This window comes from Silene latifolia, chromosome 10 (assembly GCF_048544455.1).
Source record: "Silene latifolia isolate original U9 population chromosome 10, ASM4854445v1, whole genome shotgun sequence".
In the NCBI taxonomy this organism is placed as follows: Eukaryota; Viridiplantae; Streptophyta; class Magnoliopsida; order Caryophyllales; family Caryophyllaceae; genus Silene; species Silene latifolia.
The window spans coordinates 8,984,187-9,055,935 of record NC_133535.1 but is presented as its reverse complement, the minus strand read 5'-3'; the positions used below and the strand labels follow the sequence as shown (position 1 = coordinate 9,055,935).

General features: G+C 34.9%; 6 protein-coding genes and 1 non-coding gene across 8 annotated transcripts; 3 read left to right on the top strand and 4 right to left on the bottom strand.

Annotated features, from left to right (window-relative positions):
* The first annotated feature begins 7,248 nt into the window (after positions 1 to 7,248).
* On the top strand, positions 7,249 to 11,479 carry LOC141604977 (uncharacterized). Its single transcript, XM_074423578.1, has 3 exons — positions 7,249 to 8,011; positions 10,183 to 10,717; positions 10,946 to 11,479. The coding sequence occupies exons 1-3, from the start codon at positions 7,362 to 7,364 to the stop codon at positions 11,090 to 11,092; spliced, it is 1,332 nt and encodes a 443-aa protein (XP_074279679.1). The 5' UTR covers positions 7,249 to 7,361; the 3' UTR covers positions 11,093 to 11,479.
* Positions 11,480 to 12,559: 1,080 nt separating this feature from the next.
* On the bottom strand, positions 12,560 to 15,837 carry LOC141607063 (putative RING-H2 finger protein ATL21A). Its single transcript, XM_074426431.1, has 2 exons — positions 14,589 to 15,837; positions 12,560 to 13,149 (listed from the first exon to the last, which is right to left on the bottom strand). The coding sequence occupies exons 1-2, from the start codon at positions 15,283 to 15,285 to the stop codon at positions 12,704 to 12,706; spliced, it is 1,143 nt and encodes a 380-aa protein (XP_074282532.1). The 5' UTR covers positions 15,286 to 15,837; the 3' UTR covers positions 12,560 to 12,703.
* A 20,085-nt stretch (positions 15,838 to 35,922) lies between these two features.
* LOC141607062 (uncharacterized) lies at positions 35,923 to 38,847 on the top strand. The gene is made up of 4 exons (XM_074426430.1): positions 35,923 to 36,182; positions 36,400 to 36,570; positions 37,084 to 37,188; positions 38,501 to 38,847. Exons 1-4 carry the CDS (start codon positions 36,147 to 36,149, stop codon positions 38,525 to 38,527), a joined length of 339 nt encoding a protein of 112 aa, XP_074282531.1. The 5' UTR covers positions 35,923 to 36,146; the 3' UTR covers positions 38,528 to 38,847.
* A 496-nt stretch (positions 38,848 to 39,343) lies between these two features.
* On the bottom strand, positions 39,344 to 42,484 carry LOC141607061 (uncharacterized). Of its 2 annotated transcripts, none has more exons than XM_074426428.1 (3): positions 42,119 to 42,477; positions 41,384 to 41,653; positions 39,344 to 39,769 (listed from the first exon to the last, which is right to left on the bottom strand). In XM_074426428.1, the coding sequence occupies exons 1-3, from the start codon at positions 42,123 to 42,125 to the stop codon at positions 39,702 to 39,704; spliced, it is 345 nt and encodes a 114-aa protein (XP_074282529.1). In that variant the 5' UTR covers positions 42,126 to 42,477; the 3' UTR covers positions 39,344 to 39,701. The 2 variants fall into 2 exon arrangements, with proteins under 2 accessions (XP_074282529.1, XP_074282530.1); XM_074426429.1 differs by lacking the exon at positions 39,344 to 39,769 and adding an exon at positions 41,103 to 41,182 and having other exon boundaries at positions 42,119 to 42,484.
* A 732-nt stretch (positions 42,485 to 43,216) lies between these two features.
* LOC141604975 (protein REDUCED CHLOROPLAST COVERAGE 1) lies at positions 43,217 to 59,305 on the top strand. The gene is made up of 25 exons (XM_074423575.1): positions 43,217 to 43,727; positions 43,911 to 44,029; positions 44,168 to 44,229; positions 45,443 to 45,535; positions 45,709 to 45,781; positions 46,008 to 46,352; positions 46,470 to 46,537; positions 47,217 to 47,348; positions 47,968 to 48,009; positions 48,118 to 48,642; positions 49,050 to 49,207; positions 49,338 to 49,845; positions 49,939 to 50,001; positions 50,187 to 50,288; positions 52,337 to 52,651; positions 53,058 to 53,150; positions 53,262 to 53,363; positions 53,490 to 53,594; positions 53,753 to 53,886; positions 54,377 to 54,560; positions 54,899 to 55,030; positions 55,276 to 55,388; positions 55,638 to 55,728; positions 56,491 to 58,677; positions 59,032 to 59,305. Exons 2-24 carry the CDS (start codon positions 43,969 to 43,971, stop codon positions 58,516 to 58,518), a joined length of 5,529 nt encoding a protein of 1,842 aa, XP_074279676.1. The 5' UTR covers positions 43,217 to 43,727; positions 43,911 to 43,968; the 3' UTR covers positions 58,519 to 58,677; positions 59,032 to 59,305.
* Positions 59,306 to 59,726: 421 nt separating this feature from the next.
* On the bottom strand, positions 59,727 to 59,806 carry TRNAA-UGC (transfer RNA alanine (anticodon UGC)). The gene has a single exon. It is a non-coding gene; the product is annotated as a tRNA-Ala (tRNA).
* Positions 59,807 to 60,795: 989 nt separating this feature from the next.
* Positions 60,796 to 69,950, bottom strand: LOC141604976 (dynamin-related protein 5A-like). The gene is made up of 16 exons (XM_074423576.1): positions 69,629 to 69,950; positions 68,038 to 68,101; positions 67,816 to 67,920; positions 67,010 to 67,111; positions 66,706 to 66,756; positions 66,345 to 66,406; positions 65,918 to 66,008; positions 65,335 to 65,399; positions 64,962 to 65,156; positions 64,708 to 64,827; positions 64,126 to 64,196; positions 63,768 to 63,993; positions 63,044 to 63,094; positions 62,237 to 62,465; positions 61,675 to 61,814; positions 60,796 to 61,080 (listed from the first exon to the last, which is right to left on the bottom strand). The coding sequence occupies exons 1-16, from the start codon at positions 69,755 to 69,757 to the stop codon at positions 60,952 to 60,954; spliced, it is 1,830 nt and encodes a 609-aa protein (XP_074279677.1). The 5' UTR covers positions 69,758 to 69,950; the 3' UTR covers positions 60,796 to 60,951.
* Between the last annotated feature and the right edge of the window lie 1,799 nt (positions 69,951 to 71,749).

The following is a 71,749-nucleotide window of genomic DNA, read 5'->3' as shown; positions in this document are numbered from 1 at the left end:
CACCCTTGCGGGCTCAATTGCAAATGTTGCGTAACAAAAATTATGAGATTTTTCGCAGTTGACTTAGTCCTTGATTTTCTTTGCCAATTGCTAACAGTCAAACATGAGAATAATCGAATTTCTTCCAATTTTTTTGATTATGAATCTCAATTCTGAGTCTTGATCTTGCTATGATAGATTGATGGTGTTATTAAGGCTCGTATAAAAAAGTTTGATAAGGCCCTTACACAATTTGTAGAATTGGGCCTCCTAAATAGATTCTTTGAATTGGATCAATTGAAACTTGGCCTAAATTTAGTCGACCATATCTCGAGCTCAAGCCCAATCTAAAATTTGTAACAAAAAATGAGCTAAGGCCGAGCTTAAAAATCTCAGGTCAAGCTGACTTGAAACTGTTTTTATCTTGTTACTTAATTTTAGTTATATAATTTTAATTTTACAATAACATTTTTTAATTAATATTATATTATTTTGCAAAGTATGTAAAATTACATTAGATTAGAATTTAAAAAGTTGAAAAAATTAAAATAATTATTATACTGAAACCTTATACCGAGCTGATCTCAAGCTTTGAGCTTTCTAGTGCAACGAGTTGCGGGACTTGAAAATTGAAATCAAGCTCAAATTTCCGAGGGCATTTTAAGTTCATTAAAGCTCGAGCTCAAATCAACGTGGTTGAAGTATACGTCTATAACGACTATACCGATTACCGAGTAGGGATAACGGGGAAGTAGCAAATAACCCCATACGTTTACTCCTACGTGCATTTCACCCCCACAACTTTTAACAAGTGTAAATTAACCCCATAACTTTAACTATTGGTCCAATTTACCCCATTTAATTTGTTTGGCTGTTATTTTATATATTACTCATTTTTTTTAGGGAGTTGCTTTTTGTCGCCCCGACTTTTACTAATGTCGCCCAAATTTGAATTGAATTTTCCAATTCTACCCTTTGTTATTTCTATCTCCACTTTTCAACCATCACAATCATAATTTAAGATAAATTATTAAGTTTACAAAGTTCATTTATAATTTAATTAATAATTAAAAATAAATAAGTAAAAACTTAAAACTAAATTATCTCCTTCATAATATGCTTGGACTTCAACTACACTGTCATCATCATCACACCCAAATTTTCCATTTTCAATTTGTACACAACCAACCATCATCATCATAGTAACAATAGAAACAAAACCAAAGCAATATCATAAGACAACAAGCAATCTGATACACAATCATGGTCATTCAAGCAATCAAGTTGAAGTCAACAAGTAATATGATACAACCATCTAATGGGGACATTTTCGTCCAAGCAAGGCGATACTCGGCCATGTGGGTCATATCCTGCGCAGATAAGTCGACAACAACAGTGACGTCGTGCGAGATAAACCACGGTTCTATTGGTATGTCGTGCGAAATACAAGACATATGCATTGTTATCTCGTCCAAGATACACGACAGTTCCGTTGTTATGTCGTGTGTCGAGCACGAAAATTCCACTGCTATGTCGGGCGACGAACACAACCAACACCACGGCGGCGGAACAATCCTACCCCACCTGCCCTTCGCATAAAATAACATTGACCAAACCGTAACTTTGAATGACTTTGCCATTTCCAGAATTTAATCTCTTTAATTGTCGACTTAATGAAATTTTCACATTCAAATACCAACTAGTTCTTTTACCCGCGAAATTCACGGGGTTATCTATGTTGTCACGTTGGTGGTGTTATACAAGCCCAGATTTGCGGTCCTACTGAGCCTTGATGACAAAGGGGAATCGTAAGAAAAAAAAATTTGTTAATCAATACCTATATTGCCGTAATATATCGTCAATGTATTTGTTCCACAATTTACTAAACGTTTGCCACGAATTATTAGTATTATGCCTCGAATATTGCTATGTTTATTAGTATTTTATCACGATTATTGTTATTATTATTATTATAATCGATTCTTTAGCTATGTAATTAATTCAACTTAGAAGATTTTTTTTATAAAAGAAAGTTCTATATTTTTATTTGTAAACTATAATTCAAGGTAAATTGAATGATTGACATTGTTTTGAAAGATTATGGTGAGAATTATAAAGGCTGAAAAAATAAATGATGATTTTATCTGTAAAATCTATTCCAACAAATAAGATCCTAAAATTTATTTAGTATTTACTTTAATGTTTAATTTACTTTTAGAATGATATTTTTTCCAGATTTGATTAGAAGTGTTTTTTAATGGTACCATTGTAAGTTTTATTAATTTTAGTGTAAAACTAACTATTTTTTTTTTGTTTAGTATTAGTTCAACTATAAACCAACTGATTTTGTCTCCTTCACATATCCAAAAGATGACATAGGCATCATGAAGGGGTTGCTGAGAAGACCTTTGTTAGTCTTGATAAGGACAATTCCACGGCTCGGCAAACTCTCACCCGTAAGTCCTTTTTTTTCATATGTTATCAATAGTGATGTAACCAGACATTACTCCTTGCATATATAATTATCATTCTGTTTCAAGATCAATTTTTGGTGCAACTAATACTCTCGTTTTTTGGGGGAAAGACTCGCATGAAAACTAACTAACTGTACTTAAAGTAGTGACTTGGACAATTCTGATCTGTTTTAGTCAAATACGAATAAAAAGGCAAAATTTCATGATTGTATTTAGTGATACAAATTTTTTCAACATTTTTTTTCTAGATAAAAATATGATATAAGTTTTCTTATTAAAACTTAGACGTTTATCTTAATACTAAAAAGTGAACATTAATATTTAACTGAATCTAAATTTATAAAAATTCTTGCAAAATTTATGATATATATAGTAGCACAAGACAATTACATATTGTGTTTGAAACATAAATAGTTTGAATTATGAAAATAAATATGAAAAAGTGAAAGAAATTATCCTAATATGAATAAAATAGTTAATCATAATATATGAAATACAAACTTTACAAACAGTTGACATTTGACACAAAATACACTTTTTTTGTCTTTATCTACTAATGAAACGATGGATCAATAAGTTATCAGCTTCTGCCCTAATTTTTTACCATTTATTTTACCTCAGTCTTGTACCTTTTCTACATGAACGTGCCTTTGATAATGGTGTAAAGTTGATAAACAAATTTTATAGATCAAAAAGGAAAACATTAACATGATAATGTACAGTTGATACACATTTAACAATAAAATCAAACCAAGTGAAAGTATGAATGTAAATATAAAGCAAACAATTCATAAAAATTAACAACATAACAATTAAAATATACTTTATCAGACTACAAAACAACAAAAGTAACAAATTAATATAGGGATGTTAATTTCATTTTTACATACAATACTCTATACATCCATACCCATCATAATCAAATACAAAACAACCATGAGATACATTATGCAATTTGATAATTCATGAGCAATAGATATTAAATAGATGATTAGCGATTGAAAACTATTATAGGTTTTATAGCCATTACACAACTATTGATTCTCATTTTTTAATTGTTTTTCATTTATTTTGTGTGCTATGAATATTATTAAATAAGATGATTAATTAGTAAGAAGCTCAAGAGGTGACTTAAATAGGAAAAATGTTAATGAAAAACGTAGTTGTTTTGTTTCTTTATTTATTTTTAGACTAGGTTTGTGACCCGTGAAATTCACGAGTTTATTTGTTTTAGTTTTGTTATTTTTATCTTTTTATTTATACTTGTCTGAGCAAATAGTTGATCCATTTAAAAAATATAGTCTTGGAATACATAAAAGTTAGTCAGCTAGTGTCTTATTTTTTTTTGACAACTTTGGTTTATTTTCAAAACTATATATTGTACTTTAGTTGTTTATTTTGATTAATATACTAATAACATGTGGTTTTAAAAAAAAATAATTACCCTTAATAAGTCCAGTAATTCATGATAAATGCTTAAGATTACCTTTTAATTAGACTGTATAGATTATGTACTAAATTTTCTATGTGACAGCTTAAATGTCCCTTTGTCATTTAGGAAGACAAAAGAGTAAATTAATCCATAATATTAAATTATTGATCTTTTTTTTTCTTTTTTTTTTAGAATAATAAATCTCGAAATGTAAGGAGTTAAGAAGATATAGAATTATAGGACTTTTTATCTTCTCAATTTTTTAATACTCATAAATCATATTTTCTAATAGTAGCATAATTATGAAGTTTAATAAATGATAATCTTAATATATCGTTTATATCAATTTATCAAAAATCCTAAATTTTAAAACTTTGCATAAAAGATAAAATGAGTTAAATGGTAGTCTACTACAAATCTCATTGCAATTTTATTTGTGTCATAAGACATACACACAAGATAATATGACATCTAACTATTATCAATACCAAAAGAGATTTTGTTGTCCAACTTGTTAATAAGATTGAGATCATCGCAACTCTAATTTCATTCTATGAGAGCTGTTTTTCAAAGAAAAATGATGAATAAAAAAATAACACATACCCAAATAAAACATATAGTTGAAAGTTTCTGAAATAAACAAAAATTATGAACCTAAAAACAATTACTCATTCACATTCATGTTGTCAATATTGTAGTTAGTTTATAACATAATATTGAGTGTAATAGGGGGAGTATTTGTTTAAGCAGTTATAGTATTTCTCTTCTTCATATAGTCTTCTTTCTCCAATGAACTATCCATACAAAAAAAATCCACTAAGTGATTAATAACAAATAAAATGGTGGAATTTGATTTATGTAATATTAACCTTATCGTTATTAATTTAAGTTTGATCTTACCACTCTTCTTCATATAGTCTTCTTTCTCCAATTAATTATCCATACAAAAAAAAAGTCAATGAGTGATTAATAACAAATAAAATGGTAGAATTTGATTTATGTAATATTAACCTTATCGTTATTAATTTAAGTTTTCTCTTAAATAAGGTAAGAAATAGGCATTGAATTATAAAGATATAAGTATATTTACCTTTGAATAGTTCAACTCCACAAATCTTGATAGTCTCTAAATGAAAACAAAATTACATATATATTAAGGTTAAAAATGTGAAGATTACCTCAAATCAACCGAACTTAAAAATAAATAAATAAATTATTAATTTAAAAACCTTAATACATTTACCTTGATGTTGATACAATGATAAGAAACATTATTGATACATACATACAATTTTTTTTTGCTATAGGGGTAAAAAAAAATTTGGCTTGAATTTTGGTTCACAAATGTTGCCTTCCATAAAAAATTTATATAGCCAAATGAGAATGCATTTTATGACTTTTAGACTTTTTTTTTATTATTATTATCAAAGTTAATATATACATAAATATGTAGAAAAGTTTCATGACTTTTGAGTATTATTCGTTTTCATTATTAGCATATTTATTATCGACATAAATATAGAGTAAATAGAAAGAAATGTAAAAGGTTTTTTTTCTTTTTTTTTTCCTTACAAAATTCACATTACATGAGAATTTTTTAGGGAGTTATCTTACGAAACTAAAAGAGGTGGATATTTTGTCTTGTCTTTTATTTATAAATTATATTTATACATTTATTTATTTATCAAATTTAACAAAATTGAGCAAGTTTATTTCAATAAGAATTAAGAAGGAGTTGCACATATAAACAGTTTAAAATTAGAGTGATCTAATTTTTTAATTTTTTGTTTAACCTATTCAACTTTTAAAAATTAAAATATTAATATTTAATGTTAAGTATGTTATTATTTGCTCTTAATATTTACGAATTATTTATTATTTTATAAATGGTGTAAAATTATAATTATGTGATATTTATTTGCTGGTTAAAATATTCTAACAATAAACGTAAAAAATTTATATTTGGTATGAATTTATTTTTAATGGTTGTTTAATTTATCTAAAAATTAAAAAAGCCAAAGTTAAAGTTGTTATGCTATTTGCATTTAATGCTTCAATTTTTTTTCTTTTTAAATAAGAAATAATGATGTGGCTCTCTATAATTGGTGACATGGAATTTTGGTTATGCAAGGTGGCATTTAGTAATGCGATGTGACATTGTCTACGTGGCTTTTAAGGTTTACCCTTTTAATAATATTTATAGATAATCCAACTAATTGTCCAGAAATTGCAACTTTAATTACTCTATTTCATTGATACACCTAATTACAACAATTCAAGTAAATAAATTAAAAATTAAAAAGAGTAATTCTCGTAATTGTTGTTGGTGGTGGTGTTGACATCGTCGCCGTCGCCAAATGGTTAAGAAATTGTGAATTTGAACAGTCTGGTGGGACCTGGTAATCGTGGAGTTGAATGTTTGCTGAAGTGTGTATTACTGTATTAGATTGTTAATTGTAGTGGAGGGTAATTTTGTAGATTGTTAATTGCGGTGGAGGGTAATTTCGTAAATTACACGGGCGACATTAGTAATTTTGGGGCGACAGAAAGAAAAAGTGTTTTTTTATTTCCAATTTGTTTTTTCCTTTCATTAAAAATTTGTATAGACTAATTTACCCTTTTCACTCTCTACCCTCATCTCCTTTAAGACCCAAATACCTATTTCTCTTGGCTCTGCTGCTACTCCGAAAGTCCCAATTACAAGTGCTACAACCACAACCACTACATGCCTCCACCACTAGTACACACCGCCTAACCACCCAGACCAGCATAACATCAAGGTTATGTGTTTTGGAATCGGAGAATAGAACACTACTTATCGGAGAATAGAACATCAAGGCTTTGTGTTTCGGAATTCGACCTCGCCGCATGGAACACCATCGCCCTTTGCAAGTTTTTCGAAATCCGACCTCGTCGTATGAAACACTATCCCCCTTTGCAAGTTTTTCAATGTCGGCAAAGAGAGATTTCGTGGGTAAATTGTGGGTTTTCGGAGTTGGCGAATGATGGTATATGTTGTCGGGTTGGTTTCAATTGGGACGAGATGGTGGTAAGGGTGGTGATTTTGAACTAATCTTATGTTTGATGTAGGTGTTGTCGATAGTAATGTGGTGGTGTGGTGATAAAGAAAAGGGTAAAATTGACTTTTAATAAATTATTAATAATATATGTGCTTGTCTAATATTCATTAATTATGTTAATTTAATTTTCATATTATATAATACAAAAAATTTAAATTAGAATTGATTTGCACCATATTGTGAACTTGCGGGGCTAATATGAACATACCGAAAGTTATAGGGGTGATTTGCACATAAGACTAAGCGTATGAGGTTTATTTGCTACTTTCCCGGTAGTATAACCGTATAAGTTTGACCACTTCAGAAAAATCTTCTTCCTTTTCCAATTGCATCCCCAATTCATCCCTGTAATAATCGCGATCAACCAAAATTCGCGCACCCCCCGAAACCCTAACAATGGCGGAAACCCCGAAAATCACCCAAATCTTCATCAAACTCTTCGACAACAAAACCCTAACCCTCCAATTCCCACCCCAAAATCCAATCAATTTACAATCCCTAACTCACCAAATCCAATCCCTAACCGAAATCCCCCAAAATCTCCAAACCCTAACCCTAAACGGCAAACTCCTCACCCCAACAACCTCCCCAATCCTCAAAATCCCCAATTTCTCAACCCTAACCCTAACCATACCCTTATTAGGCGGAAAAGGCGGGTTCGGATCCCTCCTTCGTGGAGCGGCAACAAAAGCGGGTCAGAAAAAGACGAACAACTTCGACGCGTGTCGGGATATGAGTGGTCGGAGGTTGAGGCACGTGAACGCGGAGAAGAAGATGGAGGAGTGGGCGGCGGAGGAGGCGGAGAGGAATTTGGAGAAGAAGGCGGAGAAGTATTTGAAGGAAATGGCGAAGAAAGGGAAGGGAGGGAAGCGAGATGATGGCGCTGAGAAGTATGTTGAGATGTATAGGTTGGAAAGTGCGAGGTGTGTTGAGGAGGTTGAGAGGAGTGTTAGGGAAGCGGCGGCCGGGATGGCGGTGGGTGGGAGGAAGAGGAAGGTGGTTGCGAAAGGTGGTGATGGTGTTGATGCTAAAAAATTAAAGATTTGGTTAGTTGATTCCTTGTTTAATTCAAATTATTCTTTTGCTGATGTTACATTATTTACGTTTACGATTTGGAAGAATACGATTCGAGTTGTTATTGTTGTTATAACAAAGTAAGAAAGAACTGATGAAAACAATAAAGAGACAAACGCACAAATTTACGTGGTTCACTAACGGTGTGTTAGCTACGAAGCGGTTTAGGAAGGAGTAGGGTTTGATAGCAGTTTAGGAGGGGAGGGGCCGGGATGGCCCTTGATAGCAATTTAGGAGGGGAGGGGCAGGGCCTCTAGTTTCGGATGATGATTCATGTCTGCCGACCCCAAACCATGTTGGGACTAAGGCTTTATTCTTGTTGGGGCGGGGTGGGGTTGTAGTTTACTCTCCTTATCGTTTCTTTATGTTGTACTCCCTCCCATTCAACTAGTTGCTCATGTTTTATCAAAATACTCCTTGCAAAAGTATAAGAACGTAAAGAACTAGTTGAATGGGAGGGAGTAATGATTTTGCTTGTACAAGTGAAAATTGATTTCTTTGTTTCCCTTAGGGTGTGTTTGGATAGCAAAAGTGGAGGGAAAGGGAGGGGAGGGGAAAGAGGAAAGGGAAAGGGAGGGAGGGGGAAGGGAGTGTGGGTGTTTGGATACATTTTCCCTCAAAAATCTTGCCTATTGTGGAGAGATTTTGATTAGGCTAAAATTGGATCCCTCAAAATCTCTCCCCCTCCATTTCCCTCCACCCCCATTTGCTATCCAAACAAGGGATTTATTGTCCCTCCCTCCCTTTTCCTTACAAATCCCTTAATCCAAACACACCCTTATGGCTAACTTGCTATCCAATTAAGGGGAAATTGCGAACCTCTTTTTCCCTCCAAATGATGGTTAATTGATAATCCTCGGTTAATGACATGACCTGAGTTATTTTCGCAATTAGGACTTGTCAATGGTGTAAATTGAGGATTTGTATTATTATTTTCCTGTTTCTTTCACTGAAAGTGGAGTTTTTTATGATTGTTCGTGGTTAATGTTGGTGGTAGTTGGTCAGTTAAGTTTGCTAATGATAATATTCGCTCAGTATTTGTAGTGCAAAGGACTTGGGTTTATAATAGCTTTTCTTGTTTTCAAGTTTCTCAAGGCTTGAGTATATAGGGCAATGGACATGAGTAACGATTTACTTGTACAATGATCTGGTGCATGTTGGGACGGTGAACTAGTGTATGTTCATGGCGCAGTGGGCTAGGGTGTGCCTTTGACTGTGTATTACTCCCTCCCCATCCAAACCAAACGTAACACTTCAATATAATACTCCTCACATATATTGGAGAAGTGTTACCTTTGGTTTGGATGTGAGGGAGTATAATGTTGAGTACATTGTACATGTGATGTCTTGAGGGTGTACTAGATATGAGCTCAAAGTTTTAGATGCAGGATGTAGTACTTGAAAGAAAAGTGAGAAACGAGAGATACAACTGATTTTACTTCCACTACTTGCTTCTAGGGCTATACCTGTTTCCAGTATGACACTTTGGGATATGAAATCTGTGCAATTGTACCTGATCCTCGCCAATTGACTTTTCTCCTATCAGAGACAAAAAGGGGGATTGCATGACAAAGTAAAGGAAGATACTCTTGTATGAAACATGTAGTTGATTTTTGACGGTTTTAAGCTTTGTGCCTCAAACATCTCTCTCTTCCTTTTAAAACAGTGATAAAGATCTCTGATCCTTGGCACTTGTACCCGAGTCCTAGTAACTTAGGCTACAACTTCTCTTGCCTTCAATAAAGACCTTTGATCCTTAGCACTTGCTACAATTTGTACATTGCAAGTGTTGTAGTATTGAATTGTGTGTATTTTCTAGTTTTCTTCCATGTCTCATGAAAAAAGTTGGTCTAATAACTCTACAATAGCCTTGTACATTTAACTGAATGAGTACTCTTGAAGATAATAACGAGGATTTGTCTCTTCATATTGTATGGTAAAATGGAGTTTTCTTTGCTGCTTTTGTAGTTTGGATGCATCACTTGCTCTTTTAAGGGAAGATATTTTCATTTGAAAGTCTTATCAGCTTGCTACTCGCTCAATTTGTCGGATTTTTTTGTGTGTGTATAATATTATTGATTCTCTGTCCATTATTTGGCATATTTTTTTTGAGTTGGCTAAACTTAAACGTTCTTCCCTTCAGGAAGGGGAAGCGGAAATTGGGTGAAAGTGACAGTGATGACTCGGATGGAGACACAGAGAGTGATGATAGTGATGCTGAAAATGAAAAATCAGCTGTAACTGATAACGGTAATCAGTCAGATTCAAGCAAGGATGTTAGCAATGGTTCAATTTCGGTGCCACAGTCGGATCAAGATCAGAATGGCAGAGGATCCTCTGATAGTGTTTCTGAAGAAGAAAAAGATATTCTAACTGGAGACTCTGTGGAAACAGATGCCACTCCACTTGAAAGCAAAAGCCTGTCAAACGTTGTTGATCCTATCAAGACATTATCTGACGGAGAAGAAAAAACGATTGAGAAGCCTTGTGTATCAGCTGAAGTGGCTTTGGGCGATGTTGATAGTTCTCGGTCGGAACCAGTTGATCGTGAGCTGCAAGTAAATTATGAGCCTAAAACAGTTTCTCCAGAAGAGACTATCGCTAGGAACAACCCTATTGTCTCAGAGGTCCCACAACCGCTGAATTTTGATGATTTTAACTCGGCTTCTGAATTGGAGGTTAGTCTTTGATTCTGGCTTCCCTTGAAATTGTCTGTCGCGTTAGTTCAACTTATTTTGACTTAAAAGTAGAAATGTGATTTTGTAAAACACTACTAAAGTGAATTTGCTCGAAGTCTCAACCCTCTGGGCATTATTGGTGTGAGATTGAAGATAGATGGTACTATCTCTAAATGTAGGGTCGAAGTATCAAACTGTTGTTACTGATACGGACTGAAATTGTTACAGGTTCTCGGCATGGAAAGGCTGAAAACTGAGCTTCAGGAACGGGGTTTGAAATGTGGAGGTACCTTGCAAGAGCGTGCTGCTAGACTGTTTCTGCTGAAAACCACGCCGCTTGAGAAGCTTCCAAAGAAACTGCTTGCCAAGAAATAAGACTCCTTTTGTTCACTGTTGAGTGAATTTAGTTTTCGCCCCCTTTGCTTATACAAATTTTTACTTTCACATGTAATTTATATAGTTGTGCTGAAAGAGAGTCCAGGAACTTGCAACGGAGTACAGGGGACTGAAAGCTCTATCTAGTTCACTAGAGAGGTTCAACCTCAATGTGTAATTTGTTTTTTTAGTCTCCCTCAAATTCCTTGGAATTCCCAACATTTGGCAAAATATGTGACGGGAATTTTGAAAAATGTTGCAATTCTGATGAATAGGAGGGAGTAGTAACTGTTAATGACTGCAATCTTGAAAATGCAGCTGCTTATGTACTATTGCTGATCTATAATGCCAGATTCATGTATTTAGCTTTTGAGCTAGTTGACTTCATATTTTCGTATATGTTCAGTTCAGTCTCGACTGTGAGTATCAAACACGGTAACTTGTAAAGTGTTGTGCGGTTAATTTTTATAACCTTTCTTGTCTAAGGTCAGTAAAGTGGTACTTTCCTCTGTTCTGGTCAATTGTTACGCGTATTTGTTTTGTTTTTGAGTATTTTAATCAATAGTTGACGGTTTTTTTAATTGTAGTTGGCTTTTGTGTGTGGATTCAAACATTTGAAATGATTAGAGGTACTAAGTTTATTTAAATTAGAGAAAATTGTTGATTACAACCTTTTATAAATCACTTTTTGAAAATTACAGCCTTATACTCCCTCCTATTCATTTTAACCTTCCCCCTTTCCTTTTTCATCTATTCATATAACTTTCCCCCTTTCCTTATTTAGTAAAGTTTTATACTTATTTTAATCACCTTACCCCACAACAATACCCCACAATACTCATACTTTATCTTATTTTAATCACCTTACCCCACAACAATACTTATTTTAATCATCTTACCCCACAATAATACCTTCCCTCTCTCCAATTACCTTACACCACCACAATACTTTACAATAAAATAATCCTACCCTTAATTTGCGTGCCATTTTGAAAGGGGAAGGTTAAAATGAATAGGAGGGAGTATTATTTTTTTTGAAAATTACATCCAAAATTTTACTTTTCTTCCAAAATTTTGGATGTAATTTTCAAAAAAAATAAATATATAAGGCTGTAATGTTCAAAAAGTGGTTTATAAAAGCTTGTAATCAACAATTTTCTCTTTAAATTATTTGCAATTTTTCCTGAAGTTGATCTTCAATTTGAAGGGCCTCGGAAGGGAATTGAGTCCGATACCAATCAAACTAATTGAAAATATTATAGCTTTTCTGAAATGTTCGTGTGTAAATCTAGCTCGATTACTTAAATATTTATCAATGTAGCTAGATAAATCGTGTTCATTAAGCAAAATAGCAGAATCAGTTATCTAGCCGTCTAGTTGTATGTTTATGAATCATTTACACTTGGTAAACAATGAGATGACAAACTCCGGCGAAGAGGGCAAGTGTCGTTCACAAGACCTCCAAAATCATCAAGATGGTTCTGTATATTATCTACATTGTGCTGTGTTGGAACATTTGATTATTTACTGACACAACATTACTGGCTATGTCGTCCGCAATATGCAAAATAACCATATATATCAACCATTCAGTCTTTTCCCTGTCTATGTTTATGAATCATTTACAGTTGCTAGACAATGAGAAGGCGAGCTCCGGCAAAGTGGGCAAGTACCGTTCAATCTTAGCCACTCGTCGATACAATCCGCATGGAAACAATGCTGGCAATCAGGTATGCATCTCAGTGTCTCAGTCGGTTTAAAATCCGACAAGCATATTGGGCAACACCCGTCATTCAGACCTGGAACACGTCGACTTTCTCCAAGTACCACCTTTGTGTAGGAGTCTATGGTGGCTTGATCGAGCCCCACTACACCATCGTGGGGATCTGGTGTAGCCGCTATTTGATGTGCTCGTGTTGCGGTTATATCACCCTCTCTCCTGTCCATAATGCATAAGATAACGCCTACTGCAATGGCAGATAAGATGGCTGGTACTGCGATGCAAAATGCGACAATCCTGAATATCTTGAGGTTTTTATTGTTTTGCGCCAATTCATCTGCAATAATGGAAGGTATTGCTTGTTAGTGAGTGCAAGACCTGGTCTCGCTATTCTTTTTCTCTACTCCTCCGTCTCAATTATTTTTCTTTATCGTAAACAATTGACAGGGACGGAGACAGTACAATTTTTGGGGTAAGGTCTGCCTATCACAGTTGACAGAACATGGCAAGTTTCCGGGTTTGATACTCATGGATACTGGGTATAAAATTCTTACCCATCACTTCTCCTAGCAGAGACGCAAAGAGAGCCTTGCATGACAAAAGCGGAGGTTGGCCGGTTGGGTATATGAAGCCTAGTATACGATTTTTTGCAATTTCGAGGCTTATGTCTAAACATATCTTCGTTTCACTTTAGAACCCTCAAAACCCTGCGGACTCTGAGAATGAGTATTTACAAGTGTCCGATGTTAGTGGTGGAGTTAGGGGGGGGGCTTCCCCCGGCCCCGGCGGATGAAATTTTCGAAGTTTTTAGTTAAATTTTTCGAAATTGATTCGAGTGTACCTTACCCTAAGTTCAAATCCTGGCTCCGCCACTATACCCGAGTTTGAGTAACAGTATCTAACATCGATTAAAATTACTTTCTGTTTGTTTCCTCCGTCCATGAAAATACACGAAAAAAAGACCCAAAAATTTGACTTGCCTGATGCAACCATCCAATTACCAAATGTTAACCAAGTGGTGTTAGTCCAGTGGTAGCTGGGTTAAACCTTGAAGCTTGCAGAAATGCAGGAGTTGCGAGGTCCCAGGTTCGACTACCAGCTGGGGCGATGATCACTTGGCCACTGCAGCCCCCGAAGGGGGTGGCTTACATGATCCATGTGGTGGTGCGGGAATGCATGGGCCCGGGGGGGACTCAACCCCCTCGTCATCAAAAAAAAAAAAAAAAAATTACCAAATGTTACTATGTGACAGCTCCCATTATAGCGATCAACCTAGTTTCCATTCCTTATAAAAGTCGTAGTATCACTATGCTACTATGTTGGAACATCCACCTTCTTTCCTTTCTCAGGAGTATTTAACTACCAGTTGCTCGCATGCAAACAATAATCACATATATAGTCAACTACTGCTATTTGCCATCCAAAAGCCAATTTTTCAATACAACTACTAATTATAAATAGCATAATCATGATCCACTTGGTTACCGACGCCAATAAACCCGAAATTTAACTAACATTGACATGACATTCATCACCATATTAAACAATTAATGATAGGGATAACTTATGACCAGGGTTCGAAATCCGTCTGCATTAATCCATTAAAATATAGTGTAAATTTAAAAAAACTCATTTTCCAGGTGTGAACAGTTCTTATGACCAAATCAGTAAAAATACTAGCTGTTGCTTTCAGCTTAGTTAGCTAAGCGAATGCGTCAAACAAGCAAAAGAAAAAAATTAAAGCGGAATTAAGGGCTAAAATAAAGATTTGCTTACATGAATCAGGAGGACCATAAAGACATCCAATTTGTTGGCTTCCGTTCATAGTCAACTGACACAAACCGCCTTTTAGTTCACAATCTTTACAGTCAGGCACGTCCCAGGAGATCGAAACATCATCTGTTAATGCAGAAGTAAACCCGCCTGCATTCTGAGGAGCAAAAGAAGACGGAACTAACAGGGTTTTAATAACTTGACATGACTTGTTCGCAACCTTATGAGCAAGTATAGGACGTGACGTTGCCATAACTGATCTTGTCGAATTACTAAGACAGTCAATAATGGTGTACCGTTGATCAGTGAAGTTTTTCGGGCAACTGAGGAATGTATAGTTTTCATAGGATTCAGCTTGGAAAGGTGAGCCAGACGGGTCAAACCCGTCTAAGAGTCTTTGTGGGAGACAGTTATTGGGATCATACAAATGGATGTTTTGTTCATGGTAATCTATGCTCCTAATTAGGAAACGACCTGACTGAGGTAAAGTCAAGGCCGGGAAACCTTGCTTTGTACAGTCGAGGGAAAAGCCGGGGAAACTACAGTTTTCGGCCTGTTGGGGATGTAAACGGAAAGGGAATCGAATTTCTGTGGCGGGATTTTTCTGACAGGATGTTATGGGACAGTAGGAATGGACTGGTAAGGGAATGATCAGGGGAAGGAGGAATGTAAGGAAGGAACAGAATGTTACGAAACCCATAGGAAGGCGTTCTGAAGACGGTTTTAAGGGTATTGTTTATAGCTAAGATGTGGGTAAAGATATACTGGTAGGAGTGGATTAGTTCAGGAAAAAGTCTGAAACTACTAAAAAATTGGAAAAAAATATTGCAGAAGTCAAGAGCTGGATAATTGATGTGCAAACTTGTTATAGTCAGAATTTCGGAGAATTATTCTGAGGTTACTGTTACGGAACTATAATAATCGAAAAATAGAGCATTTCTGTATTTAATTGTATAAAGACAGACAGACAGACATTCATTTAGGTAATGGAGTGGGTATGATAACAGAAGAAGACATACAAACACAGACAAATATTTGTTCTCAGAGATCTTGTTCATTTGCTATTTAAGCATAGTGAACTCTGAGGGTCATAGTCAGATCGTCATACTATAAACTAGAGCGAACACAGTCATACCGGCATTATGTCATACTATAAACTAAAGCAAACGGTCTCAAAAAACTAGAGCGAGCATAGTCATACCGTCATAGAATAAACTAGAGTGAAAGTAAGAAAATTAGTATGCCAACATTACTGTCAAGAAAAGCTGATAAACTAGAGCGAAAGTAAGAAAATTAGTATGTCAACATTACTGTAAAGAAAAGCAAAAAACCATCTTAACCAAAAGCTTAAAAGCTTAAGTTGATGGTTGAAGTCTCATGATCGGTTTTATATTCTAACAATTACTTCAGTGCCATAATTGTTTCGACTTTTGACCATAGATAGTACTCAAATGATCCTGCTGGTAGGATAAGAGGGTCAAATATACGCCGTCTAATCTTTGTATTAGAAAATATAAAGAGACTATTTCCGAATGACCCCATAATGAAGATTGCGCCTAAAATTTCATTGATCTTCACAATACAAAAGGCAGATTAGTAAATCCCTGAATGAACATAGTTGCAAGCAACACTAACATAAATTTCCACCGTCTCAATTATTTGTTTACCTTTTTTATTCACACTAGGCCGTATTTTAATCAAATCTAAACAAATAACTTGGACATAGACTTGGCAAAATTGACCCAACCCAAATAACCCGACCTGACACCCCAGTTTAGACCCGAACTTCACCCAAACCCGAATTGACGCAACCCGATATAACCCGACCTGAATGTTTATTGTTGCAAACTGATTTTTATCGACAAATAACTTGATAATAACTTATCCGAAAATTACCCGAATCTAAAATAACCCAACCCGACCCAAAGTCTACAACTTGAAATGACCCGGCCCAAAATTGACCCGGCCTGAAACCAACCAGATTAACCCGGGACCCAATTGACCCGTTTGCCAGGTCTACTAGTTTGACGAAAGAACTATCATCCAACAGAAATAACAGAATGCTACAAAAAAAAAAATGAACTTGTGACTGTACACTCCAGGGAAGGATCAGAAAAAAAAAGGTGTGTGATCAAATGCAGGAAATATTGGTGGGTAAAAATGTAGGGTGAAGTCTAGACATGCATTCAATCCTAGAATACAGTCCATTCGCCTTTAAAAATCAACCCGAAACCGAGACCGAAGCCTGGCATTGTTTGATATAGAAGAGGTTGCGAATGTCACAATGTATAACTTGTACAAGGACAAGGGCCCTCTTCAAGTTTAAGGAACTACCCACAACAATATTCCCTACTCAAACCTTTTACTTATCTACATCATTTCCATTCCCTTAATCATAGAATTTGAAGGCATCAATAAAACATGATTAAAAATACGAGACTAAAAATATTCTTGGTTAAGACCGTCCTAAGTTTATATCGCGGTCAATCATTTGTATTGAGTCTTACGGTCTAACCCTTGTGTTAAAACACGGGGGTGTGACCGTAATAAAAATTGGGTCGTAAAATAAATTGAGAGTATGCTAAGGTATAAGAGAAACAAATAATCAAAATGAAAATGCAATAAAAAAATGTTTTGGGGAACAAAATGTGAAGAAAATAGCAAGAATAATGGAAGTGAAAATACAAGAAAGTACAAGAAAAAAGAAAATACAAGAAAGTGTGTATTGATTTTAGACCTAATAACGGACGACGGCGTCGTACTTGTAGTAGTAAAGCCCATATGTTGATCTAGGTTTTCATCCTTATTGGGCCAAATTGGCCTTTCATTGATGACTAATTACTACTCATTAAAGCCCAATAAGAATAATTGGTCTAGAGCGTCTCCAATGATTACCCAAAAGTACTTATTTGTAAATAAAAAAAGTTTTAAGCTACTTAACCATTGGAGCACTTCACATTAACTAGCTTAATTGAGCTAGTTACTCCATGGAGCTAGTAGCTCAAATGAACCCACAAGAAAATGTAACCAATAGAAAAATATTGGTCATATTAATAAAGTTTTAATTTTATGTTAGAAATTTAAAAATTGAATAAATAAATAGAGAAATGTATTAAGTGGGTCTATTTAAGCTATTAGTAAATTAGCTTAACCATTTGAGCAAATTGTAGCTTGAAGTTATTGTAGCTTAAAAAATTGATGTGATAAAGGTAAGCTAGTAGCAACCTAGGTAGCACCAAAACGGATACGGACCTGACACGACACGGACACGTGACACGGCATCCCATGAAATTTAGGACACGGGACACGTCATTTAAAATTTAATAAAATATACTCCCTCCTATTCACAATAAACCTCCCATTTCATTTTGACACAAAAATTAAGAAAACACACTACCCCACCATATAAATAAATTTGAACCACACAAAATACATTACCCACCATACAATTAAATTTGGACCACACAAACACTTACCAAAAAAGAAAATAGGGAAGTTATTGTGAATAGACGAAAATGGAAATAGGGAGGTTTATCTTGAATAGGAGAGAGTATATTTTATAGTTATATATGTGCGATTTTATTTTTTAAAAAGTATTGAATATTAATTAAATAAGTGAAGGTAAAACTTACGTTAATTATAATTCATTCTCATTTCCAAAATCAAAAACCAACTTATAATCAATCTATTTCGACATCTTAATACTAGTCTAAAGAACATCATACTTCGTATATCTCCAGTTCAACTTATTTCCCCACCAAATTCAACCATATAACAATTCTCGCCATTTACCTTAAATTCAACTTGATTCCGTTTGGAGGTGTGTCCAAATACAATGGACACGGCTCAAAATACCATGGACACGTGTCGGACACGTGCCCAAATTAAAGATGAAAGTTAGACACGGCTTTACAAGTGTCCGACACGTTTTGACGTGTGTCCGACGAGTGTCGTGTCCGACACAGGAACGCCGATTAGGAGGAGTGTCCGTGCTACCTAGGTAGCAACTAGCTTACCATTGGAGATAGGGTTGAGCATCGGTCTAAGACCGGACCGGACCGGACCAAACCGAACATGACCGAAGACTGAAAATAATTTTTTTGTGGACCAAAGACCGGACCTAAAACTTTCGGTCTTGGACCGGACCAAACCCGAAATATTCGGTCCGGTCTGGTCCGAAATGGACCTAGAACTAATTCTTTCACTATTTCGTGTATGATAATTACGTTTAAGTTTCACTAAATTAAATGTCGATGAATAATTAGACGATTGTTTTTGAGAAAAAAAATACTCAATATTAATTTATAATGTCTTGTGAAGATAAAATGGTAATTTAGTTTAAAGTATTCTAATGATAGTCTTTAGAAACATAAAATTCGGTCCATTTGGTCCGGACCTAATATATCCGGGTTTAGTCCGGACCGGACCGAAGACCGAAAACTCAAAAAATGAGGACCGAGGACCGGACCTAAAAAATTCGGTCCGGGTTTGGTCCAGACCAAATGGTCCGGTCCGGTCCATTTTTCCGGTCCGGACCTAAACTTGCTCACCCCTAATTGGAGATGCTCTAGGAGTCAGAGGGAGTAGTAAACAATAAAAAAGAAAAAAGAAAGTGGTAAATAATTAAATATCCATGCTCAAAAGCTATACATATAATTTCAGTTTATTTTGAGTTTTGACGTCAAAAAATTAAAAATATAACTTATAATTTCTAAAATCTCACAAAAATAAATACACTCTCTCTGTCCCGGTCATTTGTTGTTTTTTTCATTTTTGGGTGTCTCAGACCTCAGTCAATTATTGTCATTTCTATTTTAAAAATGAATTTGATGAGTAATTTGATCATTCACATCAAAATTTTCCATTTGGTCATTTAATAATTGATCCCCTCTCTTTTTCTTGGTATTTATGTCAAAACTAAAAGACAATAATTGACCGAAACGGAGGGAGTACATGTTTATTAATAGAAGAATGATAATGTAATACATTTGATGTCGTGGGTTCCTTTTTTCCCATTGTACTAGCTTTTGAACCCGTGCCCGCACGGGTGATCTTCAAAATTGCATTATAAATAATATTTATATTATAATTGTAATTGTCAAAATGCTTTTACAAAAAACTCATTTACGTGCCATTAATCGAGAATAATCAAATAACTATTTATATCATATGATAAAAAAAATATTATTTATTTCATAACTGAACTGAATCGGTCTGAACTGAATTGAAATTAACTTAACTTCTAAGAACTGAAATTAAGTTCAACAACAGGATCTAACTGACTGTGACCCGCCAATGACCATCCAATCATAACCCCATCTCCACCACCCACAAGTCACCCGTCACGACTTGCGACCCACCCCACTACCCATCACGTATAACTCCCACAACTCCACAACTCGACACTCTAAATTTAACCAAATCCGAGAGATAACCCAGCATTAACTCGAAATATTCCGACATATACAAAAAGTCAACTCGATAAAGACCAAAATAAAACAACATTATGAATAACACTTATAAAATGAAATTAACTAACCTTGTAACTTCCCTTAATAAAGACGTAAGTCTGTAACTCAACTCAAGCTGGTAAAATATTCGGAAAAAATTAATCGAATAATGAATTAATGAGTCACACCGAGCAAACTCGACCCAAACCCGAGAAATTATCATAATGACGCGGCCAAGAAATGAGCTTGATAATGACCCGACATAATCCACCCCAACTAAATCTGACCCAACAAATATATAAATGACCCAACCTAACCCAAACCCGGTCTAAGAATTAACCCGACTAACCCAACCCCGGACATAGTCAGGATCGATATGATTCGAAATGACCCCATCCGACCGGACCTGACCATCTCTATGTTCATTATCGCCCATTTACACGTAAAAAAATGTGACGTCGTAATATGATAAACTATTACGGCGTAGTTGCTTACTTGCTTAGGTGAGATGCACAGTGTTAATCTGCTATGGTGTCATTAATAATGGCAAAGCCATCAAATTTTATCAATTGTTTCACTCCTCCACTAATTTCCTTCTCAACTCCCATTGTTTCTTTCAGTTATGGCCTGGAAGTTGTCTGTTCTTGATATATAGGTTAGTAAAAAGGAATGCAATTATTTCACACTAATTGAATGAATAATAGATTAACGTTGGAAAAAAAAATGATACTCCCTCCGTTTTGGTTATTTGTTTATCTATTCCATTTTGCCGTGTCAAAGTCAATTGATTACCTTTTATATTTTACGAATGCCTTTGATTTGTAACTTGATATTGCACACTCAATTTGATTTATTTGTCACCCAATAACTGCTTCATTCCTTTCTCCTTGGTCTTTGTGTCAAAATCAAAAGTAAATAAATGACCAGGACAGAGGGAGTATTTTGCTATATTTTACCATGTACATTTTTTCTCACAATATTAAATTATGTAACAACAATTTGAATAATGGGAAGAAGTAAACACATAACACCAACTAATTGTCGAATTGTCAAATTGTTGATTCAATTGTTATGCATGTATATATCAAACCATTATTAAATTGTTTTCTTACAAATATAATATTGAAGTAGATTATAACATTAGTGAATTCGTGTGTTACAAATGACAATCAAATAGGATCAGACGACTCGTATCTTTCTTTCTAATGTACTTGTACATGTAGTCATGTACTGATTGGAGATGGTAGAGCTGCACAAATCGAAGAAAACAACGGTAAATATTCTCTAATAAATACAAAAATACATTGTCACTCAGTAACACAATATAAACACAAATTTCTGTATACGACAGTTTTACACGTGAATTCACTTACAGTATAACACAGTATGAACACAAATTTCTAAATACGACAGTTTTATACGTGAATTTATCATAAATCAGATATTTTATTAATCACTTTTACCCATTAATACGGTTGTATTTAAACCTGTTTTACAACTAAATCATGTTAAATCAGCTTACACAGTTAAGCATGACTAACTCCATATATAAATATCTAAAATGTTATGATGATAGTATATTAGTATATTGAACATATCTACAAACATACAAAAGAATATCATAATTGTGCCATAAATATCAAACACTTCTTCACAAGTATGAAGTAGCAATTAGTAAAGTAAATGAAGACCCTTCAATATTCAGTAGAAAGCAATCTTTTGAGGACGGCTTGCCAAACAATGTTGAAGAATAATAACAACATTTTCTATAGACTAAATAATGGAAACAATATAATAATAATAATAATAATAATAATAATAATAATAATAATAATAATAATAATAATAATAATAATAATAATAATAATAATTACACTAAAACTTTGGAGAGACGGTCTCTCCACTACAACAAATAAGGTAATTGGCGACCATATAAGGCGACTGAGAACAGTCGCCATTTAGAATAAAGCGACTAAGGCCCGTCGCCCGCACTTCGTAGCAAGGTTTGGTCGCTTTTGGCGACAGGCGTTCGTCGCCAATTTTGGCGACTGATTTTTTTTAAAGCGGGCGATCGAAATTGTCGCCAAAATTGGCGATCGTCATTAGTCGCCAATTTAGCGACCGCCATTTGTCGCTTTTTAAATATACACGTCATCTCCATATCCTCCAAAATGGCGACGGGTAATGGTCGCCATTTTGGCGACGTAACTTGGTCGCCATTTTGGCGATCGATTTCCGTCGCCAATGGCACCGATTTCCGCCGCCAACGTCCCTAAAATTAATTCATGATCGAGACTTAGCGACGGAATGCCGTCGCCAAATGCCCAAAGTGTCCGTCGCCAAAATTACATTTTTTGCCTAAAAATCGTTTTTTACCTAGCCAAATACGTAAAACCTGCAAATAAACCAACACTTCCAGCAGAGAACACATGGGAAGCCAACACAACCAAACTTGATAAAGAAAATCAAGTTCCATACACACAACTACGAGTTCTACGAGTTTGGTCATCTAACATTATCCGGGAATAACTACGAGTTCTACTACATAACTACGAAACAGGGAAACTTGCTCCCGCTCCACTACCACCTCCATGATTAGGATCTCTAGGATCCTTTGGTTGCGGGCGCCACCCGGTGTTGCAATTGGCGAAGAAGGAGTTCATCCGTTCCATTTCCTCCTTCATCCTCCGAATTTCAGCATCTCTCTCGGCATCCCGCCTCTCCCTCTCGGCATCCTACCTCTCCTTGGCGGCTAATTGAGCTTGGAGCACACTCACGACACTTGGGGTATAAGGTTGTTGTTGGGAGGAAATTGACCCTCTTCTTCTTGTAGGAGGGTAGAAAATCTCCTTTGCCGACCCGGCTCCATACACATCTCCTCTTTGGAACCCCTCAACAAGATCAAACCATAGCTCATTGTCATCAATTTCCGGGTTGTTCTTCCTACGGACAAGGAATTGTTCCTAAAAAATTGATAAAACATTAATGGTTAGAGGTTACTTATCTAAAAATTGATAAAACATATACTTTAAAAAGCTAAGAAATTTTTATTTTTTGACACTTACATATAATTGTTGATCTTTTTCCTTCGCGAAGATCAACTTGCCCTTGCTTGTCTTCTTTGCGTGAGTGTCAACAAAGAGATCAACAATCGTGGGTACCTTACCCTTATTCTTCTTGGTCTTCCGGAAAAAAACAAGGAAATTGTTACTCAAACATGATAATTAATGAGACTAATTAAATTAGAAGACTATTAAATTAAAAGCTAAGACAAATAACTTACATCTAATACCACACGATCATGAAAAGATTGAGACCCTCCATAATGAGTAGGCTCAACTTCCGCATCCTTATCTCCTCCTTTCCTGTTGATCTTGTTCCGGGCCGATGCTTCCTTGAACTCAGGACTGTTCCGGTACTTGGTATATTCCTCATATGACGAACCCGTAATCAATAAAATAACAATTATTAATTAATATATTTTCAAAATATGTAATGAATTTTAACTAATTACGGGTATTAAAAGAAACTAAATACCTTTCATGAAAGATGGCGCCTTCTTCCTCTTAGACACCTTATACATGTTGTCCCTTAGCCTCTTCTTGCCAATGTCATTATACCTTTGCCAAACTAGGCGCTCAAGGTTGGTTGGCCAATAGAACACACGCTACAAAAAGTAAACACATAGATGAGAAACAAATTAATAATAAGGTAAAAAGAATAAATAAATTATATTTAATAATATATATTTTATAAATAGATACCCGGAAGTTGTTGAACCACATCTCCTTATCTTCATCACTAGCGTTACTCCAACAAGTAACGCCGTGTGTCATGTTCTCTTGGGTGCTATTAGTCACACCACGAACAACTGTTTGACTTCTAAACCTGAAATCAAACATGTTAAAAACATAATTATATAGGAAAAAAAAATAATGTATAATTAACATATGTCTAAAAAAAGTCATTTATTACTAAATAAAAAAATTACAAAATAGAATGAATAAAAAATTACCAAAGACCATTCGGATCAAGGATCATCCCTGTTGTCGTATGTCGGGGTATAGCAACCTCCTCCTCCTCCTCACTCACCTCCGTAGTAGAACGGTCAACGTCCTCCTCCCGCTCTGGGGAGCTACTACCTCCTCACTATAGCCTCCGCGCCGCCTACTTCCTCCAGGAGCCATGTGTACTACAATTGAATAAAAAGTGTTAGCAAATATTACAAGATAATTATTATAAGATACAAAAAAATAAAACCTAATAAACAAGTATAAAAGACAAAATAAAACGCTAATAATTGTTTCCAAATTTTGATATGTATACTTTTAATACCTTCTCTTACTCATCATCATCATCATCATCATCATCTTCTTCTTCTTCTTCTTCTTCTTCTTCTTCTTCTTCTTCTTCTTCCTCCTCCTCTTCTTCTTCTTCTTCCCCCTCTTCTATCCCATCCCTCTCCTTATCATTCTCTTCTTCTTCCTCTTCTAACTCCTCATCCGCTTCTATCTCATTTGCATAAATAATTTCATCATGATCAACTGGGACAAAACTGTTTTCGATACAACCTCTTCTTGGAAAAAAGATGTATCAACTTCCGATCGTGCCTTTGTTTTAAAAACGGCCCACCATTGCTTTTGTTGTCTATCATTGCTTGTGCTCGGAAGAGATGCAAAATAAACTTGATGAGCTTGTTGTGCAAGTATAAATGGGTCATATTGAGAGTAGGTTCGAGTATGATTCACTTCCACGAGTTTGTAACGATCATGGACTCTCGTTCAGCCTACGGAATTATCCCTCCATTGAATCTTGAATAAGACGGTTTTATAACTCCTATCCCGGCCATTGTAGCACAACTCAAAGATATCCTCTAATATGCCATAATAATCATTGCCATCAAGAGAAGAAATAGTAACGCCGTAGTTGCATTTAGCCTTACTTTTGCCATAGTCAAATGTTTGAAACTTAAACCCATTAATTGAATATCGATTCCACGTCACAACCTTTCGAGAAGGACCCAAAGCCAAGCTTCTTATCACATCATCTTGAATATTTAGCTTACATACATGCTTCCGAAACCAGGCTGGAAATTGATCCTCATGCTTATGCCAAACATCCTCTCTGTTCACATTAGGGTGATCTTTAATGAAATCTGTCACAAATTGAGCTTCATATGGCTCCAAAACCTCACAATTAGATAGCACATAAAGGTGGGCACGGTTATACTCCTTGTCATCCAGAAATCTTGTTCCCCAACCGATGAACACCCTATTTCATCCCGCATTTGGAAACACTTGGGTATACTTGTGTCTAGTTCATCCGCTTCATCAATATTCAAGTATTTTGCTTTGGTCTCAATATGTTTTTCAAAATAAAGAGAGCAAAAATTGGCAATCTCTTCCGTTAGGTAGGCATTGCATATAGAACCTTCCACACGAGCTTTATTACCAATTTTTTCTTCAAATGATTAAGAAACCTTTTGAAAGGATACATCCACCTATATTGGACGGGTCCACCAACTTTAGCTTCATATGACAAATGGATAGGTAGATGCTCCATCGAATTGAAAAAGAAGGCGGAAATATCATCTCAAGTTTACACAAAATTTCTGGTATTTGCTCTTCTAAACGACTCATGTCCTCAACTGATATCGTGGAGGAACATAAATCTCTAAAAAATTGACTTATCAGAATCGCATTCCAAATCGTAGTCGGGAGTAAATTTTTAAAAGCCACGGGTAATAAGCGCTCCATGAAAACATGACAATCATGACTTTTCAACCCTTTCAACTTCAGTTCCTTCAAATCAACACAACGGCTCAAATCGGATGCATATCCATCGGGAAACTTCAAGTTTCCTATCCAATCGCACAATACCTTTCTTTGAGCTTTGTCAAGAGTAAATATGGCTTTTGGTTTAGCCCCATCCTTACGAATATGAAGTTTAGGACAATCACAAAATTTCTTCAATTCTATTCTTGAATTAATATCATCACGTGTCTTTCCTTTTACATCCATAATCGTATGAATAAGTAACTCAAAGAAGTTCTTCTCTATGTGCATCACATCCAAATTGTGTCCGATCAACATTGTTTTCCAAAGAGGGAAGCTCCCAAAAATACTTCTTTTAAACCAACCATTTTTTTTCTTTTTCAACTCTTTAAACTCTTCTTCAGTCCCATCGACAGTTGTTGGCAAATCACGTACAGCCTCCCATATCTCATCCCCTTGGAGTCGAACCGGAGCATTGTCACGCACCTCCTTACCTTTTAAGAAAGATTTCTTGTTCTCTCTATGAATATGTCCATCCGGTAAGAAACATCTATGACAATCAAACCAACTAATTTTTTTGGAATTAGGAAGATAAAATGCTTTACTCCTATCCATGCAATAAGGACATGCCTTTCGCCCAGCGGTAGCCCATCCTGATAGCATACCATATGCGGGAAAATCATTTATAGTCCATAACAATGAAGCTCTTAGTTGGAAATTTTGCTTCTTCGACACATCAAATGTTTCTACACCAACTTCCCACAAATACTTCAGTTCCTCCAAAGAACGGTTGTAAATAAACATCCAGATGATTTTTTGGGTTATCAGGACCGGGAATAAGTAAAGAGAGGAAAATAAATTGTCTTTTCAGACAAAGCCAAGGAGGTAAGTTGTACGGCGTGGTCATTACGGGCCAACAGGAGTAGTTTCTACCAAACTGACCAAAAGGGTCAAACCCATCCGTACACAAGCCAAGTCTCACATTGCGAGGTTCCTCGGCAAAATCGGGATATAACCTATCAAAACGCTTCCACTCCTCCCCGTCACTCGGATGACACATCTTTCCTGGTGTACGAGGATTTTCTTTGTGCCATCTCATTTGGTTGGCAAGATTTTTCGTGGCATACATTCTTTGAAGTCTAGGAGCTAATGGAAAATAAATTAATGTGTTTTTTGATATTGGTTTCTTTCTCTTTCCACTCCTTTTATTACCCTTCTTCCCCTTCAAAACAATATTTCCTTCACTTGTCTCATATCTATCCCTTTGACATTTCTTACATTTGTCAAGCAAAGCATCATCTTTCCAAAAAGCATACATCCTTTAGGACATGCATCAATCTTTTCATGTGGAAGTTGAAGACCTTTGACCACTTTCTTGGTATTATAGAAATTTCGGGTCATAACATTATTATCGGGTATAACATCCTCAACCAACGTAGCAATACTATCAACGGCTTTAAATGGCATATTATACTCACATTTTAAAGAAACTATCCTGGATGCAACTTGTAACAATGTCATTCTACTCCCCTCATATAAGGTTTTTTCGGAAGCACTTAGCATGTCAAAAAAGGCTTTTGCTCTTGGCTTTGGTTGTTCTTCATCAATCATTGGTACACGGTCGTCATTAATGAAATCATTAGACCGAAAGGCATCAAGTACCATTTCTCTATATGGGTTCTCATTTTGTTGGATTTGAGGTTCTTCGGGATAATATTTTTCTCCATGGGAGATCCAATTGTAGTAGTTTGGAAAAAACCATTTGTAACAAGATGCTCTTCTACTTCAATGTCAAATAAATATTTTAAGTTTTTACATTTAGTACAAGGACACCTAAGTTTATGTTGTTCCAAATCATATGAATCTTGACATCTAGCAAATTCAATAAATCCACGAACTCCTTTACAAATCTAGCGATAGGACGTTTCTTCTTATCTACTCTTTCTTCGTACATCCAGCTACGTTCAGATCTCTTCATTTTAATCTATAAGCAATATATAGCAAACTAACCATTTTAAATAATAATATTTAATTTCAACAAAAAAAGCAATGGTTATCTCATCCTCCATTTTATGCTAATTTCAAGATTTCAATTGGGTCCTTATCACTCCAACCTAAACCCATCAATGTACGTTTCAAGTCACTAGCAAACACACATTTGTGAATTATTAATGAGAAAAAATTCGGCAAACAATTCCCCTTAGTTCTCCAAATACACAATGTGGAAAAGATACATATTCCACATATGTATTCAGAGAACATTGGAGAAATTTGCAACCAAATTCTTTTCTCATTAATAAAATCACAACTATGTGTTTACTACCTAAGTGACTTGAACGCACAAAGACGATCCCAAAATGGGGACTATTCAAGAATTGCTCCTAATGAGTAATTCTTGAACGGGTACTAGGTCATTATATATTAAACAAGTTGTCAAAATTATAAGGCAAATTTATACAATCCCCTAATCAAATGACATTACTAATTTAACAAATTTATACATCATGCTCATTCCATTCAAGAAAAATGCTAATTAATTTTTTAAAAATGCTAATTAAATCATTCTAACTTAATTAATTTGGTTAATTATACAAGTTGTCAAAAATGCTAATTTCTAACCCTAACTCAAATTAATTAACAAAAATGCTAATTAAATCATTCTAACTTAATTTGGTTAATTATAAGGCAAATTTATACTACCTTCATAAAACTATACTACCTTCAACAATACTACTTCAATATTACTAAAACTAAGCATCACTAATCAAATCACATTACTAATTTAACAAAAACCCCAATTTCTACCTTCTTAAAACTATACTACCTTATACAATCCCCTAATCAAATCACATTACTAATTTAACAAAAACCCCAATTTCTAACCCTAACTCAAATTAATTAACAAAAATGCTAATTAAATTACAACTACATACAATAATAAGCATCACTAATGTATAAATTACAACTAGATACTAAATAAACATCACAACTTAAACAAAATATGAAGGATTGAAGTAATTAAATCGATTTGAGTCGAAAACAAACCTTTATTATAAACAAAGGGTCGGTAGGGATGTAGTGTGCGGATGGCGGCGGCGAGTGGTGGCGTCCGGTGGTTGTAGTTGGTGGTGGCGTCGGATCGTCGGACAAACTGCTGCGTTTTTTTTTTTTTAAGTTGTGATTGAAGTGAATGAAGGGGACGGGGTGAAGAAATTGGCGAAAAAAAAATAAACAGAGGGTTGGCGACCGTTTTTGGTCGCCAAATTGGCGACGGGTTTTGGTCGCCAAAATTGGCGACTGATTTCGGTCGCCAATTTGGATAATATTGCGTCGCCCGTGGATTTCATACGGATTTTTGGATAAAAAGGTATAGTCGCCAAATTGGCGACGGATAGTGGTCGCCCGCTTTTTTTTTCCTGTCGCCAATTTGGCGACTGTAGTATGTCTGTCGCCTTTATCGTGTTTTCTTGTAGTGCTCACTAAGTTATTGAAAGACCAACCTTTCGTACCCTTTTATTTATATTTCGTACCTCTTTTGTTGTTGATCGTATCATAGTACTTTCGTACCTATTTACATAATAAATGTACCCATTTTATCATTAATCATGAGTTGTACCTATTTTATTATCTTTAGTACCACTTTTTCTTAAAATTGTACAATAGTCTCTCAGTAAAGTTTATTAAGAGACCGTCTCTCAGGAGACCTACTCTAATAATAATTATTATTATTATTTAACTTTTATTTGCCTTTTAAGGAAAGCTGCGCGCATCTTTTCATAATAATAATAATAATAATAATAATAATCATATATTATATTAAAGCTGAAACCGGGTACCTATTCTATTGCCACGTGTCATTGCCATGTGTCATGCTCGGGAAAATTGTACATAATAAAAATGGCTACATAATTACAGAATCCTAAAAAGTGATATTATCCTAATTTAATTTGCCAAATTAAATCCTTGGAAAACAAAAGTCTTAACTTTTATAACTTGCCTCAAATGTAAACACATTTCCTATTATATTTAATTTTTCAAATTTCCTTCACTAACTAATATGACGCCTAAAACGTACATGATGATCAATACAATCATCATTCATCATATCATATCATGAAAGTCAGATCTGGCCAAATCCAAAAACTTAATAGAATAAACACATAAAAATGTTAAGATTCCCTATGTTAATTCAATTGCACAATGACATTGAAACCGTCATTAAAATTTTCCTAATCAAAGTAATATTTATGAAATGTATTTCACTTTTATAAAGAAAAATTAATAATTAGTACTCCCTCGACCAAAGGTAATATAAGGGAAAATGCAAAAAGACTACGGTGAGTAACATCGTCACACATGACACTTATGGGGGCATGAAATAGAATATTTTTTAATTTTCATTTGTTATATTTTAAACGGATTTTCTAACATGTGCCCTAAGGGCACATGATAATAAGCTAATTAGGGAAGGTTTGTTGGGAATATATCATGACAAGTTAGAGATAAAACACATATTTACCATAATTAGTGATATAATGTTGAAAATCTTTCCATACTTAACTTATTAACATGTGCCCTAAGTGCACATGTTAGAAAAACCCTATTTTAAAAGCCAACATTTAGAAAATCAAATTTTAATCTTTTTTCTCAAATTATTATTAGTATCTTTTTATACCATTTTTTTTTTCTGATTTGTCATTTCTTCCTCTCTTACGTTTTTTTCCCTAAGAACAAAGTGTACATCCAACTAACACCCATCCATAACACCACCACTACCTCCTCCGCACCAGCCAACCACCTACAGTGCCGGAGACCTATCACGTCGGCGAATGACCCTGGCCACAAGTGGTGGCGTAGACCTCCTCCCTGCTAGGCAACCTCCACCGGCGCACCAATTTCCTCGACCCCATCAAGTAGAAGACCCTAGATTCTCAAGCCTCCGGTTGTACACCACCACTTCACGCCGCCCATCACCTCTTTGTCCTTCCCATATGCCGCGATGGCGTTGCCAACCATGTCGTCATCCCTGTGAACGTCTACCACCCATGTCGTCATCCGCCAACAACCACATCGAAACATTAGACCATTGACGCTATAGAGCAAAGCAAATGGACTTATTAACGTTATTAATATATCGGACGTTATTAGTTCATATGTAGTCAAATGAAATCATTTCATTGAATTTATTTTCCGTTTAAAAGAAGTAAATGTATGAATGTTCAAACTTTTTTATTTTTTTAAACTAAAGTAAACGGTATGATAATAAATTGTTGGTCTAGAAAATTTAGAAGATATGGAAATATGGATAAAGATTTTGTTAAGTTATAATATTTTATTTAATTATGGTAAATATATAATTATTAAACAATCAAATACCTCCCAAATTCCTTCTATGATTAATAGTAGATTCCTTGGTGGAAAATTTCCCAACCAAATATCTCCCAAATTCCTTCCATGATTAATAGTAGAGTTCCTTTATATGCTTAAGTTTGATTGGTGTAACCGTAATATTTTTCGGGAAAATTTGAGTATTTAAGAAAAGGTGGAAAAAGTAAGGGTAAAGAGGGAAAAAATAGATGGGCTATGTAATATTACCTTCGGTTTGAATCGTCCATTTATGGTAAGTGTTACATTTGGTCTGGGTCGGAGGGAGTAGTTAATTTACATATTTAAATTTTAAAATATTATTATGTATCATTTTTTTAGTATTATATCATATACGTTTACGATTGAGTAAACGATTATTATTATGAGTAGGTCTCCTGAGAGACGGTCTCTTAATAAGCTTTATTGAGAGACTATTGTACAATTTAAGAAAAAGTGGTACTAAAGGTAGTAAAATAGGTACAAATCATGATTAATGATAAAATGGGTACATTTATATGTAAATAGGTACGAAATTACTATGTCACGATCACCAATAAAAAGGGGGGTTACGAAATACAAATAAAAGGGTACAAAAGATTGGTCTCTCAATAACTTAGTGAGAGATTGTCTCTCCCAAGTTTTAGTGTAATATTTATCTCAAGCATTAGATTTCAATAAATTCTTTACGAATGTTGATAAATTTGATGTTTCATTCACCATTAAAATTTTATCTACCATGGATGATATGAATGGATTGATATCATAATGAATTTTGATTAAAGAATGAGAATTATAAACGTTAATTTAATAATTTAGAAGCAAACGTTGACTGTGTAGTTGAATAGTAGAGGGAGAAGTCGAGTAAAGTAGTTTTGTTTTTGACAGAAATACAAAGAGTAATTAAATGAGAGTATTAAATTTTTATTTGTTCATACCGATTTAAGGCACATAAATAAGTTTTTTTATATATATAAATTATGATAATCAGAATCATAATATAATACTCCCTCCAATTTCATTTATTGTTCCTCTTTCCATTTCCATCCATTTTCCTTATTGTTCCCTCTTTCCTTTTTTGGACAACTTTCTGTGGTCCAAAATCAATTTGATGTGGGGTCATGTGTATTGTGTGGTCCAAATTGATTTCCTTATTTCTTATGCCAAAAAGAAAGGGGAACAATAAATGAAATTGGAGGGAGTAGTATTTATAATGCAGTTTTGAAAATAACCCGTGCAGACTGTTCAAAAGTTAGTCTATTTATACCTCTTAGAACATTATAGGTGGATAAAAAACTAATATGGTAAAATTTTCAATTCTTTTTCGAAGATGTTGCTCTTAACGAGAAATATGCGCTTTAATTTGGAAAGTTCCAATATCAGAGTTAAGGAGTTACGAGAATTTGATGAATGGATTAAGAAGGTTGGAGAAGGTACAATAGAGGAGTTACGAGAATTTGATGAATAGATAGAAGCTTGGAGAAGGTACAATAGAAGGAATGAGTGGCGAAAAAAGTGATTTACATAACGACATTTAAAGGTTTTGGGTAAATAAGGTGTCGTATGACAAAATGATTCACAATATTGAGAAGTAAGTGTTAACATGACTCAATAAACAAAATAAAAGAAATAATAAATTTAGTATTTGACGACTTGAAACGCGAATGAATGGGCAATGTTAATGGTGGGATGTCGTGATATAAAAGCGGCGGCGATGGGTGGGAAATGATGAGGTGAGGAGTCGCATAAGGTTACGAGAAAGCCTGGGGGTCACGCATGGGGTGGGTCGGGATGGTGGTTATGCTGGAGGTACGAGACTTAGAGGATGGTCGGGGCAAGATGGGGTATGGTAGTTGGAGGACGTGGGATATGGTTTCCAGGGTGGTGGTTAGGTGCGAGGGGTTGCTGAGATAGGGGTTGAGAGGGACGTTGTGGTCCGAACTGTTGGGTGTGGTCACCACTGCGATGGAGGGTCTGCTGGTGGGTCTCGAGGTAGTCGGTCAGTGAGGCGATAGTGGTGGGAGAGGAAATGAGAGTGGAGGTAAAAAATTGAAAGGAGAACAAACAAGACGAGTAATACGATAAAAAGTGTACAATAATGAGTAAAATTAATTGCGCAAACAAATATGTTATGAAATCTACAATAATCCACTTTTTTTTTTTATTTCACCTCTCACAAGTTAAAATGTCGAGGAAAAACAAGCAGAATACGAATACAACCAAGCAATATAAACTCATCAAAAATGTATCGGTAGACAAACTATTTCTAAAATTTAATTATTTACTAAATCCAAAAATTACGCAAGTTTTTACTTTCAATAAAAGTTTATGTTGCCACCCGTGCAGTGCACGGGTTCAAAAACTAGTAATAATAATAATAATAACACCAACAATAAACTCCGTATAATAATATTATTACTTTAAAACGAAATAAAATAATGTACGTAAACAACCTATCCATGTTCATTGTCGAACCATTTTTCTCCCTTGCGGTCTTGCCTCTTGGTACACTCTTTGATCTTATTTGATTAAGAACACTAATGCCACCTCAGTCCTCACCCTTTGATAAGGAGAATGCTTTGAGACATGTTCTTATGAAATACTGTAAATGAACAATTGACATTGAAGGAGCTTGTATCTATGATTGATATATGAAAAATAGGATTGGAAAAACGTTATATTTATACTGGTGTAAACGTATAGTCCAATTGCGTTCCTAAGATGTTTACACATGAATATAATAATTGAAAATATAAGCTATAAAATAGGTAAATTTTAAACACGAATGATTTTGGCTGAGATTTTAGTGGATACTTATCCTCTTAATATAAAGAATATATTCCTTACTATTTTTTTTTTGAGAAATCTTTCCTACTTCCTCATTCATTATTCAGCTATGGACAAAGAAGATTATTTCCATAGTTAGATGCAGATTTTGTGTAGCTTATTATTATTGATTGCATAATGGTTTCCTTTTTTTCAAATCTATGATTTATTGTTTCCTCATTTTTCTAATTGTTGATTGTTAATTTACGTGATTGCTTCAACAGAATCTTTACGTAACTTTTTTTTTTTTTTTTTTAATTTACATGTTAAAATTTCTAGTAAATGACACATGGCATATTATTAGGCTAATGACACGTGGCGAAAAATTAGGCTGATGGTTTCAGCTTTAATATAATATATGATGAGAGTACTTTTATTAGCATTACGAGAGACTGAAACATGAGAATGTGTGTAATTCACATTTATGTGTAAACTCAAAACACCTTATTATGTTAGTGTGAGATCGTTTCATACTTTCGTATGAAAATGAGTATAGATATGTTGATAAATAAAACTCGTACGACAATCTTGCAATAAGATAGTGTAACACTATTTCATAATTGAAAGCGAAAGGGTTATTAGAAGTTTTTAATTGATTATGAATACAATATATCTTGCTTTAGACGGTCTGAAATAATACGGATTAAATGTTACCTTTTTTTCATAGAATGTAATTATTTAATGACAAAATGTTATAATTAAAGTTGTCACTTTTTACCCTGAAAATGATGGTAACATTTTATCAGAAATTTGTAACATTTTATCGTAAAGTGGCTACATGCCTACATTTGATCTGTCTAATTTCAGACGAAAAATAGTCCGCCTGAAATAAGAATTTGCGATACGAATAATATAAAATGATACGAGTAACTAACACTATAAAAAAAGTTACTAACTAAAAGGATCATTCTCGCCATTTAAAAGGGTTACTAAAAATATACATAAAGGTCTTAAACAAAAGTATTAGCGTAAAAGAATTTACGAAAAAATAAATTAACTAAATGTGAATAATATAAAGGTCATAAACGAGACACATACAAGTTAAGACTGTTCTAATTAATAACGAGTCATTAGTAACTCGAAAGATAATTTTCCTAATTATCGATAGAGGGTTAATAGCAAAAAAAACCTCTATTTAATCGATAGTATTTGTTTAATTAGTTCGAGTGATTCAAGATTTAATCCAATCTGTTCATAAGAAATGAAGAGGATCCTAACTCGCTCATAAAGGATTAGTCATTTGTTTTGGTTTTACTATGCAGTTATCCAATACTTAATCTCGCAAATTTATACAAAATTGATATAAAACGGATTCACCCATAATTTATAAAGATAACTATTAGAAGAATAATTATTTTACAATAAACTTGTAAAAGACCACAATACACGAGCTAGTATACAACCTTGTATAACTTTTTTTTTTTTTTTTTTTTGGGTAACGAAGCGTTCACTTAGTCGAATTACAATAGAAGAGAGGGGGGATTCGAACCCGAGCCCTAATATCCACAATATTTTCGTCTTTATTAACCACTAGACTAAAATATATTCGGTTGTATATTTCCTTATATAATGATGAACATATTTAATGTCTAATTTTTAGGTGTCCCAAAGGTTCGACACCCTACACGAGTAAAGTTATAAATTAGGTTTATGTTATATGTAAAAAGTGTAAATTATCATACACAAATTCTCATTTGTGACGGATGCTATCCGTCACAAGGTGAAGACGGGTCGAATAGTATCACTTTACAAGGAAATGGGTCGAATATACAAGCAAGTGGCTGGTTTGTTTATTATTTGTAGCTTTTATAGGTGTGTAGGGAGTATTATTATATTATATAGGTAGTACACTACATCAACACTTTTTTCACATTTGCGTCAGACCTTCTTTCTTTTATTTTATTCTTTTTTTTTCCCGTGAACTTCTCTCTTCTTCTACACAGTTTCATTTTGATTTTTAAAACCAAACAACTCCCTCTTTCTAAAAACCCTAAATTCTCACAATCTTCATCTCCCTCTTCCAACCAATTCACTCCCAAATCGTCATCTAAAATTGCACAAATACAACAACAACAACAACAACAACAACAACAAAATCAGAAATGGAAGAGGAGGCAGCTACTTTGACGGTTTAGAGGAGCAAATTTATGTTTTCGAGAACGATGATGGTGTATTGTTTGACGGTAATTGATTACTTTACTGGGTTTTTGTTTTATTTATGTTAAAAAGTTTGAATTTTTTGTGTTTTTTTTTATTACTTTAATTTGATTATTGTGTTGGTTTTTTTTATTTATTTAAAAAGTTCCAGTCTCTATCATTTTTTAACTCAAAGTTGATAACTTTAGTAGGATTTTGTTTGATTTATTTTTAAAAGTTTGAATCTTTTGTTTTTTGATGTAGAGATCTGGGATTGTTATGGCAAATTATGAGGTTTCTATCCAAATTAGAGAGGCTTGGAGTCATAATTCAGGGGAGAAATTTGCTTTTATTTGTTTCAATTTGATCATTTTGTATTTCCACATGCTTGATCATCAAAAAATATATTTGCAGCTTGAACATGTGAGGAAGACGGTACGGTTTTCATATCTACGTATGTAGGAGTATGCAGTGGTAACACTGATATCTGAAATGGTAACATAGTTAGAGTGTGTTGTCATCTTAGAAACTGTAATAAGATGTTACCATATTCAGAATGTTACTATTATATTTTTGTTGACATAAAAACATATATAAACTAAGATGGTGACATTGGGGTCGTTTTAGAAATGTTATCGTAATGTAACCATTGTATTATGTTTATTTCGATTTGAACGAATCTTATAATGGCAATCTACATGACCAACTCCACTGACAATTGAGTTTGTATACAAATGTTACCACCTTATTTTGGAGATGTAACAATTTATGAGATGTTTTAATTTGCCTTAAAGTCTCTTAAGATGAAAACATATAACAGCACAAATGGTGATATGAGTATTTGTGTAGAATGTTATCATCTTAAAAAACATATAAGAACAAGTTTGAGTGTGTTGTCATGTTAGGAGATGTAATCAAATGTTACCATATTTGGTCTAAAATGTGTAGGTCCGTAGATTGAAATGGATGTCGACGATGAGGAAGATTGAGTTGATCTCCCGCATACATAGCCAAATGGCAATAGAGCTTATGAAACGCATACGGACAATGAAGGTAACATTTTTATACCAAACTCATGTCACTGTGTGTATTTATATATGTTATCACTTATCACTATAAGTTTATTCCTTCAAAGCAAATGATGGTAACATTGGAAGTGACTGTCAATCAAACATCTCGGAAAATTATTACATTTCCAACTTAAGGTGATAACATATTTAACACAAACTCATATGTCATCATGTTTATTCAAATGTGTTATTATTAAAGATCATTTAATTTCAAAATAACATATTGTATAATTGTTACATTTCAGATTAAGATGATATCATTTAAGTGTTACAATATATTTGTTTGTATTTGAATGAATCTCATAATGATAACATATATGAATACAAATGATAACATTAGGGTCCGTGTAGAATGTTATCATCTTTGTAAGTAGATGTAACAAGTTTACAGCATGTTCATTGATTTGAATAAATTTTATAATGATAACATATACTTCCTCCATTCAACTCCACTCTACCTATTTCACTTTTGTACACTATTCACAATTGTGTGTTCAATTTCGATTTTCTCTCGATACGTAAGTGGAAATATATTCATGTGGGATCTTGTTTGATTCGTCTTTACGAGTATATTAAAAATATCTAACTTTTATATTTTTTGCAAATACGTAGCTAACGATATTTAACGCGTAAGACACGCGTTGGCAAACGTGAAAAAAGAAAGTGGTAGAGTGGAGTTGAATGGAGGAAGTACGAAGAAACATGGTGACATATGAACTTGTGTTAAAATGTTACTATCTTAGTGGGTAAATGCAACCATTTTATAGAATATGTGAATTTTTTTAAAAGATTCTTAAAATGGGAACATATATGACTAAAAATGGTATCAAACTATCAACGTGTATTTATGTAGCATTGTTATCATCTTAGACATAAATGTAACCATTATACAATATGTTTGTTTGAATTTGAATGTATTTTATAACTATAACATATATAAATAAACATGGTAACATCTCAGTTTGTGTAGAAATGTTACCATCTTTGTTTGGAAATGTAACCATTTCAAATCTCTTAAAATGAAAACATATTGTACTACCATTGGCGACATGAGGACCTGGAAGTTTGGAACCATGGTAAGGAAGACAACATAAGTTAGTAAATGTAACCATTTTACAATTTGATATATGACAAAAATGGTTACATTTTGGTCTGTGTGGAATGAATCAGCAATGTTGCATATAAGTTCGTCTTCAAATGTTTTAATATTAGTTAGAATGTGTCGTTGTCATATGTTTATTGGTGTTAAAATAAATGCAATATAATAGTAACATATTGATACTCATGCTCTGCAGAAATTCGTATGCAACCGCAGCCGATAAACGTGGTTAGAATAAAGTGCGTTAGACCTCAAGTACCATCTTCGGTACACCCGTGCTATAGTGAAGAAGGGAGCAACTAACTTGGGCGGTCCTCCAAAAGGTGGCAGTGCAGCCAAGTAAAAATAAGGATGATGGCAGACGTCATTTGAGGACTTTGTTATGTATTAATGTCAGTTGTTTGTAATAAGTAAGACATATGTTTAGTACTTGATAGTTGTTTTGAAGATATGTTAATTTTGGAAACAATTTTAGTCCCTCATGATGTTGGGATCTAAGATAATGTTTGTTTTGTGTGCACGTTATTATAAAATAAAATCATTGATGTCTATTTTAGTTAGATTGTAATTGTACAACTAGATGGTACCATTCTAACTATTCACTGGTTACATTAAATGTTAATGTTTAAACATTTTAAGTTTATATGCTGACAATGTGTCCATATTTACCCAACAAAGAGACATCGGCTATGTTAGTGGCACATTCAACAAAACGCCATATCTCACTTTTGGGGTGGAAAACTTTTTGGGTAGTACATGCTATGTAGTGCTGCAAGGTTGTTATAACATCATGAACGTACATTTTGTAATCAGAAGTGCTTAAATTGTTACAATTTTACATTAGTATGTCACCAGTTTAACTAAATATGTTACCATTTCACATCAGTATGCCATTAGTTAACTAAACATACATTTTGTAATTTAAATGTATAAAATTTGTTATAATTTTAGTAATCACCTATTCATTAAGAATTATAACATATTTAGACGTTTATGGTGACATATTTAATATTGTTAAGAAGAAATGTGCACATTTAATTTAAATAAATAGTAATGCCATTTTATAATGAGGTGGTCACAAAACAAACTATCTCTTAGATCCCTGAGACATGAGAGACTATAATTATGTTCCAAAATAACATATCCTATAACCAACCATCAAGTACTAAACATAAGTCTTATTACAAACTAACAGTTAAACATATCATAGTCCATAAATTGCCCCTGTCCCCTTCTTTACTTTTTCTTGGCAACACCCTATTTGTGAGGACCGCCTAAGTTTGTTGCTTCATGTTTCTCTCTAGCACGGGTGTACTCAAGACTGTACTTGGTGTCTAACGGTGCATTCTCAGTGGCGGTAGTTGTACCTCCTCGCAATTTCCCAATGTCGATGTCCTCTAGCATGATGCCCAAGTTAAATGAGGGTGGTTGTTGTTGTTAGCTCGGTTGACTTTCTCTTTGAGGTCTGACAACATTTCAAACAAGGTTACATTTCGATACTAAACTGGTAACATTTATGACACAAATCATATGGCACCATGTTTATTCATAATTGTTATCATTATAACATTCATTCACACATTCTAACTAATATGTCAACATTTCAAACATGGTTACATTTTGACACTAAAGTGGTAACATTTTTAACACAAATCATATGTCATCATGTTTATGCATAGATGTTATAATTGTTACATTCATTCACACATACTAACTTATATGACAACATTTAAAACACGGTTACATTTCGGAGTAAGGTGGTTACATTTTTAATACAAACCATATGTCACCATGTTTATCTTAGATGTTATCATTCATTATAACATTCATTCAAATCCAAACAAACATATTGTATAATGGTTACATTTCGTTCTAAGGTGACAACATTGCTACAAAAACCCCCATGTCACATTTTTTGTCATATATGTTTCTATTTTAAGAGGTTTTGAGGTAAAACCAATTAACTCGTATAATAGTTACATTTCCAGCTAAGGTGATAGCATTTTCTTATGTCACCATGCTTATTCATAGATGTTATCATCATAACATTCACTCACACATTCTAACTAATAGACAATATTTCAAACAGGGTTACATTTCGAACTAGGGTGGTAACAATTTGAACATAAATCATATGTCACCATGTTTATTCATATATGTTTACATGTTAAGATTCATTTAAACTCAAACAAACATAAATATAATGTGCAACACACTTAAACATAAGTACATTTCTCGGTTAAGGTGGTCATATTTTCAACAATAACACATATGTCACCATATTTACTCATTTATGTTAACATCTTAAGATTTATTTTAATCAAAATAAACATTTCTATAATGTTCAACACACTTAAGCGTATGTACATTTCTCAGCTAAGTTGGTCACATTTTAAACACCAACACATATGTGACCATGTTTACTCATTTATGTTAATAGGTTAAGATTCAGTTTAAAACCAAAGAAACATAAATATAATGTGGAACACACTCAAACATAGGTATATTTCTCAGTTAAGGTGGTCACATTTTGAACACTAACATATATGTCACCATATTTACTGATTTATGTTAACAAATTAAGATTCATCTTAAACTCAAACAAACATAAATAAAATGTGCAACACGCTCAAACATAGGTACATTTTAAAGATATGAAAGATATGAAATATGTTATGGCCACATTTATAAATTCAATTGATCACATTTTTGAGATAAGAATTTCATATATATATTAACAGGGTCACATTTTACACATAACAAAAATGTCACCATGTGATAATTATAGCTGTTACCTTGTTAATGTTAGTTCAAATCACCCAAATTGGTCACTTTTTGCAGATAACAATCTCACGTATATATTAACAGGGTCACATTTCTGCATAAATTGGTCACAATTTCCAAATGTCACTATGTCATTGATATATATGTTATGATGTTATCACAAGTGGAAACTTTACTAATTTACCATCTAATACCCACATTGGTCACATTTTACAGCTAACAAACATGACAGGGTCACATTTATCAGTTAAAGTGGTCACTTTTTGCAGATAAAATGGTCACATATATAGCTTACCATATGCCGTTCTCCTCTCTTCCTTGCTTATCTTCTTTGCACCAAGAAATGCGGCCATTTTCACCACTTTATTCAGCACCTCTGCCAAACCACCATCACCACTGCCTTCCTCCTCAGCACTGCCTTCCTTCTCCTCCTCACCACTGTCTCCCTTCTCCTCCTCACCACTGCCTCCCTCCTCATCACTGTCTTCTGTATCCTCTGAGATGTCGTCTGACGCATCACTTTCTTCCCTTTCATCTGTTTCCATCGGCTCTCTAAATGAAACCCCTAACATTTTACCAACAAAAACACGTCTAATTAATTCATTTTACCAACAAAAACAAATTCAATAACCCTAATCTCAACAAATCTGACAAAACTTACTACCATTACAATTTCTAAACAAAACCCGAGTTCACCTGACATTATTGCATACTAAACAACACTAACAAAACCAGATCTGAACTTTTTTTTCCCATTACACTAATGATACCATCCTTAATAACAAAAACGATCCGATTTTAAATACATTAACCATACCATCCTTTAGAAAATTAAAATCACCATTTTCAACAACCGCATTTTTAAATCGAAAATTAAAATCACCATTTTCAACAATCGCATTTTTTAAATCTACTCATGCATGCACGGTTCATCAACAATATTTAACAATAAAAACCATTTTTTTACTTTATCTTTTCTGACAAAACATTCAACAACAAACAACATTCAACAAATTCAATAATATCATACCTTCCATATTTTTCTTTGGGGTGTCCTCCTCGCCATTTGTTTCTTGCCCATCGAATATTCAATTATTGAAGAGATTAAGTTGATGGACGGAGCTTTCGAAGTTGTACGACTGAGAAAATGGCGATTTTTAATGGCAAAATGTCTATTATTGTAGATGATACAGTGAGAGTGATGAGAGAGTGTGAAAAAAAATGGTGTTTACTGAGAGTGATGAGAGATGAGAGAAGTTGAGGTTGAATTATTGTTCTGACAGTAGACGAAATATGGGGAGCTCCCCATTTCTTTATTATTTTTCCTTTTGCTTTCCCAACATGCAATATATTAAATAATAAGTTACACATGGCCCACTAGTATCCACATTACTCAATTTGGTATCGATTTGGCCCGTCTTCACCTTGTGACGGATATACTCCGTCACAAGAGAGACTAATTGATTATCATAATGGTCTCATTGTGACAAGACATGCAATATTAGAACCACCCTTACCAAAATTAGTACTTCCTAGTTGTTCTTTCTATAAGTGATTTGGTGTGTGTCATTCTCTAAAAAACAAACACTTTCCAAACATGAATCAATAATAAACATATTTTCATGAATTTAAAAAATGGTACTTAACCTCAAAAGACACACAAACAAAATCAACCTGAAATGCAAATCTTACAAATTAAATACTAATTAATTACTATGGTCTGTTCTTTTTTGTGTAATCGGGATTTTTACCGTTGATAATAGTGAGACGAGTGAGTGTTCTCTTTATCGGGATCTCCAAAGAAGTAAACAATCAGCCAAGATTTAAATAATAAAAATTAAAGACCTTCGCAAATTTTCAATTAATACAGGTCATTCCATTTTAACGATTAAGACAACCTAAAACGTCTTTATTTTTATAATAAAATATGATTATTTAACGACAAAAGTTATAACTAGTGTTACAGCTAAAAATTGTTGTTGTTGTAACGTTTTATCAAAAAGTAATCACATTTTATTACAAGTGGTCCAGAAAGTCATATTTTCCGGTCTTAAACCTTAAGACGAAAATGACCTGTTTTAAGAGAAACTTATTAATAAACCTTATAATATGATTATTCTATATGCTTGACTCTCTTACACAGTTACACACCTATAATACTTCCAACACTTTCACACTATTTAAACACTTTTAGCTAGAAAAATCTACTGAATAAACTTAAATAATAAAATAATTTCACACACAAAAAGAACAAAATTTAAAAGAGCTGGGTTGTTTATGTGTAATAAGGCAGAAACAATGGAGCAAATAATGACAAATTATCTGACCATTTAATCTCCACCCTTCCTTCCTTATCATACCCACCTCCCTTTGTTTTCAATTTACATTATATATTATTAATTTCTTTTCATTTTTATTTCTTCTTCAAAATTTTATTTTCTTTCTTCTCACTATTGGATAAGTACCCTTGCTTTATTATTGCTCAACATTTTTTTCTCATAATATTACTATAGTCTTCCTACTTCATTATCTTCATATAATATAAAACCGTCAACAACAGTGTGTAATCCCGTCGTAGCTGGTGCACTGAATTATTTGCACAATATTATTCATTTGTGCTTTATAATTTGCACTTTGAGGTAATTTTCATAAGTTTCATATTAATTATTTAGTATGCAAATTAAAGTCAAAAACACAAAATTTAAGGGATTACTAATTCTTGGTTAATTTTGTTGAATGAATGAAAATTATAGTAACAATTCTAAATATTTGTTCATCTTTGAAAATTGCATTATATTGACTGTATTTTTATTATATAATAGGTGTAAATTAGCACTTAATTAGCCTTCGAAACGAAAAACTCTTAAGTCTCAAGCTAATATGGCACCCAAGAATGGAAGAGGAAAGAGCAAGGGAGACAAGAAGAAGAAGGAAGAAAAGAGTACGTACTTTTTTAATTTCCTTATAATTTTTATTTAATTAGCACTTTAATTTATTTGTTTTTCAATAGTAAAACTAGTAATATATATACTATTGATTTTGATGTTCATATACTAACGCTTTAATTGATTTTTCTCAGTTCTTCCGGTTCTTATGGATATCACCGTTATCCTCCCAGATGAGACGAGTGTTATTTTAAAGGTTCGATTTACACATAATTTTCATGTCTCACCATATTGCAGGGAAATATAAAAACAGAGTACTATGTTTTGCACTATTGTTTTTGTTTAGCCACTAAATTTAATTCAATTAGCTACATATTACAATGATACAACCAATTTTTTAAATTAATTACGATAAACTGTTTTTTTTTTCCAAAAAATTGTTAAATTATTCTCTCCGTTTTAATTATTTATTTATCTTTAATTAAAATATCCCTCATAAAAGATAAATAAATAATTGAGACGGGGGAGTATAACTAACGGCGTACCCCCATGCATAATATGCGAGCAATATTATAATTCATGTATGTTCTAGAATGGAATTTTTATTTTTATTTTTATTTTAATTCAATGTAAAAGTCATTTTCCTATTGGGTAGAATGAAATCTAAGTGGTACTTTTGCATTTAAAATTCAACGTATTTGGTCAGGTCAACATTAATAATGTATACTGTGCATATAGTTCTACAATACCATGCACTACAGTGTACAGTTTTTGTATTGAATTTCATCATATAGAAATGGTTCTCAAAATAAAGCTAATTTGTCTTGGAAAATTGTTTGAAATTTCAATGTTTTATTATGTTTTTTACAAATTCTTGTTTGTGACGGCACATATCCGTCACTCTTGAGTGACGGATACCATTTTACCTCACAAAGTACCCACTTTTTCTCTCTCTGCAACACTATTCATGTGGTCCCCTTTCTCCACTAACCCATTTTGTTATCATTTTATCTCACAAAATATCCACCACAAATGGTAACCCGTCTCAAGGGAGACCAATTGTATGTTTTTATGTTATCCTTTTAAATACTTAAATTTATTTTGCAATAAAATTTATTAATCATCTTTTTATAGGATTATATTTTGGAAGATGTGTTTTTTACGCTAAATAAATATACACGCGATTAGCATGCACCAATAATTCATGACATTTCAACCTAAGTTGTTGATATCCAGTTATCCACCATATTTCAAGACTTCTTGTGTGTTAAACTGGTAGGAATAGTTTGAATTAATATAACTCTTAAAACAGTCAGATTACGTGTCCTACATAATTTGTACACCAGAGGTAATAATTCAATCTCGTAGTCACAGTCATTTTCATTCTCTGGACTTTGCCTCCCAATACGATAAACATATACCTCTCAGTTCGTAATATTTATAATTATTTTGTTTATTTTGTTTTTCAGGGAATATCGACGGATAGAATCATCGATGTACGCAAACTCCTATCAGTAAACACAGTGACGTGCAACATCACCAACTTTTCATTGTCACATGAGGTGGAAAACATTTCCTACTCATCCTTCATTAATTATATTCTAAAGTCGATTTACTAATTTTAAACATTTCGAATTTTCGATTATCCCTTTAATTATCTCTTACTAAAAAGGGTAAAATCGACATTTAATAAATAAACCCTAACATAAAACAAATTTCGCATTGAAATGTGCAGGTTAGGGGACCACGTTTAAAAGACATTGTGGACGTTTCAGCTCTTAAACCATGCACCCTTACTTTGGTTGAAGGTATTTATATACTCGCAAAACGACACCGTATAAACCAACAAATTAATTAAATCACAATACGACGTCGTATAGAGCAACAAATTAATTAAATCGTAATACGACGTCGTATGTTGCAGCGAGTTAATTGAAATATGGAATTGCAATACGACGCCGTCTCACCGATGATTGGACTAATCGTTATTTGACCGTTGGAGTTGGTTGGTTGTTGTTACTTGTTTGTTAACAGAGGCGTACGATAAGGAGAGCGCGGAGGCGCAAGTTAGAAGACTGCTGGATATCGTAGCGTGCACCACAAGTTTCGGTCCGTCGGCGCAAGGTAGCAAGGCGGAGGATGGAAAGACGGCGCAGGATAAGGGGAAGAAGTCCGGCGGAAAAGGCGGCGGCGGTGGAAAGCAATCGCCGCCATCGACGGCGGAGAAATCGGACGGAAAATCGAATGTGAATACGACGTCGTTGAAGGATGATATTTCGATGATGATTGATGGAGAAGGAGAGACGAATAATGCTTGCCCTAAGCTTGGAAGTTTCTACGAGTTTTTCTCTCTTTCGCATCTCTCTCCTCCTCTTCAGTGTAAGCTTTTTTCGCGTTTTTGTCGATTAAATTTGCGTATTTTAACGGAATTATTAGTTCAATTGTGAAAATTTTGGGAATTCTGTTGATATTTGGGTTGATTTGTTGATATTGTAGTTATACGAAGAGCAACGAAACAGTTAGATGATCAGAATTTAGAGGATGATCATCTGTTTATTCTGGAGGTAATGGTTTTTTTTATTATACAAAGTATATGATTAATCGGTTATGTATGTTAAATGATAGATCATACGGAGTCGTAGTTCTGCAGTAAAGATCATAGTTTATATGATTTTGTAGGAAGTGAATTGTTTTTTGTGTTTTAATTGTAAAATTGCGAAGGTCGTGGAGAAGGCGATGAATTCAAGGTTTAAATTCAGTAGCAGTAATAACTGAGACTGTATCATGGTGCAGTGTGCTTGATCTTGCATGCTAGACAAATAAGGCTGTTTGAAGCTAGAAATCGTGTTTTCTCGAGTAGCTAAATAGTCTGAATGAAGTAGAAATGCTAGTTTTGAGTGTGGTATTAACTAGAGCTATCTTGTGTGGCGAGCTATATGGATTTAGGTAGTAACTAATAATGACTTCGCGTCCAAGGAGTTTGGGAAGTTCAAGTGTTCTAGTCATATAGAGTGTACTGCAATTTAGTTGGGACTCATCTTTGATGCATGAAGTTCATGTTGAGAATCGAGATGAATTAATGTGAGTATGACTCTTCTTTAAAGTTAAAAATTTAGTAGCGGGTATATAAATGAATATGGTGGTACATTCTCATGGATTATGCCGTATCTAGATAATATTTGTGACTTTCCGCATGTTTTCGAGGGATTGAAATTTTGTTAATATGGTTTTGGGCATGGGCAGACTAAGCTTTGCAATGGGAAGCTGGTGCGTATTGAGGCTTGCAAGCGAGGTTTCATTTGTATTGGGAAGCATCGTATACTCACTCACAACCTTGTTGATCTGCTGAGACAAATTAGTCGAGCTTTCGATAATGTAAGTTTCAAGTTAGTCTTTTAGTTGTGGTATTTAACATGTGACAACCTAGTCGTTATTTTTTTGATAGCTGTGGTATTTAGTACTCCGTATATGATAATCTTTCGATAACGTTATCCTGATTTAATATTGATGGGTTGGTTGTTTGCTCATGATCGACGAGTCCTATTGTAATGACTTGCTTCAAGATTATTTTCCGTGTTGTTGTAATTCATGGGGGCAATATTTCTTTGGAAATTAGGACAAGTTTCAGGAAATGAAAGTAGTCATAATGTAGATCTTAATTGGCTGGGATCTCTTTGTTGAATATATTTTAGTAGAGTATGTTTCATTAATTTTTCGGATAAATGTTAGCCGAACTAGATTTTTTCTGGATCAAGGCTTTGTTGTCGAGTGACAGCCATAAATGATTAAATTGCACTCGGTATTTCCCTTTTGTATTGTCAATCTTTTCCTTCAAAAATTTGCTGCAGTTTTTTAGATACTAATTTCGGGTAAGGGTTTATTAGGTACTGGGAACTTCTGTAGACTGAGGGCAGATAGTTTATTTTAAGACACTCATCAGTGCTTACGCTTTGCTTTTGTTGCCTACCATTGAATTTTTGGTTTTATTTTTCAGGCTTATGATGACCTTATGAAAGCATTCTCAGAGCGCAACAAGGTACTCAAACGTCTCTATTTTATGTTGGTTGTTTCCTCCTGGACCCAAATTATCCAGATAATTATTTTTTTACTTCAACCTGAGTTCCCTTTGTGTTAACCTTTACAGTTTGGCAACCTACCTTATGGCTTCCGAGCAAATACATGGCTTGTTTCTCCTTCCACAGCGCAGTTTCTTCCTACATTTCACCCTCTTCCCGTGGAGGATGAAAGTTGGGGTGGCAATGGTGGTGGTTGGGGAAGAAATGGAGAAAGTGATTTGATACCTTGGGCAAATGAATTTCAATTTGTTGCATCAATGCCGTGCAAGACTCCAGAAGAGCGACAAATTCGTGATAGAAAGGCTTTTCTTGTTCATAGCTTGTTTGTAGATGTAGCAATTTTTAGGGGAATATCCACCTTGCGTCATGTATTGGAGAAAATGGCTTTGGACGACGTGGTTGTAAGCGATGAGGTTGTTTATGCTGAGAATGTTGGTGACTTGAACATTACTATCATGAAGGATGTTTCACTTGCAAGCTGTAAACTTGACACTAAGATTGACGGGCTACATGCCACTGGTTTAGACCAGAGGGCTCTTACGCAAAGAAACCTGCTTAAAGGGATTACGGCTGATGAGAATACAGCTGCTCATGTATGTTACCTTCGCCATTATGAGCAACAGAGTATATCATTTAGAAGGCTGAACTATATTAAGTGGCGACAATACTTTTTTACCAACCACTTTCTTACAGATTTTACTTGGTTAATTCCGGATCCTTAATTTTATTTCGGTTTTAAAAATCGTTTTAATCTTTTCTCTCGATTTAAATTTTAAGTTTTTATAAAAGAAATCCGAAATTTCAATTTTAAAACCCCTAAGTTTACCTTGACTTTCCATTACATTTTCGTTCTTCCTTTTTGTTTTTCATCTTCCCCTTTTTTTATTCGCATTTTGAGGCGTGCGTTCACCCATGGACGGTTCGAAAGGATGATTCATGTCAGCCGACCCCAAATCATTTTGGGATTAAGGCTCTGATGTTGTTGTTGTTGTTGTTGCAGGATATCAGCAGCTTAGGTTCTGTTAATCTGAGATATGCTGGTTACCTTGTTACAGTAAGGGTTAAGGTGAAAGAGGATGTGCCAGATGAATCATTATCTTCAAGCTTGGAATCTTTTGACCACCCTGAAGGTGGTGCCAATGCTCTCAATATTAACAGGTCATTATCTCCGATTTATCTTTGTCGTTAATCTTTTTTTTTTTTTTTAATTCTTTTACTACGTATTATAAGTCTTTGTATTGTTTTCTTATGTTCATGATAAAAAAAAATTGGACCTTTTTTTGGGCAGTTTAAGGCTGCTGCTTCACAAAGGAACTACTTCAGATAATCAGAAGTTGTTGAACCAGACAGAATCGTCAGAAAAACAAAGGCTTGTTGCTGCTCAAGCTGTTGTGGAGAAACTGTTGGAGGATAGTCTTGTCAAACTTCAGGAGGAGAACTCGAAGCAAGACAATATCGTGAGATGGGAGCTAGGTGCTTGTTGGATACAACATCTTCAAGATCAGAAAAATTCAGAGAAAGACAAAAAGCCCACTGTTCAGAAGACTAAAAATGAGATGAAAGTTGAAGGACTTGGAACGCCTCTTAAATCCCTTAAGAACAAGAAGTCAGAAGGGAGTTCTCCTGTACATTCTGACAATGGAAAATCAAATTCAAAAGCTGCTGATCTTGTATCAACTACTACCCAAGTTGATCCTAACAGTTCTTTAAACAATATCGACGTTGCACTGAAAAAGGTTTTGTCTGAAGCAGCTTTTACTCGTCTGAAAGAGTCTGATACAGGATTGCACCAGAAGGTATTATTTACATTTTGTAACTGCAAAAGGGTATAATTTCTTGTTTTCTGTATAAAAGTATCAATTGAATAACACAAAACTTGTTTAATTCAGTCTTTGCAGGAATTGATCGACCTCTCGCAGAAATACTATGATGAAGTTGCCTTACCTAAGCTGGTAAGTGGTAACTGAACTTGAATATAATATGAATATATCGTTTAACGGTTTAGCTTATGTTTAAAAAGAAGTACAAAAAAGATTTTTTGCCAACTAATTTGATGTCCCAGCACACGGTTGGTAGACATTCGATCACCACTGAATGCTTAGAACAACCCATTATATAATTCTTTTATCATGTACAGGTTGCTGATTTTGGTTCACTAGAACTTTCACCTGTTGATGGACGGACATTGACTGATTTTATGCACACAAGGGGTCTTTGTATGCGTTCTCTTGGGCGTGTGGTAAGCTTCTTTACAGAACTGATGAGTTGTCCTATATGTCTTGGCCCATTCATGTCGAGCATGCTGTTTTCAGATTTTATGGCTTCCATGTCCCCTTTTTTGTCTTGTTTCTGTAGCCTGATCGCAGTCGTTTAAACACCAGTGTTGTTTTCCCTTTTTACCTTCTGGTTTACTAGCGAGTATTCTGGCAAAAAGACCTTTATATATCTAATATTGTGGGCTTGAGTTTTTGAGATGCTTTTAATAATGGTGATACAATCTTATATCCTCAGTGTTTGGCATTATGCTAGCTATTCTAGAGCTTCCTTGTGAAGCAATTGGCTAAGAGCGACTTTGTTACATCTTCTGAGCATCTGACTGTATTGCAGAGTTCGTATATTATGCAAAGATGCTACCAACACAACATTCTCCATTTCCTGGAATAAGAATTTTATGTGGCCTTAACTCATAACGTCACTGCTTTATTAATTACAAGATGATAATAGTTCTTTCTGGATATTTAACAAGAATAATCCATCCTATGTCCCTCCTTCTCATTTTAATCCATGCTATGTTTTAACCCATATTAATATGAACTATGCACTCATTTATCTCATAATGCACCAGGTAACCCACTACTTATTTGTCAGGTCACCCTAAAAAAAAAAAAAAAAAAAAATCGTCACCATAATTTGTGTTAAAACAGTATTTAACCTTTCTTCCCTTCACCCTTCCCTTCACCCCTTTCATTTACATCACCAATCACCAAAACATCAATAACCATTAACCACCTTAAAGCCTCACCTCACCGGTCCATCACTGAACCGCACCAGCAACGAACAACCCTACCCCTTCTCTAAAGTCCCATCCCGATGCACCAATTCACCGATCCACACTGCCCTGCCACCGCCAAATCTCCCATCCCGATTTTTTCTTTCAACCATGCACCAATTTGTGTTATCCGTGGTCGTCAACTTCTCACGGAGTATGATAGAGCAGATGATTCAATATATGGGATGTTGGGGGCGGGATGGCGGAGGAGAGATAAAGGATGATGTCGGTTACTGATATACCTCGGAGATGCTTGTCAGCTAGAAAATTGTGGAATATTGGTGCAATTTTTGATGCTGTTATATTGTTTGGTTTTGTTTAATTTAGTTGTATGGATTGTAAATTTTAGTTTGATCAATTCGATGCTAATAAGGTGGAAAAAAATCAGGGTTTTCGAGTGAATATTGATATATAATTGATCCTCTAATTTGGTTTTTTTCTATTAATTGTGTAAGGTGGTGTAAACTGTTTTCAATTGGATTTTTCTATGAATTTACTTGCTCACATATTAATTAGGCTAGTTGAGTATGAGCAGATTGGCTCGAGGAGGTCTCCGGTACATTGGTATACGCCGGAGATGACGGGTGAGTAGTTGGTGGGCCAGTTGAGGGTGAGTTTGGATAAGAGCGAAAAGAGCGATTTGGTCGCTGCGTTGACCAGGGAGGTGAGGAGCGAGTTGAGGGAAGAGCAGTATGCAGAAGGTTTGAGCTAAAAAAATGGTGGAGCTCAGTGAAGAAGTTTTAATTTGGGTGATTAGGGAAAAGTTGAAGATCCAGAATGAAGAAGATGAATTAGCAGCTTAGTTTAGTGAAGAACAACCAAAAAATAAAAGGCCCACAAACTTATGACCTGAAGCCTTACCGGCTGTAACAAGTAAAAATCAGGCTAAGTTTAATGAAAGATAAATGATTGCATAGTTCGGATTAATATGGGTTAAAATATAGGATGAATTAAAATGAGAAGGAGTGACATAGGATAGATTATTCCTGTTAAATAACCCTAAAATTTAATATAAAAGATCTGGACGTCATAAATTCATGAGTGTCTGAGTGAAAGTCAACACTTGTACCGCTATGCTTGTGTCCTTGCTGCTGTAACATTTAGTCTCTGAGTGGAACTCCCGTAGAGTCGTCAAATTAATGGATCTGATTGTTCTTCCTCGTGTATAGCAAGGAAAACACATTCATAATTTCTGTAATGCGGGCTAACAAAACTTTGTAACCTTTTTCTTTGTGCAGGTGAAGTTGTCAGAAAAATTGTCTCATGTTCAGTCTCTCTGTATCCATGAGATGATTGTTCGAGCTTATAAGCACATACTACAAGCAGTAATTGCTTCTGTTGGAACCGATGATGTGGCTGTCACCATTGCTGCTGCATTAAATTTAATGCTGGGGGTCCCTGAGACTTGTAATTCAGATAAGTCGTACAAGATCCATTCCCTTGTGTGGAGATGGTTACAGTTATTCTTGTCGAAAAGATATGACTGGGATATTGGTGGATTTAGCTTCAAAGATTTGAGAAAATTTGCCATTCTTCGTGGACTGAGTCAGAAGGTAGTGGATTATACACTTTATCCTTGATTATGACTGTTATCCCCAGTTCAATTTGTAGAGATTAAGATTCATGTTTGATATGTGCACAATATATGACTTCCTTACAGTTGTTTAAGGCAGTAATTTGGCAAACTTTACTTTCAGTACTTGAGAAGCTGAATGAATTTTTTACATTGTATGGGTGCATCCCTTGAACCTAGTTGGTCATACTATTTTATAAGTAGTTTCTCGGAATAAGTTGACATAACCTGCGGTAAGGTGGTACATGGGGAAGATTAATACTATCCTTCAAAATCATGTACGCAGGAATATTCGAATGGACTTTTCTTTAAAAGAAAAATATAAATACAGTACTTTTCATCGTGCGATATTGATAAATCCTCTGCTATCTTGTATTTGCTTACAGGTTGGTCTTGAGCTGGTTCCGAGGGATTATGATATGAATTCTACAGCTCCTTTCCAAAGAACAGACGTTATCAGCTTGATACCCGTTCATAAGGTGAGAACTGAGATAATTTTAAATTTCTCATGAGAGAAGTCTATATTATGTCATATGCTGTTTGTCATTGACGGACATCAGAGTAATTATGTGTTATTTTCCATCTGGCAGCAAGCTGCATGCTCATCAGCTGATGGTAGGCAACTTTTGGAGTCATCGAAGACAGCTTTAGATAAAGGAAAGCTTGAAGATGCAGTTAACTACGGGACTAAGGTCTCTGACTACTAGTCTATGAATCTATCTATAATGAAATATCTATGTGAATGTTTTGTGAGTTCTTCAAAAGAAGTTTACATAGGAGCGTTGGTTTATAACGCTAGATTTTGGTGTTATTTTCAGGCTTTGGCGAAGCTGGTTGCAGTTTGTGGTCCTTATCATAGGATGACTGCCGGAGCTTACAGTCTCCTTGCTGTGGTCTTGTATCACACTGGAGATTTTAATCAGGTGACTTTTTTAGGAATGATTCTTGTTAAGGTTGCAGGGATGTGAATATATGTTTGATGAGCGTATCATTTTTTTAGTGTGTAAGATTTGGATGTATAATGTTGATGTATTTCTAAGGGTAAATTCACTAATGAGTTATTTTGGCTAATAATTTGCAGGCGACAATCTACCAGCAAAAAGCCTTGGACATCAATGAGAGGGAACTGGGGCTTGATCATCCGGACACAATGAAGAGTTATGGAGATTTAGCTGTGTTTTATTACCGGCTTCAGCATACAGAGCTTGCTCTCAAGTATGCTTTTCTCTATAAAAGTGTAGATTCCTTTGTTAGACTTTGTAAGGTTCTAGAGCATCTTAAGATGACCACAACCATTTTTGCAAGGTCTTCTCTTTCTAGGGATGCTGTAGTATATTACTCCCTCCGTCCCGGTCATTTGTTTACCTTTGGTTGTAGCACAATTTATCAAGGAGATGGGAGGAGACCACTTGTGGTTAGTGTCATTGAATGACAAGTGGATTATGATGGGTATGGATGATCAAATCATACATAAAAAACACTCCAAATATAGAAAGGTAAACAAATGAATGAGACACCCCAAAATGAAAAAAGGTAAACAAATGACTGGGACGGAGGGAGTAGTTGTTTCGACCTGCTACTTGGCAAAATGTTCTCCCTTTCTGGGGACACTGTAGTGTATAAAGTGCCTGTGTAAGTTAGGTGCCAATTTCATTGTGCATCAGTCTCTTAGGGCATGGCTCCGACTTAATAATTTTTATTTCAGGTATGTGAAACGAGCTCTGTATCTTCTGCATCTTACATGTGGTCCATCTCATCCAAATACTGCTGCCACATATATCAATGTAGCTATGATGGAGGAAGGATTAGGAAATGTGCATGTTGCCCTTCGATACCTCCACAAGGCTTTGAAATGTAACCAAAGGTTACTTGGCCCAGACCACATTCAGGTTTGTTTTTTATTTACGATATTTGTTACCATATCCCTTTTTGAAGTAAACTGATTTATTCATTCCAAAGTCATTACTTGCTTTGTGATATACCTCTCCTATGATAGTACTGGTAACCGTGTCTGTGCGCACAATATGCTATAGAATGCTTGTGATATATTTGGAGCATTGACAACCCTTCGTAAACAAAAAAACCATAAACTGCTGTGCATCATATTAAATGCTTTATCGCATCTGAGTCTAGTTTAGCCTTATTAATAAGCAGAGATTCTCCCTTCACATTTCCTATTTGAACAATACTCCGGAGTAATCATTCTTATATTTTCCCATTTGTGTAGACTGCAGCTAGTTACCATGCCATTGCCATTGCACTCTCGTTGATGGAAGCCTATCCTTTAAGTGTTCAACATGAACAAACAACCTTGCAAATTCTTCGAGCTAAACTAGGTCCTGATGATTTGCGCACACAGGTATTGATTTTTTTCCCCTGTTTGTTTAAAAGTGATGCTAAGCAAGGCTTACGGTGCCATTGCTGCCATAATTCAGCCAGTGGTCTGCAAATTTAATGCACTTCAAGGAATGGTGTTCATTGGACAGTTTAACACCTATTTCCATGAAGATGCTTTGATTATCTCTCTTAAGCTTAAAACTCTTCCAATGATGTTTTTGAAAAAGCCTTGTGAATGTTGCTTCATGTTTCGGATCTTCACTGCAGGATGCTGCTGCTTGGCTTGAGTATTTTGAATCCAAGGCCTTTGAACAGCAAGAAGCTGCCAGAAATGGGACTCGAAAACCTGATGCATCCATTGCCAGCAAAGGCCACCTGAGGTATATCCAAAAACCTCAACTTAAATAGGTCATGTGTCATATGCTGTGACCTTTTGTCCATTACTCCATTTACTAGGTAGAACCTGGCACCTGTACCTTTTACCTTTTGTTTGTCTAACCTTATATTCTAAAAGAACTTTTAAATATATTTTACACGAACTCTTAACCGAGTGGGTTGCAATTTTGTTGAATGTGGATACTGGGTATAAGCCTTGTGATTAATATTCTATCTTCATTCTATATTGCCAGTGTCTCAGACTTGCTTGATTACATAAATCCAAATACTGATACAAAAGGAAGAAATTCAATGACAGCCAAGAGGAAAAGCTATCTGGCGAAGGTATACAGTGTATAAACTAGGCTTACATATAATTTTTTTTTCGTTAAAATATGACTACAAATGCAAGACTTGATTATTAATCATTTAGCATTATCTTTTGTTTTAATGGGTATGCTCTTTAGTAGCAAGTTCCCCTTCACACTAGGGTTGCCTTAACTTGACACGTTAAATTATTATGTCAAAGAAAAAAAAGGGTAATTTGTTCTACTCCGCTCATAGTATTAAATCCCGATTTCAGTTGCGGCCGCGGTATTGGTTTTCGCGGCCTAATCACGGTAAAAGTGGTCAATATCGCCGTAAAACTCAGTAAAATGCGACCACAGTAAACTTCAAAACCTTTATTTAAAATGTGTCGGTGTTGCGGACTATATTTAAAGCTATGATTCCGCTTAGTCTTAGACTTCTTTATCCTACATGCATATGCAGCAAAGTTTTGTCAGTTTTGCTTGATATTGTGTATATGTATTCCTTTTCTTCATCAAATTGTTTGGATGCTAGGAATTTTTTTTATTTTTATTATTTTTTTTGACGATGATGTTAGAAAGTTGTAGGACTGGATGTGGTAGAAATGGCAAATATCTCTGTTCGAAACAAAAAAATGGAAAGAAAAAAACAATCCAGCTTTTGTGATTCCCCTATTTCTTTGTAGTTTGGTGTAATGAACTGAAACGAAAGCTCGACTAGCGTTGGTTACTTGGTGTCTGAGTACATCAACTTGGCTTCCCTTGGGTTACCTCTTATTCTTCTATTTCATATGTACAGATCCAAGAAAAGGAAATCCAAAATTCCAGCAAACCTGGCCCTGAAGGTTCTCAAGAAGACACGCCATCAATTTCGACAGATAAAACCGACCAACCTGATAAACATGGACATATTATCGAAAAAACAGAGTCAATTGCATCCGATGAGGCAAAAAATATTTCTACAAGTCCAGCTGAACATGACGTGCCTGTGCTTGAACCCACATACGAGGAACAGCTAGTGTCTTCCAGTCAAGTTGTGCCTGAAATCAATATTGAAGGGGATGGCGGATGGCAGCCTGTCCAACGCCCAAGATCAGCTGGTGGTTATGGCCGCCGAATTAGACAGAGGCGTGCACCAATTGGAAAAGTCTACGGTTATCAGAAGAAAGAATTTGTCGAGACCAATCATGCCAGGTTGAATAATTCTCCACAAGGCACGAACTATTATGTGTTAAAGAAAAGGCCATTGTCACTTGGAAGTCATACAGACCAGCATGTACCTAAAGGTGCCCCTCAAGGCAGTAAATCTGGGCGAAGAGTAATTAAAGCTGTGACTTACAGGGTCAAATCTGTGCCTTCCTCCGGAAGAGGTGAAACGGTGGAGGTCACTAGTAGAGAGGATGAATCTGGGCAAAATCTAGAAAAAGCCTCCCTAGTCAGGCTGGGAAAATCTCCTTCCTATAAGGATGTGGCAGTTGCACCACCAGGGTCAATTGCGAAAATGCATTCAAATGCCAATGATAATAACGATCCCATTGAATCCAAGGTTTCGTTTGAGAAGCCTGAAGATAGCGTAAGCAGTAATTCCAAGGAAAATGCTCACCCTCAAAAGGGTGAAATAAGAGTGGACAATTTTAAAGAGATTGCTGACTGTCATCTTACGGATCCCAAGGAGCCGTTTTCAGTAAATCAATCAGATGGCTTAGCAGGAGATGTCCAGGCATCAGTGATGGTGCCAACCAATGTTGACGGAACTGAGAGTGATACAATTGACATTCATGAAGTGTTACCAGAGAGTAATGTTATGCATAATGAGACGCCTTCAGGGAGTTCTAGTGAAGTGAATTTTCAGATGGATGAAAATAATGTATTATCTCCCTTGAAAGTAGAGCAGCATTTGGAGGACAAACCCATGGTTACAAATATGACAGATCCACGAGATTCGCCCGGTAAGAAGTTGTCAGCTTCTGCTGCTCCATTCAGACCAGCACCAGGTGTCACCCGTGTCAGTTCACTGCCGTTGAACATGAATCCGGCTTCTGGTCCTGGTCCTATTCCAGCTGTGGGTCCATGGCCAATGCTCCATCCTGGACCTATCGGAGTTATGCCACCTCACCATGCATACCCATCACCTCCTGGTACGCCTAATATTATCCAACCAGTGCCTTTCATGTATCCTCCTTACAGTCAAGCAATTCCCATACCACCAAATGGTTTTCCGCCAAATGGCAGTCATTTTCATCACAACCCTTATGCATGGCAATGCAATATGAACCCAACCACTCTTTGGCGCCAGGTTGAGTTCTCTATGGTCCCACCTGTTGTTGAACCATTCTCGGAGCCTGTTGTGGAACACAAGGTTCAATCTCCAAGCTCTGAGAGTTCCTTAGGTTTGTCTCCTATTCTTCCTGAAGATATTGGTGTTGGGGAGGAAGCCAGGAAAGAAGTTGTTTTTTCTATCCCGGAAGTGACAAGTAATTCCGATCAATGGAATGAATTGAAGAATGAGAAGCAGATAGATGGCGTTATTTCTTGTCCGGAAAGTCATGAAATAACACCTGCACATGGTGACTGTCCTAAAGAGAGCTCTGGGATTAGTCATGAGAGTACTAGGTCCAGTCATCAGGTGGAGGACGATGAAAGAACTTTCAATATATTGATTCGTGGGAAAAGAAGTCGAAAGCAAACGTTAAGAGTGCCGATAAGTTTGCTCAGAAGACCTCATTCTTCTCAGTCCTTTAAAATTGCATATAGTAGAGTTCTGCGAGACAGTGAAACTCCCAAGCCTGTGTCCTTATCAGCTTGTGAGAATGAAATCGCGACATGAACGAAGAGTTGGGTTTAACAAATGATGTATAAGATAGGCTGTGGATGCAATATATGTTCTTCATCTTATACACATGGTAGATTTCTATCCATAAACTGTACAGGCCATCTGGTGCTGTTGCAGTTCGTTGAGATGCGTACTGATTTCAAGAAGATCAAGGTTAGTTCTTTTTACTCAAACGTCTTTAGAATTTTTTTGCTTTTACTCAAACTTGTGTCAATTCACTCAATTGTGATATACTCCGTATTCATAGAGTCATAGTTAAAAGTTAAAACACACACACACACACACAGACTCTCGCCAGCATCTCCATCTTAGAAGCAATATTTTTTCGGTGTAAACGGGGCCATAGGGAAGTTTTGATGATGACATGTTATCATTTGAGTAAAACTAGGCTAGGACGTATATTTGAAACTCATCGGTAATTTGGTCCTGGGGTATGTAGTGTTAGCAATGATTTTGACCTTCGTTGTGTGTTGCCGTTTTCTGAGGCTAGATTTTGCTTGATTGCAGGCTGCATCAAGAGCTTTTTGTCTAGAAGTAGCAGTTTTTCCCTCAAGAAATGAAGAAATGCTTTACAGTTTAATAAATATTACGGATAGAAATGTCTGAAGTTCGATTTTCAGAATTTTACAGACCAATATAGTTAAAAGGCATATTGCAAAGCATTGACATTGATTGATACGATTAGTTTTGAACCGTGTAACCTGACTGCTTTAGCAATTGTATTTTTACGGTATTGAATTTTTCTTCTCCCATCCATAGAATAAAAGTTTTAATTCTTTAATTATTAGTCTGTTTATGTATCTGTGTCTATTTTCCGGTCGTTGAGCTATGAATGTGGCAGATACCATTATAGTCGCGGTGTTGCAGTACAAGTTAAGTACCGTGATTGTGAGCTATCAAAATTCGTTTATGCAACCTGATTTTGTGCATTGGGTGGTACGTCCGCGAAGGTCAGTAAATAGTCAATGCTTCTGTGAGCAGCAACCTGCTCCTGAGTAATGAACATAATCAGATAGCGATTGCTCGACTCATATTATTACACCCTTTTGAGTCATGTGTTAAACACAATCCGGCGCGCTTCCGCACTTTATTTTGAGGCCAAAAACTTGTGAATTTAGATGATTAGATCTCTTTATATATATATATATATATATTCATTCACATTGGTAGTAGTATAGGACTAGGTTAACAGAAAAAAAAATTGGAGGTGCAGGGAATCGAACCCTGTGCCTCTCGCATGCAAAGCGAGCGCTCTCGGCTCTACCATATGAGCTACACCCCCTTTTGTTTTTTATCCTTTAAACCTGATAAGAATATTTCAACTGCCGAATCCGTCAGCGTATGCCATTATTTCTTTTCTTTTTTCAAATGAGCGCACTTATGTTGCAGGTGAGAATCGAACCCCCAACTTCATGGTTTAATCTTTCTCTTTTGTTCTGTTATTTGGAAAACGAGCACTCGAAGCCTCGTCCCCAACTTCCTTTTTACTTAAGACGAGATTAGAGCTACTCTCATAGTATGAGATTATGATATTGTATTTGCAAGAAGAATTTGATGATTGATTCTCACTCCGTTCCAATTATTTTTTTCTTTTTACCTTTTCATTCTTTGTGATAGCATTTGATTAATTAAAGGTAAATAGATGATTGAAATTTGAGACAGGCTGAGGGAGTAGTCGACTAGTCGCTAATGTTAAATGCTTGCTGTTGGCCATCAGCTTCTCCAGGCTGAAAATGATTAAAAGGGAATGAAAGGAAGTGATAGAATCCGGAGTTTTTGATCATTAAATCTCCTCCCCCTCTTCACTCCCTTTCATTCCCTTTTAATGATCAAAAACTCCATATTCTATCCAAAAACAATTTACAGTCCGTCTCATTGAAGACGGCCACTATCCGTCACAAGCTGGAGACGGATAGTGGCCCTCTCACAAAATGCAAATGGGAGGGCAAGTGGGGGTATCCATTTCAGTCCACTTGCACTGTCCATTTGCATTTTGTGAGAGCAACACTATCCGTCTTCAGCTTATGACAGATAGTGTCCGTCTTCAATGAGAATTTGTGAACAATTTAATGGTCATAATTCACAAATCGTAATTTAAAGTACTGAATGCCAACGGTGAAAGTGGCATAATACACGATGATCACATTTCTCACGAAGAATACTCTAACCAGTCGCCACGCAATTTAGCTTTCAAATTTTAAATTTATCCTTTACATATTAAAAACCAAAAAAGCTCAATACACTAATTTATCGTTCGGAAATAAATGCCGTCTTATAATTATGTTTCACCATCACTCCGGAATTTACACATATACTAGTGAAAAACTGTGCATACAATCACACAAGCAATTGCATCTGTGGAAGTGAAAAATGTGTTTACAACTAGATATTCTGCACGCATACAAAAAATTCCTATCAATTTCCGCGTTATTTGGCCCACGTAATTGCATCAATCTCAGATTGGGCAGTCCTATACAACTCCAACCTCTTACCCAGGCCTATACGCCGCTGCATTATTGCCGGATCCTCATCCAACATCTTTCCCAGTGATTTTGCCTGCAGTAAAAAAAAAACAGTGCATGAAATTTACAGCCAAAGATGGCATGAGTCCCTCCAATGACCGTTGTTGTTTCAGCTCCCCTTGACGTGGCAAATGGGTAATTCGGGACGGGTACGAGTCAAATCTGTTTGAATATATTACGCACTGTGTCTGGTCATTTCTTTGTCAGTCCGGTTAGCTCATCTTCGAGTCAGTTGATTCCGATAGCGACAGACAATGTAGGTCCCAACAAATATGTTACCCAGACTCATCTACTCGTATCCGGCAAAATACGTATCGGAGTATCTGATACGGCTATTTTGTGCAAAAAATTTCAATATTTTGGTCTAAAATGAAGTATCAAAGTGTCGTATCGTATCCGACAAAATAAGTATCGGATACGGAATACGGCAACTAAGTGAAGTATCGGAGTAACAAAGAGGAGTGTTGAACAAAGTAGACTGGGTTGATTTGTGATTTGGGTTATTTTGTTTAGGTTCCAAGTCAAGTAAAATGGACAGTAATAGGGTCGAATAAGTTCCGTCAGATTGAAGTGAACGAATTCTTTGATTTGGCATCCAAAGAGAGATAATTTTGACTAGAATACTCACCTCTTTTCCACCCAAGTCGGTAAAGAAGCGATCTAGTATACTCCTTTTTGCTTCTCGTACTTGACAGTAGACAATGGATTTGGGAATAGAGTGTCTTAGAGTTCCACAAACCAGGTTCACATATTGTAGCACAGTTGTTCCTGTGTAATGTGAAAATCAATCGACAGACGATTAGGTGGTAACTGGTAAGCAATCAGCAGCGAAAACACAAGAAACAAGGTTTAGCAGAAAGCCAAAGAAACTCTGAGCTCAATAAGCACCAAAAATCGAAGTAGAAAAAACTGAAATAGTTGGGCTAGTTTCACTCCCTACGTCCCATTTATATTGTCCTCATTTTTTTGGTCCTCCCTATATAATTGGTCCAATTCTATATTGATAAATTTTACAAAGAAAAGTTCATACACTATCCTAAGTAACATGATGGTAAATTGGTAAGGATAATGTGGTATCTCTACATGTCGATTCTTTAAGTGAAGGGATGATAAACTAAATCTTACATACGACCTCTTGTTAATGAGGACAATATACATTGGATGGATGGAGTACAACATTATAGGCTTACCAATTCGACGAAGATACGAGTCATTGTAACGATCAAATATTGAATGTGTTGGGTTTCCCCCCTTCTCAACATCCTGAGGGAGCTTCCTGAAAAACTCCACAGTTAGGTAGCCGCACTCCATATCAACAAGCTGCAACGTTGCCTTCTTGCTTTCGTCACGCATCCTCTCTAATGCCTCAGTAGCAGCATTTGAAACTTCTACCCGCAGGGTCGGATATTGCCTAAGTTCCTGAACACCAGAGAGAGCATAATTCATATATTGCATGACGTGATACGCGTAACTGGATAATAGCGAATATGTAGTGCCTACAACATCAAGATATAGCATGTTTGATTGGAGCATCTGTTACTAGCTAGCGAATATATGTAAATAACTATTTTCATGTAATCAATTGAAAAGATTAATTCTATAATGTGGAAAGACATCAAAGTTAACATCATTTGAACACCAACGTCAAGTAGGGATATTATATAGATTAGGCCTCACAAGAGATGGTGTCACACTAAACTAGTGTTTGACATATCATTTGAGAGGTGTATCCTACCAATAATACCTTAAACATGGCTGAAGTTGATTTTAGAAAAAATACAACAATTATTTATGGAGGTTTTCATAATATTTTAGTGAGATTATCTCATACAAGAATTTGTGCAATATTTATAGGATGGTGGGAGGACTGGGAGTACCAGCTAACCATTCAAACACTGAGTGAAAATCGACTTAAAACATCCATCCCTTCACAGCAACACCAAAGTTAACAAATACAAGGATAATGTACAGTGGGTAGTGTTAAATCATGACTTTACCGATGTCTCACTCATAGCCTTGTGCACCATCTCCTTCAATATTGCATGAACCTGAAATCACAAAGACAACATCAGAAGCGACCTTGAGACAGTAAACAAACCAAAGAACCCCTATCAGAGAATTTACAAATGACATAAAAAAAATATCAAGGAGAAGTATCATATTTAAGAAAGTTGGATTGATTTCGGGTAAAATTGGTTCGATTTAAATTTGAGGTCATAATTAAGTTGCGAACAACAAGTATCTAATTTTTTTTTTTCAGTTTACTACTTAGGAAAGGGTAGTTTGGTCAATTATAGATCAAATAATAGAGAATTAGTTAAAATAAAAGTTTTTTGGCCAAATTGTCACCAATCTATACTTTTTTTACCAATTTGTCACAATTGACACTTTTTTTACCAATATGGCAACTACCTTCTACTTTTTTTACCAATCTGGTAGTTTGGCCCTGCCTTGTCTGCCGTCACTTCCACAACAACATTTGTTATAAGAAACCACCTAAACATTCAAGGCCTGTGAAATCTAATGCTAGTGGAAGTTACATAACTTGCATAAAAGCAAGTATAAACTTTTAGCAGCCGAAAAGAAGAGGTCAGTTGACAGAAAAAATTTAAAATCTCAAAAGAAAACTTATGAAGGTAAATTTATGAATCCAAGGTCAGTAACCTAGCTTCAGGCCAACAAAAAACATATTTCGCTTCCTAACATAAGTAAAGAATATACCGCATCCACTGCAGCCTCAGCAGGACCTCTAATGGAAGTCAGGCAAGATTCGATCAAGCGCCGGTAACCTTGTTCAGGAGCAATAAGATGAGGTTGGTACCCATCAGCTTCAGTAATCAATTTTCGCACATTTTCCATGGAAAGATGCTTATCAAATTGCAACCTTTTAAGAGCAGCTGGTAACTGATTATCAAACACACCATAAATTTTGTCACCGCCTGGCCGACTGCGGAGACAGAAGTATTAAAAAATTGATTAGCAAGAAAGCTAAGAAACCCTCCAGTCCAAGGGAAACGGTTCATGTCACAATAGTACAGCTATATATCCAACATGAGATGAACATGTTCAAACAACATACACGCCATCAAGATGCTCTTTAAAGATCTGGTCAAATCCACGGCAAATCTCCATGATCATGTACAACTTTCCCTGAATCAAAACAACCCAGCAATAGAGAATCAAACCATCAGATCAGAAGTGGAAAAAAAACATTAAAATCTAGGAATTGTTTGGTGTAGAAGAAAGGACACATCTGTAGACTCATAATTTCCTCGATATACTCTTGCATTGGATACAAATCGCTGAGTCGAAAAAAACAAAAGTGTACACGTTTTAGATAACAACCGGAATACAACTTTCTCCAGTACCTCTAGCGTCCATTTTACCTATCACAACTACAAGTATCTTCATCAAAAAAAAAAAAAAAAAAAAAAAAAAAAAAAAAACATCCGTTTCCAATGGCACAAATACAAACTATTTAAAACAATAGACAAACTTAATGTTCGGTCATTGACGCATGCAAAGGATGATCCATGTTAGCCGGCCCCAAGACTGATGATGTTATCGGGTAGACAAACTTGATATTACAATAGCAAAAAAAAAATAGAATAGAATAGATGAAGCACCACATCAACATCTCATGAGGCGCCAGAATACTTACTCCAGCATCTGTAGCTACAGGCCTTCCAAGACGGCTCAACTCTGTTTCTATATCAATAATAGTTTTGCTTATGAGAGACTGAAGGCTGGGGATCCGAGATTTGATGACGTTTTCTAAATGCTGGAACATTAAAATTTTAAGAGAGCATCAGAAACTGGCAACTCCGGTGCAATAGATACAAAGTAGTATGAAGGAAAATCATAAGAGACTAGAAATGCTTAATAAAAAATATATTTCACACAAGTGGTAAATACCTTTGACATCATCTTTCCTAAGAATTCTGAACCCATTCTATTAGCCATATGTCTATACTCTGGGCTAGTAGACCAAAACTCTTGTTCTTTGCGTCGAGCAGCCATCATATCAACTTTTTTATTAATATCAGCTTGAGAGCGATTCACAACACCAACCCATGGATACTGCAGCTTGTATGCTCGACCTTCCAAAATCTAGCAGAAGACATTGAATTAAGCGACAAGAAGTTTTTTATGAGGCATTTACACATAAAGGTGTGACAGTATCTCTTCGGTTTATCATGAAAGGGGCTAGGTAGAAAATTGCCTTCATGGAACTCATTGTTTAATCAAGAACTGTTGAAAAACCATCACTTCCTATTAAAGTACTTACATCAACAGCATCAGTTCCCTTGTCCATAAGATCGACCTTTGTCAAAACTCCAAAGGTCCTCTCCCCTAGAATATGTATTCCACACAAATCAACAACAATAATGCCTTTGGGTTAGTATCTCCTCTACAACTCTACAAGAATCATGATAATTTTCTAGCAGTGAAAAAGGATATCAATAAACTGTTCTCATTAAGCTACCAGCAGCTGGAAGAAACAAACTTATAACACACAGCATGTTATGAATTTTGGGCAAACCACTTGCCCTTTGTTTGGATACAAGCAAAATAGAGAAAGGGAGGAGAGGATGGGGAATGCGCTTTCAATCCAAATCTTTCCAACGGTAGATGGGTTTTAATTGGGCTAGGACCAGGAGATTGGAAAATGGATCCCTCCAATTCCTTTCAACCCAACTTACTAACTAACGTTACCAAGCAATGGAAGCTCTTTCCCTCCTCTCCCTCTCTCTTAATACCTTCATCCAAACAAGCAACCCAATAAATTCTACATCATCATTAGTAAGTTATAGAAGATCGACCAAGCAAAATGAAACATGATGACATGCTAAAAAAAAAACTTCTGATACCTTTCGGGTCCACTTCGCGAGAAATTTTAATGGCATCAGAAGTCGCAAGATCTTGATTGGCTGGAGAAATGGCCAATATGATACAATTGGGCTGCAAGTGGAAAACATTTTACTGGTTTCAACTTTCGAAAGAACGAGACTTTTCTCAACACAAGTCCTTAAATAAACATTCAATGTCCGTTCTTATTTTTCTAGCCCTAAGATGTGAGATAAAAATACCACTGTGGTCTGTATATAAAGTTAATCTATAGCAAGCAACACTAATCTTGTAAACTTCACTGCTTCAGTGAGATCTGCTGGATCCTCCTTCCTCATCAGTAATTGTAGAACAACTTTAATGCATTATCTGACTGTTCAAACCCTATATAACTACATTCAGTGGCGTTCACAACATTAACATAATATTCAAGAGAGATGCGTTTATCACCTTTTCAATGAAGGCACGAACCATATTTTCAATATCATGGACGATGCTATCAGGTTGCCCATCTGCGACAAGTTAAACGATGTTAATCATCATAATAAATCACTACAAAGCCACAAAAAAAAAAACAATTAGTCTCACTATAGACGGACATATCCGTCTAAAGTGAAAGACGGGTCAAATATGCTTAAAGTGGTGACATTTTTGGGCCCCACCATACAACTTGTTGCTTGTCTTATGCTTAAAGCGGGTGGATATTTGGTCCGTCTATAACTATAGACGGATATCTCTCGTCTATAATGAGAATTTGTGGAAAAAAAAATTGTTAGTCGTAACAGTCAGTTCTTCGGATACTGTAACTTACCAACAGCTACTTTGGTGAGCCCCGGAAGATCAACAAGAGTCAGATTAACAACTGTCAAAACCCAAATTTTATCAGTTCAACTAACTTAAGCAAAAAGGGCAACTAACTTATTCAACTCTTGTTGTAAAACAAGTCACAGAGAACTTATCACAGTTTTTCAACAATAAGTAATTCCTGCCCACAAGATAGGGCTAAAGATAGTAATTTACTAATTTGTTGAAAAACTAATTCTTCCAAACAAGAAACATCTAAAAAAAAGTCTCGGAACAAATGGAAAAACAAAAAGTACAAGATACCCACTTACCATTTGGGGAATATATACTTAGATGAATGGGAACACTAGAGATTCCTTTGCCATGTCCTGTTTCTCTATCAGTCTCATCTGCAATCTCTTTTCTCACAGCAGCTGAAATTAAAAGAATTCATGATTGAGATAATTCCATGTTTGGGAACCTAGAATAGGAATTGAGTTCCCAAATTGAGACATTTCAAGCGTTTGGGAAACCTTAGAATTTGGAATTGGAATTGAGCTCTATTTTTTTTCATTCTACCCTAGCTAAAATTTGAGGCTCTCAAATTCCTACCTCAAATGAGTAATTCCAATTCCATCACTATCCGATCTCCTATCTTAGTCTTGTCAAATACTTCATTTTTATTCAGGATAAATCAATAATGAAATTTTTTTTATACATATCAATTCATTTCCGAGTTTAAAATTAATATTAATATTTTGTGCACAGTACTAATTTCTCAAACAACATATTTCACCTCCACCCGGACTCACCTCGCCCAATTCCAATTCTATAGATTTCCCAAACATCATTGAGAAATTGAAATTTAAAATTGAATTCCACATGATCTCCAAACAAGTTTATGAAAATTGAAATGGAATTGAATTAGAACATTTTAATTTCTACAATTGAAATCGTGAAAAACAAAATCAGTTTCGTGTTTCGAACACTACCTAAGAGTATTTCCTTTGAAAGATAATTACAGAGAACTCAAATGTATAGGTCACAATATAAGAAATTGATGACACAAACTAGGTGCAAACGACTACTCAAGAGCAGTAGAATACAAATATCCCAAGTCCAAGAAAGACAAGCATACCAAAATCAGTGAACCGTTTCCTAGGAAGGTGCATAAATTCCCCCCACTCTCTCTTTTCTTCAACCCTGTGTAGTTGTAGAACAAGAGGACGTCTAGTCACAATACCTGCATGCGTAAATGAGAAAAATAAAGTGTGTGATAACTAAGAAACCAATAAAAAAAAGGACTGGGTAAGTGAAACCAGTAGTTACGAATCAAAATGTATCAGGAAAAATTCCTAACCAGATCCACGAGGTAAAAAGTCCTTGCCGACAATGCTTTCCAATACTGAAGACTTTCCAGAACTCTGCATACCATCAAAAGACATCACGGGTTAAACAAGCACGAGTCACTTTCAAAAAGGTGACTTTCAACTTTCAAGTCCTTTTTAAATCATCAAAGACCTCACAATTTAAAACATAGAGATGCAGGAGAACCTTTTAAAATGTCCTCCGCAAAGAAGCAGCTATAAAGCAAAGACAACTCGAAACACATTTATTAGAAACCACCGTTATTTGTAGAATTTCCAAAAGGAGGCTCCAGTTCCAAATTTAGTAAACATTTTCCAAATACCAATCTCACTAGCTTTTTTCACTCATGCTCTCACTTGGGGATCAACAATCACCCCTCGCTAGACAAATAGTCCGTATCTAAGCATAGAGTAGGTAAAACCTACCAACCAAGGAAAAAGAAGCAGTCATAATTGATTTTGGATTCCCTCACAAGCTTTTTCATAATTTCCTTCAACTTTAGCCTTATTATCTTTCTTTTGCATATGATACTTGCATTCCGATGACCCTAGTCTATTTATTAATCTATTACAACTTCAACAATCGACAACATTTTTCACCAAATACAGAAACTCGGCCACAACAATCATAATTACACATCGGAAGTCTCCTCCCCTTACTAGTCGCTAATTCAGCACTCAATTGATGGTAAAACTCGACCTGGCCTCTCAAAATGCTAGCAATACACATATCAACTGTACCACCCAACAACATCTTAAATAGTGTAATGAATGAGCAAAATCAACAACTTTTAACACACTTGTTCGCGAAAAATAACCAGACAACAAACTACTACAAAAAAATGAAAATAATCCGATTACTTTTTACAGATTAACAAACTTCTTGATCAATCCACGAGTACAAAAACAGCAATCATAACAACACATCGGGAGTATAATCCCCTTAGTATTCACTAATTCAGTACTCAATCGACAGTAAAAGTCGACCTGACCTCTCAAAATGCCAACAATACACATATTAAATGTATCACTTAACAACATCTAAGATACTGTAACATACGAACTAATCAACAGCAATTCCTAAGCACGAAAACCAATCAAAGAACAAACTACTACAAAAATGAATATCCGATAATATTTTACATAATCAACAAAACCTCTCCATCAATCCACGAGTACAAAAACAGCAATAATAAGTTCATAACTACACATCCGAAGTATACTCCCCTTAGTATTCACTAATTCAGCACAAAATCGACGGTAATGCCAGCAATACACCTATCAATTGTATCATTCAGCAACGTCTAAGATACTGTAACATATCAGTATCAACAACAATTTCTAATTCGCGATCACTCGAAAACTTAACAAACAACTACAAAAGTTGAAAATAATCCGATTGTTTACATGACATAATTACCAAAAATATCAGCAATCTAGCTTCTATCAACTATACATCGAATCGAATCTAACATCTATGATTTTTAACAAAAATTACCAAAAATAGAAACCTAATAAAAATGTACAAAATTAAACAATTTACGATTAAACAATACGAAGAAACAAAATCTGGTGATTGAGTACCTGACCGCCGACAACGGCAATGGAAGGGAGTTCATCCCAAAGAGTAGGAAGAGCACTTTCGTCGCCATGATCACCGAGAGCTGTACATGCTCTTTGAATCTTGTTAACTAGCGATATCAAGTTCTCCATTTTTGCAGCAGCGAATCAAGATTAGAGGAAGAGAAAGAGAGAATTAGGGTTTTGAGATCTGCGATTTTGAATTTTGAATCGAAGAAAATTGGAGACGAAGAAGAGTAAAAGTCTGGGATTGCTCGCAAGTCGCAATCAGTCGTAAATGGAAGTAAAAAACGAGTTTTTTAGTCAAATGAAATTTTTGATTTTTATTTGGGTTATCTTAACTCTTAAGGCTTGTTCTTTTATACTTAAAATTATCCGTTTATATTTAAAATTTTACTAGTTTTAAACCCGTGCAAAATTGCACGGGTATGTATTTGGGCCGGTATTAATGTTTTTGGATATATTTTTTTTTTTTTCATTTCTATTGTACTTATCTAGTTGGTCTAAATCAGCAATCTACATAATTAATGTTTAAATTTGTTACAAATACGTGTTCACATGCAATGGTTTAAGAGAAAATAACAAAGGATATTTTTTTTAAAAAAAAATATATCGTACTATCTAGTTTATAAAAATTATGCATGTAATTTATTCGCATTATATGTAACTAGTATAGATCCCGCGCGAATGCGCGGTATTTTAGATAGAAACATTAAAGAAAATAATAATAAAAATGATATTTAACTCAATTTGAAATTTAATTGTAAATTTATTATAATTAATATTTTGTATTAATCTGTGGAAAAGGAAAGTTCATTATCATCCAGATGTAGATATAAGATAAAGAAAGTCCAATAACAAATATGTTATAATAAAAGCCTAATTATAGCCAAATTAATTTAGGCGGGAAAATTCTGAGAACTCTTATTCTTTTAGTATAAGGAGGATGCAAGTTAAAAGAATATTATCCCCTTTTTTAAATGGTATAGAATTATATATTGTATGAAATTAATTAGTATGGTCTAGTTGTAGATATGATATTATGAAGCCCATTTATAGCTTAAGTCAAAATTAATCAGGATGACCCAGTTGTAGATATGATGTTATGAAGCCCATTTATAGCCTAATTCATTTGGGCGGGAAAACTTTAGAGATTTCTTATTCTTTTAGTTTAAGAATTGTATAGGACCCGTTTAATAATTTTAAAATTGTCTTTTTAAACGCGTAGAAAATTATTTCGACCGTTTTTTTATAAGGTTAATAGGTTTTTTAAATTATAATTTACATCTAATTTATTTTCATAAATTAGTACCCTTATTAATCTAACATTATAGTATTATTATTGATAGTTAGGAACAAGACTAAGTGAGTTTCAACTATCTTTTACGGTAATAAACTTTATTTTTTTCCTCCTTGCTAATATTATATCTACTATATTACAGCATTAACTTAAAAGTACCATATATTTTATGCGCAAATGCAATTTTATTGTATTTTCCTCTATATAAACAAAATCTTAAAAATGTCGTGCTGTAGCACGGGTCCTATACAATTCTGAAAATATCATTATATTATATTTTCTTATATATGTAATTCAATCCTGTTATTAAATGTAATTCCTTCTCGTAATTATGTAATTTTATTATTATTAATTTTTTTTTTTAAATTATGTAATTCATTTATTTGTGGTTAGTTTCATTTATTCCGATTTGTAATTCATTTCGCTTATATGCCATTAATTTCATTTATTCGAAATGTATAAAATTATTTCATAGTATTTGTTCTAAGACGGAATTTGTCGCATGTTTGTATAGCCGGAATTCTGAAGAAATAAATACATTGCACACTAATGGGTCCCACCATAACATGTATTTCCAAAAAAAAAGGTTGAATTAATGACGTGGCACGCCCTGGATTGAGTATTGTCTTCTGAATTAATAAAGATAAGATATATTCGTTTTTAAGTACACTTCAATTTTTATAAGTTTAGTTCAGATTTTATTAGTTAAGTTTTGAAAAGTTTAGAAGTTAACTTATACGTATATTAGATTATTTATGTTAAACGTGTTAATGTTAATTAAAATCAATACGATTTGTAAAATAAGACGAACTTATATTGTAAGA

Bases quoted from the DNA above. Each gene is read 5' to 3' on its own strand.
- LOC141604977 (XM_074423578.1), top strand. From the start codon at position 7,362: ATGGCGGAAACCCCGAAAATCACCCAAATCTTCATCAAACTCTTCGAC. The intron at 8,012-10,182 runs GTTAGTTGATTC...TCTTCCCTTCAG, and splicing joins GCTAAAAAATTAAAGATTTG to GAAGGGGAAGCGGAAATTGG. The intron at 10,718-10,945 runs GTTAGTCTTTGA...AAATTGTTACAG, and splicing joins ACTCGGCTTCTGAATTGGAG to GTTCTCGGCATGGAAAGGCT.
- LOC141607063 (XM_074426431.1), bottom strand. From the start codon at position 15,285: ATGGGTTTCGTAACATTCTGTTCCTTCCTTACATTCCTCCTTCCCCTG. The intron at 13,150-14,588 runs GTAAGCAAATCT...CCATTATTGCAG, and splicing joins TTATGGTCCTCCTGATTCAT to ATGAATTGGCGCAAAACAAT.
- LOC141607062 (XM_074426430.1), top strand. From the start codon at position 36,147: ATGTTTTCGAGAACGATGATGGTGTATTGTTTGACG. The intron at 36,183-36,399 runs GTAATTGATTAC...TTTTTGATGTAG, and splicing joins TGATGGTGTATTGTTTGACG to AGATCTGGGATTGTTATGGC. The intron at 37,189-38,500 runs GTAACATTTTTA...CATGCTCTGCAG, and splicing joins AACGCATACGGACAATGAAG to AAATTCGTATGCAACCGCAG.
- LOC141607061 (XM_074426428.1), bottom strand. The intron at 39,770-41,383 runs GTAAGCTATATA...AAATGTTGTCAG, and splicing joins AGAGAGGAGAACGGCATATG to ACCTCAAAGAGAAAGTCAAC.
- LOC141604975 (XM_074423575.1), top strand. From the start codon at position 43,969: ATGGCACCCAAGAATGGAAGAGGAAAGAGCAAGGGAGACAAGAAGAAG. The intron at 48,643-49,049 runs GTATGTTACCTT...TTGTTGTTGCAG, and splicing joins ATGAGAATACAGCTGCTCAT to GATATCAGCAGCTTAGGTTC. The intron at 52,652-53,057 runs GTAGTGGATTAT...ATTTGCTTACAG, and splicing joins TTCGTGGACTGAGTCAGAAG to GTTGGTCTTGAGCTGGTTCC.
- LOC141604976 (XM_074423576.1), bottom strand. From the start codon at position 69,757: ATGGAGAACTTGATATCGCTAGTTAACAAGATTCAAAGAGCATGTACA. The intron at 67,112-67,815 runs GTATGCTTGTCT...TTTTAATTTCAG, and splicing joins GAAACGGTTCACTGATTTTG to CTGCTGTGAGAAAAGAGATT. The intron at 66,407-66,705 runs GTAAGTTACAGT...AACTTGTCGCAG, and splicing joins GCTCACCAAAGTAGCTGTTG to ATGGGCAACCTGATAGCATC.